Source organism: Panicum virgatum, chromosome 2K, assembly GCF_016808335.1.
Source record: "Panicum virgatum strain AP13 chromosome 2K, P.virgatum_v5, whole genome shotgun sequence".
Classification (NCBI taxonomy): domain Eukaryota; kingdom Viridiplantae; phylum Streptophyta; class Magnoliopsida; order Poales; family Poaceae; genus Panicum; species Panicum virgatum.
Genome location: NC_053137.1, coordinates 29,759,615 through 29,831,703, shown reverse-complemented (window position 1 = coordinate 29,831,703; position 72,089 = coordinate 29,759,615). Strand labels below are relative to the sequence as shown.

The 72,089-nt window shown below is 44.6% G+C and overlaps 2 protein-coding genes across 9 annotated transcripts; both read right to left on the bottom strand.

Moving 5' to 3' along the window:
- Positions 1–37,024: 37,024 nt before the first annotated feature.
- Positions 37,025–61,487, bottom strand: LOC120695220 (Golgi integral membrane protein 4-like). Its single transcript, XM_039978516.1, has 7 exons — positions 61,385–61,487; positions 60,400–60,458; positions 60,208–60,300; positions 60,030–60,131; positions 59,429–59,923; positions 59,175–59,279; positions 37,025–37,201 (listed from the first exon to the last, which is right to left on the bottom strand). The coding sequence occupies exons 1-7, from the start codon at positions 61,485–61,487 to the stop codon at positions 37,025–37,027; spliced, it is 1,134 nt and encodes a 377-aa protein (XP_039834450.1).
- Positions 61,488–64,703: 3,216 nt separating this feature from the next.
- Positions 64,704–67,938, bottom strand: LOC120673099 (DNA gyrase subunit A-like). Of its 8 annotated transcripts, XR_005674510.1 has the most exons (8): positions 67,225–67,938; positions 67,113–67,150; positions 66,915–67,013; positions 66,759–66,845; positions 66,387–66,590; positions 65,778–66,312; positions 65,638–65,674; positions 64,704–65,023 (listed from the first exon to the last, which is right to left on the bottom strand). XR_005674510.1 is itself a non-coding variant. In XM_039953793.1 (6 exons), the coding sequence occupies exons 1-5, from the start codon at positions 67,376–67,378 to the stop codon at positions 66,421–66,423; spliced, it is 504 nt and encodes a 167-aa protein (XP_039809727.1). In that variant the 5' UTR covers positions 67,379–67,937; the 3' UTR covers positions 64,704–66,312; positions 66,387–66,420. The 8 variants fall into 8 exon arrangements, 1 of the variants encoding a protein (XP_039809727.1); XR_005674509.1 differs by having other exon boundaries at positions 65,638–66,312; XR_005674511.1 differs by having other exon boundaries at positions 64,704–65,841; positions 65,938–66,312.
- Positions 67,939–72,089: the final 4,151 nt, after the last annotated feature.

Genomic DNA, 72,089 nt, shown 5'->3' with positions numbered 1-72,089 from the left:
TGTCCTTGGATGAGTCTGAACCCGTAGATAGCGTACTCACATTCCTCAGTGGATATGATACCCTGGAATACTCTTGGGTGAAAGCTGCAGCGGTATCCGTGCGCTTTCGGATTTTATTCGTGATGTTGCAAAATACCAACAATGGGTTCGCTCGAGCTCTGACTCAATCCCCAAACTACTCGAGTTAGCAGAAGAAAAAAATTTAAATCATTGAATGGTCTTACACCCAATAAAGGCCAAGATAGAAATCGAGTGCTGCTAAATTGAAGGAAAGAGAAGATCTCGTCGCCAGAGACATGAGCTCCACCCTCCCAAGGGGTTACTTCTTCAGGAGTCTTCACTCCATTAGTTATCTCGAATACCAACCTTTCTGTGTTCACTCAGAGTCAAAGGCACGGCGAATCGAGTAACTGGGGCTAAGGGACATGTGTCTTGCGGCCCTAGAGACAAGTTCTCTACCTTCAAGAGTAAAACCTATGAGACATGAGCTCCCCCTCCCAAGGGGTGGTAACTCCTTCGACTACCTCGAATACCAACCTTTCTTTGTTCACTCAAAGTCAAAGGCACGGCGAATCGAGTAGTCGGGGCCTTCGGCCCTAGAGACAAGTTCTCTACTTTCTCGTCCATGAGACGACCTAATCGACTACTGCGGTACTCGATTTCCGGATGGGACCAGCTCCCTATTTTTCTAGTCCATGAGAAGACTTATTCGACTATTGCGGTACTCGATTTCCGGATGGGACATGCTCCCTATCTTCGTCATCCATGAGACGACAACTTATTCGACTACTACGGTACTCGATTTCCGGATGGGACCAGCTCCCTATTTCTCTCGTCCATGAGAAGACTTATTCGACTACTGCGGTACTCAATTTTCGGATGGGACCAGCTCCCTATTTCTCTCGTCCATGAGAGGACTTATTCGACTACTGCGGTACTCGATATCCAGATGGGACCAGCTCCCTATTTTTCTCATCCATGAGAAGACTTATTCGACTACTACGGTACTCGATTCACGGATGGGACCAGCTCCCTATTTTTCTTGTCCATGAGAAGACTTATTCGACTACCACGGTACTCGAACCCCGGATGGGACATGCTCCCTATCTTCGTCGTCCATGAGATGACAACTTATTCGACTACTTCGGTAATCGACTTTCGGACAGGACCTGCTCCCTATTTTTTCGTCCATGAGACGATAACTTATTCAACTACTGCGGTACTCGATTTCCGAACGGGACCAGCTCCCTATTTTTCTCGTCCATGAGACGACAACCTAATCGACTACTGCGGTACTCGATTTTCGGACGGGACATGCTCCCTATTCCTACAAAGGAACTACTCGTCCTTGAGACGACAAACAAATCGACTACTACGGTACTCGAAGACATAGTTCAAGACTGCCAATGACAAGCTTCATAAAAAGGCAACCAGCCAACTGGCCATCAAACGGAAGGAAAAAGTACTATACATTACAATGACAAAAGTACTCCAGTAGACTCACATCTAAACAAAAACTAAGAGGATATTACAACAACTGTTTAAGCTTCTAATGCTAGCTCCAAGCAACTGATAACCTTATCAGCGATGGGTTTCGTCTCCGTAACATACTCAGAGAATTTCTCCTCCGAGCAGCCAACGGCAACCCCATCGCCAATAAAGGACAAGTTCACGGAAGGGAGGAAGGACTTAACTAATCCTAAGGCATGAGCCAAGTAATCCCTAGAAGTGTCGGAGAAGAAGTTGTCGAGCCGCTGGGGGCCTCACGAAGGCAATCCAGCAAACTCTTGCCACCAGCTTCCTCGTCCTCGACCATGTCGACGACTACTTTGGCAACCGCCTCAAGATCAGTCAACTGCGGGGAGAGCTCCCTGATCTGCTTCATATCACTGACCGTCTGTTTATCGGCATCAGCCTTGATCTTGGTCAGCTTCTCCATAGCATCTGCATGACGATACATAATATTTGTCAGATTAGTCACATCATTATCCTTTCGCAACAACAAGCTCTTTAGCTCTATCAAAGCAAGGAAAAAAATGAGAACATAAGAAAACTACTCAAAAGACACAAAATAAAGAAGAAAATACCTTTCTTCTGCTTGGCAGCAGTCTTGACTCTCACCACCAGCTTGGAGGCCTTATCCTTCAGAGCAGAATTATCCTGCTCCAAAGCTTCGACGTGGGCCTCCAGAAGCCTGACCTTCTCCGACTGCTCCCGAGAATACTTCTCAAGAGCAGCCATCTTCTCAAGCTGCAACGCTTGGTCAGCCGTCAACTGAAGATCCTCTCCAGTCCACTGAAGGAACTCAGCCTGCTCCGCGATTTGTTTGGCTAGATTCTGCTAACAAAGCATGATCAAGACAAGGTACTCGACAACAACACACAAAGTAGTCGAGTACAAAAAAGCCACTTACAACGAGAGCAGAATGACAGCCCAGAATCCCAGGGCAACACCGGCAGGCTCCCCGACCGGTTTCTCCACCTCCTGCTGCGGCACACCCAGCGTGACTAGTCCAACATTAGCAGCAGCAGAGGGACTCTTCAGCCGATCCTTGCCCTGCTTGTCTGAAAGTAAAAAGACATTACCGAAAGCCCGACGAAGAAACCAGTCGATCGCAACCAAAGACACTCACCAGTGCTAGCAGCAGGAGACTTCTTATCCGCCTCCCCGACAACTAGATTCCCCGCATCACCAGCGGCAGAATCAGCCACCCGATCACCCTCCTTTGGCGAACTAGGAGGCAACTGGGCGATGTTCTTAAGGGAACCAAAAATCCCTTTCTCCGATGTTGACGCTCACTAACGACCATTTCCAGGCATCAACTTGATCAGAAAATCATGAGAGTTTGCATTTCTTACACGCATCCTTATCCAATAAAGTTCCTAAATCACACTTTACCTTTTAGAATATGCAAGTTCTGTTTTCAAGCTAATATGCAGGTTACAAGCACACTTTGGCCCGACAGAAAATCACAAAAAATATCAGAGTAACGATTTAGGCTCAAATGGACCAAGTGAAGCCCAAGAACTGAAGCAAACCCAGCTGGGCAGGCCGTGCCTCAACTTTAGGACAAGGGGAGACCAAGACAAGCCCACACCAGGAAGTTGGGGGTGGTTGGCGGCCCGGATAGGCCGACCGACCTACCTGGTCGGCCGGCCAAGCCCGTGGGCCCCACCGCCTCAACCAAGGCACGTGGCGCTTCCCTGTTGGCTCACAACGTCGGTTTGGAAGGGAGGTAGAGAATAGAACACACACACACAAACACACACCACACACCTCTTCTTCTCTTGCATTCCTTGCATAGTCTTTAGGCTTAGTGGAGTTTAGGAGAAGTCTAGGAGTCATCGAGTCGCCGGAGTTGCTCGAGAGTCTGGTATGGGTTCATCTCTAGCTCTTTCTTGTAATATTCGTTCATTTGTAATAGAATTAGACTATGGTTACCGATATCTGCTTGAAGTATATTCTGAGTTATCGAGTATATGCTTCTTGTCATGGTTGCATTATTATTCAATGCTTGCATTGCATGATCACCTTGTGCTGGAGATGGTTAGTCATTTGTTCTTAGAACTCTATCAACTGCTCCAGTATTCGTATGATTGCTCTAGTGTAATGTCTGTCCATCCGGAGAGTGCGGGCTCCGCGCGGGACACTAGAGTATCCCTTACTAGTGTTGACATGGTGTCTAGATTAGCTAAGAGTTGCTGGATGTCAACTATACCCACGGTTTATAGAGGTAGCCGGTAGGTGGTGATAGCCCTGTCCGTGCCTTTTAGTAATCCTCCACGTTCGGTATGGGGGGTAGGAGGTACATAAAGTCGCCGGGGTGTACGGGCTCCTCCCGTTACTTCGATAGCGATCTCCCTGTTGTGTAGTTTAATCTCTGACGAGCTAACTAATGAGAAAGTGTAGATATAGCTAGCCTAGCACAGCTGACTCGAGCTCTATCTTTTACCTTGCTCCCAGCCTAAAGTAACCTTTATTCTTTTATCCAAGAGAGTAGTTTGTGTGTGTGTCACACTACCTCCTACCATGTTATTATCTTACCCCTGTTTATGCATGAGAATATCCAATCTAGATAGAGCTCACCAACTGATCTATATATTCTCTCACTCATCGCCTTCCTTGCGAAAATATAAATGACACCCCGGTATACTCCCGTGTAAAATGCTACAGCGGTATTCCGTGCGCTTGCGGATCTATTCGTGGTTCATGAAATACTGTCGTCCCAAATTGGCGTCTGCGGGCGTCATCGCTAGGTGATGTTGGTAGGCGCCAACAAGCATTTTTGGTGCCGTTGCCGGGGAAGGCACAGAGTGAAATATATAGACAGAGTTGTGAACAAAATCGAAATTGGTATTCGCTTGCTAAACAGGTTAACTTGGCTTTGTTTTCCTGTCTTAGTTGATATGAAAACAGGGTAGTGTATGACCGGTTTCGACTTGCCGCAAAACTTTCATTCCGATACAGAGTCACTTTTGAGGAGGACGCGAGCTCATCTCGTATCACCTCGGAGATCACTCTCGGCAGTTGGTCCAGTCATCGCATCATCGTCAGCTCCTAGAGCTATGGCCCAAAAGACACTCCGTGATTACTCTGCTCCATCTGCTAGCCAGGTCCCGACCGGACCCGAGGTTAACACCGGAGGTGAAAATTTCAAGATCAAGACGGGTCTCATTACGATGGTGCAGGCCAGCCCATTTTGTGGCAGGGCCAATGAGGATGCCAGCGCTCATCTCTAGCAATTCCTGAAGGTCTACAGTACTTTTATTATCAAGGGTGTATCGCAAGATGCAATCCGGCTCCGTCTGTTTCCGTTTTCTCTCTTGGGGAGAGCGAAGCAATGGTTTTATGCTAACAAGGCTGCTGTGGATACTTGGGACAAATGTGCCAAGGTGTTCCTCTCGAAGTTCTTGCCGACGGGCAAAACCAATGCTCTTCGTGGTCGGATTTCGAACTTCCAGCATGCATCAAATGAGTCAATTCCGGAAGCTTGGGAGAGGCTTCAGGAGTATATTCTGGCGTGTCCGCACCATGGAATGGATAATTGGCTCATTCTACAGAACTTCTACAACGGGTTGACACAGTCATCCCGTGATCATGTGGATGCCGTTGCGGGTGGAGCTTTCTTCTCGCTGCCCATTGAAAGAGCTACATCATTGATTGAGAAGATGGTTTCCAACCAAGGTTGGAGCGATGATCGCCTCCAACCGCGCCAGCGAGGTATGCACTCCGTCAAGGAGGCCGACATGCTCGCTATGAAGGTTGATCTCCTCCTCAAGAAATTTGAGGATTATTCCCAAGATAAGGCTTAGATTCAAACACTTCAAGCCTTGGAAAATCGCATGACGTGCGAGGTCTGCGGGAATGTTGGACATTCGGGCGACAATTGCCCAGAAACTCAAGAAGAAGCTCTATTCCTCAATAGCAATGGGTTTCGTCCACAAGGAGGTCAGGGGTGGAATCAACCACGTCCATATTACCAAGGAGGTAAGGGGAATTCGAATTCTTTCAGTCCTAACCAGCCTACCTTGAGAGATCTTGTCTACGGCCAAGCGAAGATCAGTGAGTCCCTTCAGAAGAAGTTGGCCGCTATGGACAAATCTATGGCGACCATCCATGCCAAGATGGACGGATTCTCCACTGCCATCAAGAATCGGTTTAGTTTCAACAAGATGATTGAGACTCAACTAGCTCAAGTGTCTGCTACCATGCCCCCTGCTTTGGAGAATGTTAAGGCAATAACCACACGAGGAGGTAAAACTACTCAAGACCCGCCTTATCCTAACCATGTTAACAGGAAGAAAGCAAGCCCGGTGGCAGAAGAACCACCTCGGGAGGAGGAATCCGAGAAGGTTCATGAAGGGAAGACGGCTCCGCATGAATTTTATGATACCCAAGTATTGCCATTCCCTATGAGGGCAAGGAAGCCAAGTACAGATGAGCAGTTCAGCCGCTTTGTTGAGATAATACAACAAGTGAACATCAATGTACCCTTGATGGATGCGATGAAGGTTCCGACCTATGCTCGTTATATCAAGGACATAATCAACAACAAGCGACCACTGCCAACTACCGAAGTAATCAAGCTCACTGAGGCATGCAGTGCAGCTATACTTCAACAATTACCCGAGAAGAAGAAGGATCCAGGATTCCCAACTATCAGATGTTCGATAGGGGCACAGAACTTCGACAAAGCCTTATGTGATTTGGGAGCTAGTGTTAGTGTGATGCCGAAGGCGGTCTTCGACCAACTCAACTACACAGAGTTGACACCGACACCTATGCAGTTGCAATTGGCTGACTCCTCAGTACGGCACCTAGAAGGAATCATTGAGGATGTCCCCGTGAGAGTACGGGATTGTTTTGTCCCAGACGATTTTGTGGTACTTCATATGGATAATCAGAAGGAGACTACTCTCATTCTAGGACGGCCGTTCCTCAATACAGCTGATGCACATATTGATGTTGGGGCCGGAGAAATCCGACTCCATATCAATGGTAAAGAGGAGAAATTTGACTTCCGACCCAAGAAAGAGCAATGCTTGATGATCCGGGTCAAATTTGGGCCAAATCCTCAGAAAATCAAAGAAGTCGAAGTCACACCCTTTTAGAAACATAGTCTTATACCTTTTATGAAGACACTTATGAAAGAAGATCCAGCGAACTCAAAAAGGTCTAAGAAGAAGGATAAATCAAAGGATCCTGTTCCTGCGCCGCCTACGCCACCATAGAAGACCAAGAAGGTGTGGCGCAAGAAGAACAAGACGTCATCGACCGCTACTACTTCTCCAGGTACGGACGAAATGACCTCAATCTGATCAGTTATGGAGAAAGGTCCTGCTTTTTGACCCTAAACTAAGAGCTAGCTTGGGGGAGGTTCCCTCCCCTAAGTCAACTGTATCCCTTTATTTGCTTTCAATAAAATTGATAAAACCTTCCAAAAACAAAATAAAAATTTACTGCTTTATTTCCCTTTTCCATGATGCGCGGTAAGAATGTTTTAACTCCCTTTTGATAAGTTGAAAGGATGAGTTTTGCTTTGCTCTATAATGTCTGTTGTGCCTAGTTTGAAAATAAGAGTTCTCTTGAGTTTATATTCGTTGGTTATATAAATATGTTGCCAATAAACCTGATAGTTCCGTGGGGTGCATATGCATGATCCGAGTCTAAGTTGTTGTGAGTTTAGATATGGTAAATAAGGTTATGCAAGCTTGTTCTAGTGATGCTTGAAGTCTGGAGTTGTTTTCAAAAAAAAGAAAATTAAAAAAAATTAAAAGGCAAGTTTCCCAGCGATATTCAGCGTCCTACCAGAGCCATATGTCAGATTCCATGAAAAACCCTTATACATATGTTGTTTGATATTCCGTTGAGTTTTGTCAAATTGGGTGACCCTAGTAAGATGCTCTTCATGCTTTCTCGATCATAAGCACGTACACGTCCCATCCATTTGTTATATTCCTACACTTGGAATTAGCACCACCATCCACTTCACATCTATAAATGCTCCATGTCTTGGAGATCTCTCTCGTAGAACATTTCTTAAATAAAATAAAGTCAGATTATGGTTGCCCTAAAAAGAAGAGAAAAGATGGCATGCCAAAGAAGCATGACCCAAAAAAGGAGAGAAAAAGGGGGTAACCATGTCTCAAAAAAAAGAGAGAGAAAGACAGGGATGATTCGAGAGAGAAAAGTCATTACCTCAAGGAGTAAGCCATATTCATCCATCTATCCATCCATTTATACACTTGCACCTTTTGATCGAAATTGCATGACTTGTTTCTCCATGGATCCTCTCTTTGACTTTACAATAAATAGAATACAAGTGTGCTCTGTTCTTATCCTACCTTGAGCTCCACAAAGGCTTGTAGTAGTAGGGAAGATCAAAGGCAAACACTGCCCTGGTAAGGAAATACAAGATGAGTGCTTCAAGAGAGTTATTCTGGAGCTTTGCCATGTTTTCAAAAAAAATTCAAAAAAAAAGTGTCTCCAGATGGATTGAGGATCTATGAACAAGTAAGTACTGCTTTATGCACCATTCTAACTCTCAACAGCTCAAGACTAGGAGATAGCTAAAAAGCCCCATGAGCGAGTAAGGTAATTGAGCAAAGGTATGCTAACCAACTTATTTAAGCTTATAGATGAATATCTTTGCTTCAGACTATGACATGACAGGTAAGGTACGAGTCAAAGTGATTTTCTGATCAACAACCTGATTTGTCCTACTTTGCTCGGGACGAAAAAAGGACAGCTTGGGGGATCTTGTTGACGCTCACTAACGACCATTTCCATGCGTCAACTTGATCAGAAAATCATGAGAGTTTGCATTTCTTACATGCATCCTTATCCAATAAAGTTCCTAAATCACACTTTACCTTTTAGAATATGCAAGTTCTGTTTTCAAGCTAATATGCAGGTTACAAGCACACTTTGGCCCGACACAAAATCACAGAAAATATCAGAGTAACGATTCAGGCTCAAATGGACCAAGTGAAGCCCAAGAACTGAAGCAAACCCAGCTGGGGCAGGCCGTGCCTCAACTTTAGGACAAGGGGAGACCAAGACAAGCCCACTCCAGGAAGTTGGGGGCGGTTGACGGCCCGGGCAGGCCGACAGACCTACCTGGTCGGCCGGCCAGGCCCGTGGGCCCCACCGCCTCAACCAAGGCACGTGGCGCTTCCCTGTTGGCTCACAACATCGGTTTGGGGTGCTGCGGCTGGTAGCTCCCTGCTATAAATAGAAGGGGGTAGAGAATAGATCACACACACACACACACACACACCTCTTCCTCTCTTGCATTCCTTGCATAGTCTTTAGGCTTAGTGGAGTTTAGGAGAAGTCTAGGAGTCATCGAGTCGCCGGAGTTGCTCAAGAGTCTGGTATGGGTTCATATCTAGCTCTCTCTTGTAATATTCGGTCGTTTGTAATAGAATTAGACTATGGTTACCGATATCTGCTTGAAGTATATTCTGAGTTATCGAGTATATGCTTCTTGTCATGGTTGCATTATTATTCAATGCTTGCATTGCATGATCGCCCTGTGCTGGAGATGGTTAGTCTTTTGTTCTTAGAACTCTATCAACAGCACTAGTATTCGTATGATTGCTCTAGTGTGATGTCTGTCCATCCGGAGGGTGGGAGCTCCGCGCGGGACACTAGAGTATCTCTTACTAGTGTAGACATTGTGTCTATATTAGCTAAGAGTTGCTGGATGTCAACTATACCTACGGTTTCTAGAGGTAGCCGGCAGGTGGTGACAGCCCTGTCCGTGCCTTTTAGTAATCCTCCACGTTCGGTATGGGGGGTAGGAGGTACATAAAGTCGCCGGGGTGTACGGGCTCCTCCTGTTACTTCGATAGCGATCTCCCTGTTGTGTAGTTTAATCTCTGATGAGCTAACTAATGAGAGAGTGTAGATATAGCTAACCTAGCACAGCTAACTCGAGCTCTGACTTTTACCTTGCTCCCGGCCTAAAGTAACCTTTATTCTTTTATCCAAGAGAGTAGTTTGTGTGTGTCACACTACCTCCTACCATGTTATTATCTTACCCCTGTTTATGCATGAGAATATCCAATCTAGATAGAGCTCACCAACTGATCTATATATTCTCTCACTCATCGCCTTCCCTGCGGAAATATAAATGACACCCCGGTATACTCCCGGGTAAAATGCTACAGCGGTATTACGTGCGCTTGCGGATCTATTCGTGGTTCATGAAATACTGCCGTCCCAAATTGGCGTCTGCGGGCATCATCGCTAGGTGACGTTGGTAGGTGCCAACATCCGACTCATCAAACCCAAGAGCATCGGGAATGCTACAAAAGGAAGAAGTACTCGACACCTCAATCGCAGTATGAAAAGATCAAATAAGAACTTTCGATCAACAGACACACTTACTGAGAGGAATGCTTCAGAACGAATCTCTTCGCCTTGACAAACTTCAGGACTACGGTCTGCCCCGAAGCGCTCTGCTCCCTAGCAGAGCCGCTCCCTCCGGACTCAGCTGACGCAGCAGGAGTCGAGTCGGCAGGGCTCACGACAGAACCCACCGTCTGCCTCTTAGAAGAGGAAGGAGGCCTGAGAAGAAGAAAAGCCATCAAAAGAAGGCATCAACTTAGAAGGGTACCAAGCCGTACTCACCTGTCAATACTCCCAGCAGAGGTGGCGCTTCGCTTCCGAGTCCTCACAGACTCGACGGACGGCTCATCCGCCACCCTCTCCTGGATGTCCGACGCCGTCCGACTCGCCGAAGGACCTGCAAATAAGAATCAACTACGATTAAACAAGGACCCAAAGGCAATATCAAATCAGTATATAAGGCAAAAGAAGTCTGATGCACACTTGAGTCATTATGCGCCAAGGGCACATCTTCAGGCAGCGGAGGCCTACTCTGATAATTTTCAGGATTACACGAAAGATACCGAATCAACTCGACTACTCGACAAAAAGTACTCGAACTACAACTTCAGTCGATTACTCGAAACAGTACCTCCCGAGGACGCCTGACAGCGCAGAAAGTACCAGCAATGTTGGCTGTCTCAGGGACATTCTTCAGCAGCCCCAGCACCCGATCCTTCAGATCATCCTCAGTAATCTTGGTTTGGGTATAATGGGATGGATCCACCTCTCCCGCATACTGAAAACCAAAACTGACCTGCCGCTGCAGCGGCTGGATCCGGCACATCGTCCAGCTCAAAATCACAGATGTACCACAAATCTGGTGATCTGCCTTCAACCTCTCAATCTCCCCGAGAAGGAAGCTAACCTGATCCCCTCCACTCCCCTTGGAATTCCAATTCGACTTCTTCACAAGAGGGCCAGGAGTACAAAGAGGAAGGGAAGAAGAAAGATTCCTAATATAAAACCACATCGACTTCCAGTCGATGACCTTGTCACTCAAATCGTAGGGGGTATACTTGGGTTTCCTCCCCTGATGAAACTGCAACCCGGCTCCCCCAACTACATCCACCTTGGACTCATTGGGATGAGGTTTCAGATGAAAAAAGTACTGAAACAAATCAAAATGGGGCTTGATCCCCAAGAAGGCTTCACACAAGTGGACAAAGATAGACGTGTGAAGGATGGAATTAGGGGTCAAGTGATGCACTTGAACCCCCCAGTAGTGAAGGAGGCCACGGAAGAAGTCAGAAACAGGAAAACCGAGGCACCGAAGAACATGAGGAAGGAAAACAATAGATTTGTTTCCCCCCTCATGAGGAAAAGACTCCCCCACGGATCCACGCCAATGGATCACTTTCCGAGGTTGAAGAAGATGACTCTCATCCAGACTCAAAAGATGGGAGTCGGCACACTTACTCGACTTCCACCCGTGGACCTCCGCCTCACCAACAGCAGCATCGTCCACCTTCCCCTTCGAAGCAGATCTCTTCTGCGCCATTGGAATGTCTCTCTCACCTCATGCCCGGGGGCAAGTGGTGGCTAGTTTCTCACGGCACTCGAGGGCAAGAGCAGATGAGTCTTGCGGCGGTGGAGAAAGAGGAGGCTAAGGAAGAGTGCTAAACCTAGATTTACTCAAACAGTTAAATAAGCAGAGCCAGTGGCGGTACGGTAAAATAACAAGAAGCCCAAAGGTCGCGCACCTGCTCCAGAGTTATTTCAACCAACGAATCCCAGACTTCTCCACAGAAAAAGCGGAATAAGAGCAAAAAACAGAGATTTTCATTTAGGAATTACATTCCAATAAAGGAGAATACACAAATCTCAATGGTTTCACCACTCGAAACCACTCGATCCCAACTACAAAGGGGACAGCCCAAGGGCTGATACAAAGATACAAAGCTTGTTACTCCCAAAAGGGAGTAATCTAGATACATTCAGGGAGGAAAAGGCTTGTTGTAAGAAGATATGGATGCATCCAGAACATCGCAAATCCTCTTCTTGCACCTGCTCCTCTCCCTGATATGTTTTGCAATAAAAACAATACCATCTCTCCAGAAGCCATTGGGGGGAGACAACCACAGTTCCCACCCAAAAAAAGCTTCTGACACGGCTTCCACCAGCTCACCACAAAAATAACCAGGATGGCTGCGATGTGAGGAGGAAAGGCGGCGGCCTGAGAGAAAACAAGTGTTTGTGCTGCTCGCAAACACTCTTCTAGTACCTACAAGGACAAATCGAGTACTCTCATCAGGAGATCGAGTACTCTCAAGTAAAGAACTTCACTTGGAAATCATGTCTGCAACTGCAAGGATGAAGACTCAAGCACATCGGACCCTGCTTAAATAGAAGAAGTAGCAGAGCCGCAGCTCAGCCCGTGACATCCAAGGACAGGGAGGCTCACAAGCAAAATAGAAAAGATTCTACAAACAGTACTCGCCACGTGAACCCACTGGCAAACAGTACACCGCACGGCCACCTTTTCAGAAGATTCGCTGCAGCACTGACGAGCTCAGAAAGATTGCAGAGGACATGATATTATCTCTTTGACCCTTAACCTCAAATCAATGATCCGAACTCAAGGCTCGGGGGCTGGGGGATACGTGTCATAAATTGCAACTTTTTTCGAAAAGATTCCAAACTTCAGACGGAAGGTTGAAGAACCCAGAAGACTAAGCTGACCCTCAGTCTGACCCATCGGTTCAACCTAAGGCTCGGGGGCTACTCCATATGGAGTGCGAGTACATCGCGCACCATATCGGAAGGAGAAATTCGGGGCAAGAGCACCTCATAGCCTCGACGCAACCAAGGAAGTACTCGGAAGACTACTCGAAGCGCTCGAGGAACTCCAAGCCTGAGAAATGGATTCCAGGAGTACTCGAAGGCACTCGATGGACACCTTCAGAAGCACTCAATGCCTGCACGACTCGACTACGAAGAGCTCGGGGGCTTGTTGGACCCGGGACAGCGGGACTGCCCACAGGCACAGAATATTCTAGATTAGGGAATAGCACATGGATACGCCCCTACCTCTTTTTGTATCTACCCGAATAGGAGTAGAACTAGTCGACGTACACGGGAACTAGCCGAATCTCTCGGACTAGGCTCCTAAACGCACTCGGCTAGGACTTTCCATGTAGCCCTGCTCCCTCAGATTATATAAGGGCGAGCAGGGACCCCTCCAAAACATCGAACAGTACCAGAGGGAATACAAACCACCATACAGGACGTAGGGTATTACGCTCCGGCGGTCCAAACCTCTCTATACCCTTGTGTTCCTTGCACCATCGTGTTCTGATTCTGGCGAGTCCCTACTCATAACCACTCTCCTCAGGATACCCCTCGGAGAACCCGACGGTAAAACACCGACATCACCAGCTACGCAGAGAATCTTTCACGCCCCAGAAGAGGTGCGTGGGGTGTTGGCGCTCCTTAAGTACCCATTTTATCCCTTGTTTATCCTTGATAATGGCATGAATTTAATATCAAAATCACTAACCGTCCTAACCCCGGCCTAATTATTGGTCATTTTCACACTTGCACATATATTTTGGAGGAACTTCGTTTTTGCAGGTTTTTGGCCTATTTTGGAGCATGAAATGATGAGGCCCGTGATCGAGTGCTAACACGGAGAAAGACGAAGGCCAAAGCCCAAAGGAAGGACCAAAGCCCATGTTGATTCGAAGCCCATTCATGCACATCCATCCTCCAAGAGAGCCCAAAGGACCAAGCCCACGAAGATGAGATCAAGATACTTCGAGATTAAGCAAAGCAAATGAAGATTTAAGGAAGGATTCTCTATCCTATCCTTTCCCCGAAGATATCTCCAAGATAACGATGTCCAAAGGGGTGTAATCGTGAAGGACATAAACTCTAGAAGATGCGAGGAGTCTACACGCGAAAGATGAGACCGAGGCAGGCCTAAAAGAGGGTAGGCCGGCTGGCCTAGGCGCATGAGCCGGCCGGCCTAGCCCATTTCCAAGGCGGTTCGGCCTCCCCTTCAACCGGTGGCTTCCTCGGCTTATAAATAGCTCGCACCTTATTCAACTCGCGGCATCCATCCACCCAGAACTCGAAGAAAACCTAGGGCCAAGATCGGAGGGAGACGACGGCCGCCACGACTTCGAAGTTGTCTAGGAGATGGCTTAGGCCGCCCCTAGCCGCCATGGCCTCCCTGCGTGGTTATGCCATGGTGGAGTTCATGAGCTAGTTGGAGTCATCAATGGTATGTACTCGGTGGTGACGATCCAAACGAATCTATTATGTGAGTAATGATAATCATGTCTTCCGAATCTTTTAGCGACCATGTTCTCTCTTTCGATTTCGATCTTTTCTTTGGGTTTGCTTCATCCTAGATCTATTATCGAGATAGATCGCTTAGCATGATCTTGTAGTCATGGTGGCTAGAGGTTCATGGCAGAACTTCCAAAGGGGGTTCGACTTGCTTCAGGGTGCTTTCGTCCAAAGGGGGGCATCGTGACAGGGTGTTGCTTTAGTAGATGGGGTATCGAAGGATCGGATTGGAGATTTTGGGTTTAAAGATGCCATTGATTGAGATGCATGATTTATTTGCTCGTTAGCTTGAACTACAACTAGATGACAATAGGCCTAGTCATGTCTTTGGTTTTGCTATGGTTACGCCAATATTCATGGATGAGATCAACCTTTACACAACACTCATATCTATTAAAGGTTACTCTATATGTGCAATTCATGCTTCATGTTAGGATAGATCCGTTAGATTAGATGGAAAACCTTAGGTAGTTCTTTGTCGATCCACGGATTGATAAACCTTGGGGGAATACTATAAGGGAAAAGCTACACGATCCCGTGCGCTTGCGGTATATAAATTGGGGCGCTAAGGAGCATCAACATGGGGTGAATTGGCAGCTATAGTACGAGAGGAACCTGGAACCCTAGTGATCAATTGCTCAATCTTCGATTGTGAATTCAATTACGCTCTATGTGACCTTGGAGCCAGCATCAACATCATGCCCAAGGTAACATTCAAGAAGTTAAGCTATCCAGCACTTTCCCCTACTACCATGTGTGTACAGCTGGCGGACTCTACCATGATATATCTTGAAGGAGTCGTGGAAAATCTCATTGTAAAAGTCAGGAACACCTTCATACTCGCAGACTTCATAGTCCTCAACATGAAAGGAGATCTTGGGATCCTGCTCATACTTGGGCGCCCGTTCCTCAAGAACACAAACGCCAAAATTGATGTAGGGACAGGAAAAATTAGCCTCTGCATCATGGGAAAGACCATGAAGTTCAAATTTCAAAACAAGAGGGAATTAGTCCTGATTCACGAGGATAGCGAGAGATAAGGATTATGGGAAGAACCCGGTTAGGACAATCAAGATGTTCATCACTCCCCATTTGAGCCTGCCTGGGAAGATTGGGAGCTTCACACTCCCCCAACTGTGCCAGTAGAAGATGACTAGAAGATCCCTAATTTCATCACCAACACAGTATGGGAATATCTGGAGATCGTCTATCCTACACCCGAGGATCCTAATCCTGTGCCGTCTATGCCACCAAAGAAGACCAAGAAAATATGGCGCAAGAAAAAGAAGACGTCATCGCCCACTACTACTTCTCCAGGTACGGACAAACCGACCTCAACCTGATCAGGTATGGAGAAAGGTCCTGCTTTTCGAATGCTAAACCAAGAGCTAGCTTTGGGGGAGGTCCCCTCCCCTAAGTCAACTGTATCCTTTACTTTCTTTTGAATAAAATCTGATAAAAACTTTCTAAAACAAAACAAATATTTACTGCTGTATTTCCCTTTATCATGCGCGGTAAGAATGTTTTAACTTTCAATGAATGTTGAAAGGATGAGTTTTGATTTGTTCTACCTTATCTGCTATGTCTAGTTTTGCAACAAAAGTTCTCTTAAGTTTAAGTCTGTTGGCTATGTAAACGCTTTTCCAATGAACATAATAATTATGTGGGTTGCATATGCTTGATCCAAGTCTAAGTTGTTGTGAGTATAGATATGGTGAATAAAGTCATACAATCTTGTTCCAAGTGATGCTTGAAATCTGGAATTTTTGTTTTGAAAAAGATTAAAAAGGGCAAGTTCCTCAGCGATAAGCAAGTCCTACCAGAGCCATATGTCATACACTATGAGCAAACCTTACACATATGCTGCATGATGTTCTATTGAGTTTTGTCAAATTTTGTGACCCTAGTGAGGTCCTTTTCATGCTTCCTCGATCATAAGCACATACACATCCCATCCACTTGCTACATTCCTACACCGGGAATCAGCACCACCATCATCCACCAATAAATGCTCCATGCTTTTGTAGACTCTCTCTTAGAACATCCCTGAAATAAAAGGAGATATTAGATTATGGTTGCCCCAAAAAGAGAAAAATGGCATGCCAAAGAAGCATGACCCAAAAAATCAGAAAGAAAAGAGAGAGAAGGGGGTAGCCATGTCTCAAAAAAAGGGGATGATACAAGAGAGAGAGCCAATGCCTTAAGGAGTAATCCATACCACCATCCATCCACACACTTGCACCTTTTGATTGACATTGCATGACTTGTTTCTCCATGGATCCTCTCTTTGACTTTACAATATGTAGAATACAAGTATGCCCTGTTCTTACCCTACCTTGAGCTCCACAAAAGCCTTATCTACAAGTAGGGAAGATCGAAGGAAAATATTGCCCTGGTAAGGATAATAAAAGTTGAGCGCTTCGAGAGAATCACTTGGGGAACTTTGCCTTTTTTTCAAAAGTGCCTCCAGATGAATTGCAGATCTAGGGACAAGTGAGTACTACTCTATGAACCGTTCTAACTCTCAACAGCCCAAGATAAGGAGACGACTAAAAAGCCTCATGAAAGAGTAAGGTACTTGAGCAAAGGTATGATAGCCAAATCATTTTAACTTATAGATGGACATCTTTGTTTCAGACTATGACATGACAGGTAGGTGAGAGTCAAAGTGATTTTCTGATCAACAACCTGATTTGTCCTACTTTGCTCAGGACGAGCAAAGGATAGCTTCGGGGATCTTGTTGACGCTCACTAACGATCATTTCCAGGCGTCAACTTGATCAGAAAATCATGAGAGTTTACATTTCTTACATGCATCTTTATCAAAATAAATCCCTAAACCACACTTTATCCTTTAGAAATTGCGAGATGTGTATTTGAGCTAATATGCAGGTTGCAAGCACACACTTTGGCCTGACATAAAATCACAGAAAATATCAGAGCACCGATTCAGGCTCAAACAGACCAAGTGTAGCCCAAAAACCAACCCAAATCCACTTAAGACAAGCCGCACCCCAGTGTTCAGACAAGAGGAGGCCCAGACAAGCCCAACAAACAAAGGTTGGGGGCGATTGGTGCCACTAGCAGGCCGGCCGACCAGGCTGGTCGGCCGATCGGCCCGTGGGCCCCACCGCCTTAAACTTGCTACATGGCAGCTTGGGATTGGCCCACAACGTCAGTTTGCTAAGGATTGGAAGCTTCTCACCCATGGCTCCCTGCTATAAATACAAGGGGGGTAGAGAATGAGAACACACACACCACACTCACCTCTCTTCTCAAGTTCATCTTGCTTAGTCTATAGGTTTAGTGAATTTTAGGAGAAGTCTAGGAGTCATCGAGTCGCTAGAGTTGATAGGGAGTTCTAGTATGGGTTCATATCCAACTATCACTTATAATATTCGGTCATATGTAATAGAAATAGACTATAGTTACCGATATCTGGTCGAAGTATGTTCTGAGTTATCGGATATATGATTCTACATCTGTTTGCATTATCATACGATGCTTGCATTTCATGATCACCCTGTGCTTGCGATGGTTAACAAATTGGCCTTAGAACTCTATCAATCGCGCCAGTATTCGTATGTTTGCTCCAGTATGATGTCTGTCCATCCGGAGGTTGGGGGCTCCGTGCGGGATACTAGAGTATCGTTTTCTAGTGTAGACATGGTGTCTAGATTAGCTCAGCGTTGCTGGATGTCAACTATACCCACGGTTTGTAGAGGTAACCGGTAGGTGGTGACAGCCCTGTTCGAGCCCTAGTAATCCTCCACGTTCGGTATGGGGGGTAGGAGGTGCTTAAAGCCGTCGGGGTGTACAGGCTTCTCTCGTTGCTTTGATAGCGGTCTCTCGATTGTGTAGTTTAATCTCTAACGATCTAATCATAAGATAGCATAGATATAGCTAGCCTACCATAGTTGACTGGAGCTCTAACTTCTGCCTTGCTCCCGGCCTATAGCATCTTTTTCTATTTTATTTATCCAGAGGGTAGTTGTGTGTGTGTGACACTACCTCCTACCATGTTATATATCTTACCCCTGTTTATGCAAGAGGATATCCAATCTAGATAAAGTTCATTAACTAGCCTATACTCCTTCATTCACCGCCTTACCTATGGAAATATAAATGACACCCCGGTATACTCCCGGGTAAAATGCTACCGCAGTACTTCGTGCGCTTGCAGATTTATTCGTGGTTCATGAAATACCTGCCACCCCATTGGCATCTGCGGGCGTCATTGCTGTCTCTCAGAGGTGATGTTGGTAGGCGCCAACACGTACACCAAGACGATTACTGTTCCGATACGAAGTGTGCAGTGCATGAGGACTATGAATATGCTACTGATGATGTGCACCAGCATGAGGATGCAGACGTCATTGAAGCTAATTTAGCAGACCTTGTAATGGGAGTTTCAGCTGATGATGAGGAAGACGAGGAGGAATATGAGGATGATGGAGGTGACACTATCTTGGATTATTGTACTGACACTGACGCCAGTGGGAATGGTGATGATGACGATGACGAGGACGACAATCTCTAGGAGTATGCATTATTGTTTTCGAACGTGTGTCATGTTGCCTGTTATTGCACATTCAAACTTGTCATAAAATTGTTGTTGTACTGGATTTGCACACAGTTGTGTTCATTCATGAAATCAGCAAAAGATTAGATTTTTCATTCCTTATGTTTCAGATACAATCTAATCTTCACCAAGGAAGACCTTGGTTACAACACTATCGGCGCTGACTTCATTAGCGATTGCGTTAGCGGTTACATCAAATTGCACAATGAGATCGTCGCAGTCTGCTCGCCCTTCCCCTTCAGGGAATACAGGCTCCAAAAGGAGAAGATTGTGCCCGGTACAGGTTTGCGCCACAGCCAGAGCAGTTGTTGCCCCCTGCCGGACACTATGGGTGGCGATCTGCCTGGCGCAGTTGGGGATGTCCTGCAGGCGGTCCACCAGCAGGTCGCCTCTTAGTGGAGGGCCTGAATTTGTGCCTCTAGGACTATAATTTCCATGCAGAAAAAGAGATGTTTATTAATGGGAACAAATAATCTTCATGGAAAATTAATTATGCTCAAAGAGAAGAACCGTACCTGCAACTCTGCCATCAGCAGCGGACAGCATCGCTTGAGCGGTGGAGGCCTCACCCTCGGTGGCAGTCAAGGCAGCCTGGGTGACCTCCAAGCAGAGCTGGAGCCACACAATCTCACGAGTTGCCTAGGAGTAGAGGTCGCGTGTCCCCTTCCACCAACGGAGGTAGCGCCGAACGTCGTCTCCGTTGTAGGAGTTGCCGGAGCCACCAGATGAACATGCTGTGGCTGCGGATTTGGCACCGCGAGCACCCCTGCAGGCCAAGCCAGCCATACAGATGGTCCTGTATGAATAGAACAGAATTAGTGGTATGAATATATACATGAGGCCACGCAGGATTAATATCTTCTAACCCTTGCCGGAGAAGGCGGGCACGGAGCGGCAGATTACCTTCTGGAGCTCCATCTGCTAGGCGCTTGTTGTTCCTACCCATGGGAGATTGAGATTGAGCGGCCATGGAGATTGAGAGACTAGAGCAGATGAGATGGTATAGATTGATTTTCCCAATTTTCTCAGGATTTGTATTTATAACAGTGGTGTGATGGAGAAGAGACACGGTCGCCACCAAGTTCAGGCGAGGCGCACGGGAAAATGAACTATCGCGCGGGAAGTGGCAAATGTCTAGCGCAGTGGTTTTTAGCGATCTCCAAACTCCCTGTGGACCATGTTCGAACCTGCACGGCATCAGATTTTTTTTCCCACCTTTTATGGAACGTTCGCCACACATGTTTTCAATGCGGGCCTGTTTCTCTTCCTGGGTCGGATCGAGCTGGACCCCGGTTACACATGTAAACCACGTCGGCCTACTGCCCTGCACTACTACAGTGGCTGCCAACTACACAAACTGGACCAGTCAGCCAGCAACGTGGGAGTCAGTCTGGTTCAATGACGAATCGCGCTGATCATAGGGACGAGGAGTTAATTGGCGCACCTTTTTTTGTGAAGATATGAAATGTTGTTCTGTAACGCGCGTTGTACTTTCGTCATAGTTCCATCGGGGCTGAAGGTTTCAGCGATGAACTATGATGAAATTCTTGTTTTCATGTGATGCGTTTTTACTTTGGTCACGGTTGAGCACTGTTCGAGGGATGTCGACAAGGACCTATGACGAACCTGGAATTTTCGTCATAGATGCGATCTGTTCAATGATGAAATTCAAAACGTCGTACGGAAAAACTTCATGGATGCTACTATTTCTACTAGTGAGTGGGGATTCCTGATTCAATTTTTTATTCTGTTTCATGATTTCACTACTATTGGGGATTCACGTATTCTATTATTTTTCTAATTTTGTTTCATGATTTCACTACTAGTGGGGATTCATGTATTCTGTTATTTTCCTTATTCTGTTTCATGATTTCACTTCTATTTGGGATTCCTGTGTTCTGTAAAAACTGTAAAATGTAATGCTAGGATGTGAAATGGCTAATGGATCTTCCTGTAACAAATCTAATGAGATTGTGTTATAATATGAATATTCATGTTACTAATCATGTTATAATATTATAATTGATCTAATGCGATTGTGTTATAATCTTGGTTTCCACATCACATGAATCTCTGATACCCTATGAACTCATGTTAAGGTCCATCTGTATTGCTTTATCATGGACACGCCTACTCAGAAACGGCCGGCGCTTAGCGATATCACGAACATCCATAACAGAGGTGCTTTCATAAATAGTACCCTCAATTACCTCCATGAAAATGTAATGCTAAATAATTCTTGTGTGTATGGGCCATATGCAATCAGGTGATTTGGATGATGCAGAGCATAAGAGGCTCGAAAGGAATATCAAGCAATGGAAACGTCGAGCTGAAATGTAGACGAACAAAGACAGGAGATAAATAGGTGACAATGTGAATACCGAGCAAGAAGGAAGGCCAAATCAAACCAGAATATTAATAACACCGAAACAGTCCTCCATCCAACATTGTCGACGCCCACAGTGTCAGGTTTGTAAGACAAGTCGGAAAGTGCTGCCCAACTTCACGTTTTTCATATAAACAAGATTAGTAATAATACAATTTTCGGGCGTTTGTGCAGCTTGTAATACCCAACTATGTGGCCAGTTATCATGTTTAACTGGAGTCTCCACCTCGTCCAAACACAATGCTTACAAGACAAGGAAAATTTTTATTCCGGATGACCCCGTGGAGTGGCTACACAGGAATGATAATTACGTGCCACTACATGTAAGCAGTCATCGTACAGTTGCAACCCCCCATACAGAAGGTATTGGGCTAGGTGTGTCATCGCTGCTTCACTCTACACGTGTGATCAACATTAAGTTCTCCTATTTCATATGTACACAATAATAAATAGCAGCTCTTTTAGGTGGGAGTTCCAGCAGGGACAATCTCTGGAATAATAGGGAAAGATACATCAATATGTGTCAGCAGAACCAGGAAGAATTATTACAGTAGAATAGAGACTACAAGAGGCATTCTAAATTAATTACGGCCAAACCAGCAGAAACCGATATGCCAACTATAACCAGTGTTAGCCAGAACACACAACATTTAGCGTTACGACAAGATTTAAACTTCATTAACTGTACGTCATATTTTTCCCTAGTTATATATATGCAAAAACGTGTATGTCAGGCTATTCCCTGATGAGCAGGATTTCGACCCCCACTTGTTCCAGCCTACCCACCCTCATGAAGATGATGAAGGTGATGAAATTGACATCAAAGAAAGTCATCAATTAGAAACCTAGGACTTTTTTGATCATGGGATCAGTCAACCTAATGAAGGTACCTACATCCTCCCATTTTGAATTTCAGCAACACAACAAAACTTCAGGCAATATTCAATCCTGATATTTGTTGACACAAATTAGCGCCAAACACACTCGAATGCACTAGCACGCGCGAATGATCGTCAAAACGATCAACACCCGCGAAACCCTGGGCAGGCCGGTCTAACCGGTGCTGCCGACCGGTCTGACCGGTGCAGGCAAGGGTTTGCTGGAAACCAAGAACAGTGAGCTCGATTGGGACCCCATCGGAGCTCGTGAACGTAGGGTTGCTCTGAGGTCGGTAAGCCACTCAAAACGTCTTCAAACGTCGTAGAGACGAAGGAAGAAAGCAATCTAGGGTTGGAAAAGGCTAAGGTTTAGGAGACAAAAAGTAATGCGATATTTTGATTGATTCGATTGGGAATAACCTCAATCAGCCTTAGCCTTTATATTTATAGGCCAGGGAAGACGTACCCCTTCACGAGTAGGATTACAAAAGGACTCTTTACAAAAACCCTAACTCTACTCGGACTGTACAGACCAGACTGGTCAGATCGGTCGACCTCGGCAGGTGCCAAATTTGGCTGTCAACATATGCCCCCTTGCTTTTTAGTGAGTAAGCTAAAAAGCAAACAACAGAAATATGCTATACAATACTAGGGCCTAAAAAAACTGCTAAGGACGATTTTCAAAAATCGGCCATCTTTTCTTCATGCACCTTGCCACAATCTGGGGTAGAATTTCTTCAAGTATCTTCCATTGATAGCTCTAGGTAGTCGATCTCCTTGCAGCGTCTCCATCATGTAAGAATTCCCGAAGATAACTTTAACAACTCTATATGGACCCTCTCTACTTCGTGACCATTTACCAAACTTACTGCTTTTCATCCCAAGAGGTAATATTGTCTTCCAAACTAGATCTCCAACTTGAAAAGATTTACCTTTTACCTTCTTATTGTAAGCTCTAGCAACCCGAAGCTTGTCTTTTTTAATCTCTTTTAAAGCCTTCATCTGCTTGTCAGTCACCTCATCAATGTTATCCATCATTGAATTATAATAATCAACAGCGGAAAGATCATTTTGCTTAGCTAATCTATAAGCGTCCAGATTTACCTCAACGGGCAAAACAGCCTCTTGACCATACACAAGCTCAAAAAGAGTAACCTTAGTAGCACCATGACGAGATATACGATGGGCCCACAACACTTCGGATAACACTTCATTCCACTTCTTAGGATTCTCTTCTATTTTCTTCCTGATAAGTTTGATTAAAACCTTATTACTTGACTTGGCCTGTCCATTGGCCTGAGCATAATATGGAGATGAATTGAGCAACTTGATCTTGTAAGATTCGATAAATGCATGCACCTCTTTTGATATGAATGAAGAACCTTGATCCGTAGTCAAAGTTTGAGGAATACCGAATCTATGAATAATATGCTCGGTTATGAACTCAATCACCTCTCTATGTGTCAAATTCTTCAAAGGAACCGCTTTGGTCCAATTAGTAAAATAATCCGTAGCAACCAACACGAAGCGATGCCCCTTTGAAGATGGAGGATTAATTTGTCCAATAAAATCTAAACCCCAATCTCGGAACGGCCATGGTTTAATGATAGGATGCATTAATGCAGCGGGTACCAATTGCAAATCTCCAAACTATTGACATTCTTCACACCCCTTATAATATTTAAAGCAATCTGAAATCATGGAAGGCCAATAGAAACCGGCTCGTCCAGAACCTGCAGCTCGGCTTGAGTCCGCATCGGTCTTCTAATGTTGAATTTTCCTTTTCCAACACTATAACCAGATGCTTGCTGAGCCAGAGCGTTAGCCTGCCCATTTTCTTCTCTTGGCAAATGTCTTATAACAAATTCATAAAAAGAAGAAATAATGTTGAGGCATTTATCAAGATATGCATTTAATGAACCACTATAACATTGGCATACCTTGGATACTTGCTGCCTCTTGCTGTTTTGCACCCCAAGTAAATTTGGCTTCATTCTTTAACCGAAGAATAGGAGTAAAAGCATCGATCTTTCTGGACAAGTTAGAAATAAATCTTCTCAAATAATTCACCTTGCCTAGAAACTTTTGCAAATCCTTCTTGCAAGTAAGAGCTTCAACTCTCTTCATGGCTTCAATCCTCTTAGAATCAATCTCTATGCCCTTCTCATGAATAATAAAACCAAGGCATTTTCCAGCCGATACTCCAAAAGCACATTTGAGTGGATTCATCTTCAAACCATACCGACGCATCCTTTCAAGAGCAAGTCTTAAATCGTCTAAGTGATGATTCAAACCGGCCGATTTAATAACAATGTCATCAATATAAACTTCCAAGATGACACCAAGCAAATCATGGAAGATTAAATTCATAGCTCTTTGATAAGTTGCACCGGCATTTTTCAAACTAAAAGTCATAACCACCCATTCAAACAAACCAACAAATCCGAGACATACAAAGGTCGTTTTAGACGTATCCTCTTCGGCCATAAATATTTGATTGTACCCCACGTTACCATCAAGAAAACTAATAACACGATGTCCTAATGCTTCATTAATCAACATATCGGCTATAGGTATAGGATATTCATCCTTAGGAGTAGCTTTATTGAGATCTCTAAAATCAATGCAAACACGAATCTTGCCCGAATCTTTCTTTTCAATGGGCACAATATTAGAGATCCAATCCGCATAACAACAAGACCGAATAAAACATGCATCTAACAATCGATTAATCTCTTCTTTAATTCGGTCATAAATACTAGGATTGAAACGCCTAGCCAGTTGCTTATAGGGTTTAAAACCGGCTTTGATTGGTAAATGATGCTCAACAAGATCACGACTCAGTCCCGGTATTTCAGAATACTCCCAAGCAAAACAATTGGCATATTCTTTCAATAACTTTATCAAATCGGCTTTAAACTCAACCGATAAATTTTTGTTTACAAAAGTTAGCCTAGGAATAGTACCATCACCTAGATCTACCTTTTCTAACGGATCAGCCGACGTAAAAACCTTGGCCCAGCTTGTCCATGTCTTCTAACTCTTTAATAGTCTCACACATATCGTTCGTACGCGCCCGATAGTGTTCAATGCACTGCTGGAGCCACTCTGCGTTGGACCGGTCTGACCCACCGGTCTGATCGGTCAGCTCTGGTGGCCGATCCGAAGAGGACCGATATGACCGGTCGCGGGACCCGGTCTGACCGGTTGCACTTGAGTCACCTGCTTGACTCATTCTTATCACATTAAATGATTTAGCCGATTCTCCAACGGCTTTAGAGTAGCAGGGACGAAACCTTCCTTGGTGCAACTGATAAGCTCATAATCGTATAGATCCAAGCCCGATAAGCACTTGATGTTGTCATTGGCACCAATGGAGTTGGAATCAGCGGTAGCGATGAAGGAAGAAGTATCACCATGCACTATCTCAACTTCATCGCCGATCCACTAAATAAGAAATTGATGCAAGGTAGATGGAACACATTGATTGGCATGAATCCAATCACGCCCAAGTATTAAACTGAAGTTACCTTGTACCTCCGAGATGAAGAAGGTTGTGGCGAGCGTCTTGCTTCCAACGGTCAACTCCATGGATGCAACCCCTTTGGCACCAATGGGATCACCTCCCCCCACACCGCTAACCGTCATGTTGGTATTGATCAATTCCTCATCCTTGCTGCCAAGCTTCTTGTATAATGAGTAGGGCATAAGATTTACAATGGCCCCACCATCCACGAGCATACGAGAAATCGATATCCCATTAACATGCCCCCTCATGTAGAGAGCTTTCAAATAGTTGTCCAATTCTTTGGGCTTCTGGAACATAGCATCATGAGGCCTAAACTGAAGATGAGCTACCTCCTCCTCGGGAATTATGAGGTAATCCGAAGACATATGCACAACATTAATCTCTAAATTGTTGTGATCCGAAGATGCCTCATAATCCACCAACTCTTCATCTTCCTTTGCTGGAGGAGCTGGTTCCACTTCATCAACACAAGAAACCAAAACAGGTACCGATGTTTCGACTGTGCTCTCTGCATTTGGCTCGACCGGTCTGACCGGTAGCTCAGGGCGGTCTGACCGGTCAGGTGTACCGGTCGTTGGGGTTGGTCCGACCGGTCCTACTGCTGGCTGGTCAACTGTCTTGACCTGCCACACTTTGCCTTGAGGGATCATGGGCCTGTACTTGTTGAAGTATTCATCCCTCGCCTTCTTTGCCCCAAACGCCCACCAAGTGCTCATCCTCTTGGTGGCCGTGCCACGACTCCCATGATACTCGCCATCGATCCTATTCCACATCATGTCGTCGCTAGGATTTTTCCCTCCGCCATGCTGTCACCACAACGGGGTAATCAACCAACTAGCTAAAACACGCTACCTCAACGTATCCGCAAGATATAGACTAATCACCACGAATAGATCTAATCTTACTATGAACATATGGATGCATCACATATGAGAAAGAAAGCATGCATTGAAGTAGACCAAAGTTGAGACAACTAGAATAAAGAGTAGATTGATATCACCATCGTGTGTTTACATACCCCGACGAATGTTGGGGGTGACTCCCAAACTCCACCATGGCACAACCTCGCAGGGAGGCCATGGCGGCTAGGGGTGGCCTAAGCCATCTCCTAGGTACCCTCAAAGACTTGCGGCGGCCGTCGTCTCCCTCCGGCCTTGGCCCTAGGTTTTCGTCGAGTTCTGGGTCGATTGATGCTTCAAGTTGAATAAGGTGCGAGCTATTTATAAGCCGAGGAAGCCACCGGTCGAAGGGGAAGGCAAACCGCCTCAAAAAAAGGCTGGGCCGGCCGGCTCCATGGGCCTAGACCGGCCGGCCTACCCCTTTTCGGGCTCGCCTCGGTCTCATCTTTGGTGTGTAGACTCCTCGCATCTTCTAGAGTTCCTGTCCTTCACGATTGCACCCCTTTGGACGTTGTTATCTTGGAGATATCTTCGAGGAAAGGATAGGATAAAGAATCCTTCCTTAAATCTTCATTTGCTTTGCTTAATCCCGAAGTATCTTGATCTCATCTTCGTGGGCTCGGTCCTTTGGGCTCTCTTGGAGGATGGATGTGCATGAATGTGCTTCGAATCAACATGGGCTTTGGTCCTTCCTTTGGGCTTTGGCCTTCGTCTTCCTCCGTGTTAGCGCTCGATCACGGGCCTCGTCATTTCATGCTCCAAAATAGGCCAAAAACCTACAAAAACGAAGTTCCTCCAAAATATATGTGCATATGTGAAAATGACCAATAATTAGGCCGGGGTTAGGACGGTTAGTGATTTTGATATTGAATTCATGCCATTATCAAGGATAAACAAGGGATAAAATGGGTACTTAAGGAGCGCCAACATTCCCCCCATGCTTAAACCTTGCTCGTCCTCGAGTAAGTCCAGGAGCTTTGCTTATAAAGAAATCAGCGTTGCCCCTCAATGTCCTCTCTGCACTTAGTCATACATAACAAGACATATTGCTCTCTCAAGTATTTAGCATTTCAGTTCATGTTGTGACCGGCTACTTTTTCATTATGGAAGATAGACTAGTAATTAAAGAACAAGCCACAATAATAAATAAATGCAATGCCCTCAAACTTAAGCGAACTTCAAACCTTTACCTTGTTTCATCGTGAAGAGTTTTCAAAAGAATGCATATCAAACATAAGTGAGGTTCTCTTGCAAAAGATCATGGAAATACTCATCTCATCAAGTCTCTCAAGCCTACATTAGATTGTCTTCAACCTATTCTACTCATATATAAAAGTGGAAGGCTTATGTGGAGCTTGGTAGGTAAAAACAATCCTAGCAAAACATTATATCTGAAATATTGTCAAACTAAGAGAGAGATCTAATGGAATTACCGAGACTAGTCAAAAAGGCCATTGGAAAATAATGTTGGAAAGGGAGAAAGGTGAAACACACACATTTAGATAGGTGGACATGTGCAATTGGCAAATGGATGATCCCGAGACACAAAAGAAGTTCTCGCTATCGGATTGCACATGGTTGGAAGATTTGAGTATGGAATAGTTCTTCAAAGTAACTTGGAAAATTAATGAAGCCAAAAAGAACTAAGGAGCATTTTATTCTTCTCTTTTTTTCTTTTCTTTTCTCCCTTTTTTCATTTTTCTTTTTCTTTCTCTTTCTTTTTACTCCTTAGAACTTTTGATAACATAGAATACTTACCCAGCCATCCCCCCATGCTTGAACGAATGCTCGTCCTCGAGTATGAATAGTGGGAGAACCAACTAGCTAGGGTAAGTATCTCAAATTCACCTTCTTCTTCGTAGAACCTCTTGAATCTCCGGGGAGCCTTGTCTCCCAAAACTTTTCTTTATATGGTGCCCTTGATTCTTTTGATTCCGTCGAAATGATAATCCATACTCAAATTGGGTTGTGGTCAAGGAGGTAATCACAAAAAGATATTTTTGGTTTAGGGTGGATATCCAGCGAGGTTTGCAAAATTCCCAAAGTAGAAATTCACAATGCGTGGATAAATAGGCTAGCAAAAAGAAGGTTACACAAAAGAACGAAATGACCAGCTTCTTAGTCTCGTACCAAAGAAATCAATCTTAATCCAACTCATCAAAATATAAGTTTGCAATCGAAAGGTTTCATCATGAAAGAATATGTATGTATAGGCTTTGGTGGGTAGAATTTTGCAAGAGATTCACAAATGTAAATTGCATAGGAATTAAGTTTTCAAATTAAACAACACAAGGTGTAAGGTCATCGGTAGACTTAAATCAAGCTAGCAAAATGAGTGCATGAACAATGGAATGGATGCAAAGTGCAAATGCAAAGTTAGCAAAAACAAGCGTTAGCAGGGTTGAAAGGACCTTTCGATGTTGTTCCGCAACTAGCTTATTCAAAAACAAATGCTAAGAGTGACAAAAAGCCTTCGCGACACTTCATAAGAAGTGAGGCTTTTGTCAATGAAAAGGTTATTTATCGAAAAAGGATCAAGCAACCGAGCTAACAAGGTTTTAGAAGTAGGTTTATGGGTTTCCTATATTTTTGGCTTAAAACAAAAATTTTGAAGAGAGAGTGTTGGGTATAGAAATTCTATCTAAGGTGGTTTTTTTTAAAAAAACTAGAGAGAAACAAAAGTTAGATTTTTTTTTGAATGAAAAACATAACCTATTGTTTTAGGATTGCTCTATGAGTGGTTTTCCTAAGGGTTTTAGGATCTCAAAAGCGAGGCTAGTCAATGTTTTTAGAAAAGGTTTTTTTTAAATGCAACATGCAATGCAATGCAAGGGTGAGACGAACAACATGGTATGCAATGCAACACGGGGTGGGTGAACAAAATGATATGACATGATGAGGTGGTCTAAAACAAAACAAAAAGTTAGCCTAAGTTAACTAGCCACAAGTTTAGAATCAAAGGGTGGTACAATGCTTCATAAATCTCTCCAAAAAGACACAAAGAAAAAGACTCAAAACGCTAATAGGCACACAAAAAGGTCTACAAGTTTCCCAAGATCAAATAACAAAGTGCTCCCTCAATAACATTTAGAATGAACAACATGAAGTTGTGGTTTTTGTTAGAGCAATGGTACAATGTTACTTGATATTCCGATTAAAGAGTGCAATGTAGAAGGTCAATTAATATATATAAATAAAATGAACGGGCTGGCTCCCGCAAAGCGCTTCATTTAAAGTCATAGAGCTTGACTTTCTCACATACCTTCTCATTGATGTGAAGCCATGGTCCCTCATGCGAGAATCCGAAGTTTCCATGCAGCTTGATGTCGCCTCTTGTAATCCCTCGTGGTTTGCTTGCAACATCTTCATTTGTCGAAAGTCGACCGCTTGTGTCTTCATTTGCCAATGTCATTGGGGTTCTTCCTCTGCTCCAAGCCTCTGAATTTTATCACGTACGCTTGATGAAAGCATCGCCCAAGCTCCCCTTCATTGTTGTCATCGTCATCTTCTCTATCTTGTTCTCATCGCGTTGCTCCTGCCTCTTCTTTGTGGAATCTCTCCTATATACTCAACAGAACATATACCAAAATATAGATCTATTGAAATGTTTATGAAATCACCTTTCCAACGAGTGGTCATTCATCTTAAACCGAATCCAAACGAGAGAGTTATGCCCGTTTCACTTTTGGCGCTGCATGCTGTCCAGAAATTTTCAGAGTGCACAACCTTCAATGTTTTGGTCATACCCGCTTGTAGGAATCTCTGATTGACTTGGTTCTTGATTCGTTGGAATGAGAACTTCGTGGAGCTTTTGAATATCCAAAAATATGCTGTTCTTTGCTTCTGAGGTCGGGCTGGACATTGATGAGAACAATATCTTCTTATGAATTCGCCCGAAGATGTCAATGATCTCGATCATGTGGTCTTTGGAGCGTAGTGTCGTGCATCCTTGGCTTCAAGGTCATCACCATTGATTCACCAGCGAGTATCATGGCTCCAATGGTCTGTCTCCATGGTTCTTGCTTTGCCTAAGGTGTCGGGATCGAAGATGCTCCTGTGCTTCGTGTTGATGATCCGAACGGTTTCCTTCCTTGATAGCATCACTCGATTAGAAGTATATCGAGCATCCCACTGGAGAAAATAGGTGGTGTCGTGGTTCTTCTAATCTTGTTGCCTCCAGCTTTGGTCAACTTCAAATCATCATCTTTTGTGTACACAGCCTTCCAATCATCCTTTGACATCATCATCACCTTCTTTGTCGGTTGCTACTGCCTCTGTCCTCGTTGAATTCCCCTTCATCCAGTGCAGAACATGTACCAAACTTCTCCTCCATTACAAGGTGCATAAAATTATCTTTCCAACAAGTGGTTATTCACCCCAATTATACTCCGGATAAAGAAGTTATGCTCGTTTTATTACGGCGCTGCAATCTGTCCAGAGGGATTTCAGAACGCGCAGCGTTGAAAGATTTTACCATAACTCTTCACACCGATCTCCAAAGTTGATGGTTCTTGATCCGTTGGAAAGAAGACTTGATGGAGCTTTAAAATAATCTATTATTTTCTCATGGTATTTCTCTGATCTTGGACGAAAAACTCATCACAACAGTAACACTTCATAGATGATGATGATCGCACGATTTTCTTCGCGGGCATGCTTCATACCTATTGCTTGAACAAACAATTCTTCCCAAAAACATCTGTCTTTAAAATCAATTGACATGGCGGCGTACCTTATTTATCATCTTTTGCTTTGGGGAGTGGGGACTCGATAGCGGATGCTGGGCCACTAACAAAAGTTAGCACCTACCACTAAAGAGCGAATCTTGATGTTGCTGCCGTCATGTCGATGTGGACGTTGTCGATGTTCCATGTCGAGGCTCCTCGATCATCTTGTGGACGATTGTTGAAATTTGTCAAAGTGGATTATGGACTTCTCGAAGTCCAAGTTTGGTGTCTAACATTTTCCACCTGCTTTCAAGGACACAAACAAGAAAACAAGGGTATATGCAATAATAAAAATTAGGGTTAGTCCAAAGAACTAGATAGATCGCCTTAGGGTTCGAGTTGCCGATCCCCGACAACGGCGCCAGAAAAGCTTGTTGATGCTCCTTAGAGCGCCAATTTACGTACCGCAAGCGCACGGATCGTGGTAGCTTTTCCCTTAGAGTACTCCCCCAAGGTTTATCAATCCGTGGATCGGAAGCGAACCGACTAGGGTTTACCATCTAATCTATCTAACCTATCCTAAACATGAATCGAAGATTGCATATAAACTGAACACTTGATAGATATGAATGAAGCATAAGTGTTCATCACACCCACAACCGTAGATGAGATAACACAACCAAGGAGCTAGGGCCTATCGTCTCTAGGTACAGTTCTAGTCAAAAAGGTGATCAAAACATAGATTGCATCTCAACTAAAGGTACACGAAATCATCTCTCAGAAAGACGGCTCGCAAGCGGCCTACTTTCCCATGGTCGCCGGTGTGAGGTGCGTGTTAACGCCTAAGGTTTCCCAAAGCTTTACCCCAAACGCCCACCAAGTGCTCATCCTCTTGGTGGCCGTGCCACGACTCCCATGATACTCGCCATCGATCCTATTCCACATCATGTCGTCACTAGGATTTTTCCCTCCGCCATGCTGTCACCACAACGGGGTAATCAACCAACTAGCTAAAACACGCTACCTCAACGTATCCGCAAGATATAGACTAATCACCACGAATAGATCTAATCTTACTATGAACATATGGAAGCATCACATATGAGAAAGAAAGCATGCATTGAAGTAGACCAAAGTTGAGACAACTAGAATAAAGAGTAGATTGATATCACCATCGTGTGTTTACATACCCCGACGAATGTTGGGGGTGACTCCCAAACTCCACCATGGCACAACCTCGCAGGGAGGCCATGGCGGCTAGGGGTGGCCTAAGCCATCTCCTAGGTACCCTCAAAGACTTGCGGCGGCCGTCGTCTCCCTCCGGCCTTGGCCCTAGGTTTTCGTCGAGTTCTGGGTCGATTGATGCTTCAAGTTGAATAAGGTGCGAGCTATTTATAAGCCGAGGAAGCCACCGGTCGAAGGGGAAGGCAAACCGCCTCAAAAAAGGGCTGGACCGGCCGGCCCCATGGGCCTAGGCTGGCCGGCCTACCCCTTTTCGGGCTCGCCTCGGTCTCATCTTTGGCGTGTAGACTCCTCGCATCTTCTAGAGTTCCTGTCCTTCACGATTGCACCCCTTTGGACGTTGTTATCTTGGAGATATCTTCGAGGAAAGGATAGGATAGGGAATCCTTCCTTAAATCTTCATTTGCTTGGCTTAATCCCGAAGTATCTTGATCTCATCTTCGTGGGCTCGGTCCTTTGGGCTCTCTTGGAGGATGGATGTGCATGAATGTGCTTCGAATCAACATGGGCTTTGGTCCTTCCTTTGGGCTTTGGCCTTCGTCTTCCTCCGTGTTAGCACTCGATCACGGGCCTCGTCATTTCATGCTCCAAAATAGGCCAAAAACCTGCAAAAACGAAGTTCCTCCAAAATATATGTGCATATGTGAAAATGACCAATAATTAGGCCGGGGTTAGGACGGTTAGTGATTTTGATATTGAATTCATGCCATTATCAAGGATAAACAAGGGATAAAATGGGTACTTAAGGAGCGCCAACAGTGTCAAACCCTCGGGACACCAACGGGGTTGATGGTACTTGTCTGCCACCTTGCTGCCACTAGCTTCATGATTATTGGCAGTAAAGGGCTTCTGAACAGGAGGAGCAGAAGAAGTAGCCGCTTTGTCAATCACCATCGGCTCTTTACCCTTGTCTTGCACAACCACCTTGATTTCGCCGATCTGAACAACAGTATCGGCTTTAGCTTTCTCTGGAGTAACACTCGGTTGCACTTCTTTCTTCTTCTCCTTCACGCGATATTCCATCCGTGGAGGAGCAAACTGCATCGGCCTCTGATGAGACCACTCAGACCGGTCATAGGGGACCGGTTTGACCGGTGGCACCTGCTGCGCCAGACCAGATTGGTGTGGCCCCAATCGGTCGTGTACTAGAGTCCTGGACCTTTCGTTCCTCTGATGTGGTGGTGGGTATGGCATTGGAAAGCACTGGAGCCAAATCCCCTCATGTTCCCACACCGGATTAACCGCATTTGATGCCGATGGAGACCAAGGCATGGTAGCATATACCTTCTGTGGAGGGAACTGCGGATAATCACCCCTGCGCCTGATGAACTCCCTCCTGGGAGGTAAAGCATTGCCTCGACGCGGTGGTGAGCGAGGTCTCTTTTTTAATGGCCGATCTTGTTGAATGGCCTTTGTGTACTTGTTCAGCAACTGTCCAAAGGTAGGTCCCTGATTTGCAGATCTTCCCTGCACCTTTGGCTTGTTAGTTTTCCAAGTACCCACTTCCGGGCGTTTTGGCTTGAATGTCCGAGGCTGCACCCTGGGCCGGTCTGACCGGTCGATGACACCGGTTTGACCAGTTGCGCCTGGACAGTAGGCTGACTGGAAGACTTCTCTTGCCCCCTAGGCTTGGGAGCGTTAACAAAGATCCTCAAAGTTGGCTTCCCATCGGGGGTCTTCTCAGCCACGACTTCTCTGGCCAGAATCTTGTCATTTGCACTCGTCGGCCTCGGATCACCGATTACCACATTCTTCCCTTGAGCCCCTTCGGCTTGCTCCGGCGGAAGGAGAACCTTTGGATTGTTCAGTTCCAAAGTATGGACAGGGAAGGGAGTCTTGTTCACTTGCATCCCAGAAAGTACCAATCGTCTTTCATCTACAGCCGATTGGATCTGTCGACGGAAAACATTACAATCATTAGTTGCATGCGAGAAAGAATTATGTCACATACAATATGCATGCCTTTTTAATTCTTTTGGCGATGGTATAGCCCATGATAAATGAATGTTTCCATGTTTAAGCAATTCATCAAAAATTCTATCGCACTTGGAAACATTGAAAGTAAACTTCATCTCATTCTACCGATTCTTTTGAATCGGCTTAAGGGAAGGACATATAGAGGGTTTGTCCTTTGATGGCCAAACAAACTCGGCGGCATATACACCCTTTTCCTCATCGTCCGAACAATCCGAATCATTTTCAACAACATGCGTGTTGGACCGATGAGGCTTAAAAGAATCTTTAGAATTTTTATATTTAAATTCAACACCAATAGCTCGCATTTGCAAATGATTAACTGTAATGAAATCAAAACCTTCAAGTTTTTCTTTCAAATAAGAACGCAAGCCATTAAATGCCAAATCTGCCAAGTCTTTTTCGGAAAAAGATGAATTGAAGCATCAGTTTTTCAAAGCTTTAAACCTTTGAAAGTAATCTAAAACCAATTCATCTCGGTTTTGCTTAACCGATGTCAAATCTAGCAATCTAACTTCAGTTTCCCCGCTAAAGAAGTGATCATGAAATCTGTGCTCTAATTGATACCAATTTAAAATCGAACCCGGCGCAAGCGAGGAAAACCAAGAGAAAGCGGTTCCGGTAAAAGACAAAGAAAATAAGTGAACCCACAGAGCATCATTAAGACCCGCTTCTCCTAATTGCAAGATATATTGGCTAACATGCTCCCAAGTCGTGTGAGAATCATCACCATCAAATTTAACAAACTCGGGAATACGACAACCAGCAAGATATGAAACTGTTGTCGGTCAAAACCCACCGGCGAGTAGCGACAGGCAACACGACGAGACGGGAGGTTGCCGGGGCGCTGGCAGGCACTGCTCCCTCGTCAACAGCCCACAATTCCAGCACACACCGCGGCTTTATAAGACGCAGGGCGTGTCACCTGATCTATAACCGATCAGGAAGGTGCAAACGTGCTTGCGACGATTTGCCTGCATACACAAACACGTGGAAACATAAGTCCGAGCCGTGGTCGGCTCCCCGGGATGACTTTTGCATCGGCTTTAAAGGGCTGATCGAGTCCCGGTGTCAGATTGGATCTGCTTGTATCCGGATATTGATAAATAAAACAAATAACTGTAAAACTACTTCAATTAAATCTAGCTAATCTAATCCACGACGGTTAAAGCTTCACTACTAGATCGGAACATCCTACACGTAATTGGGCCTAATGAGCGTAATAAATAACTAAACCTTAACCAGAATAGAGGCCTAAGAACAAGCTAAAGCCGATTCCCGGATCAATTCCATGTTAAGACTAAGGCAAAGCATCTAATATGTTACCGGATCATCCAACCCGTTTGCAAGGCCTAACCTAGCAGATATTACACCAATTCTTAAGTATAAGAACAAACCGTAACAGATTAGATCTACTAGATGGAAAAGAAGCAGGGTGTTGTCTCTGTGAAACTAATTCTATGCAACAAGAATTAGCATAAGATTAAAATGTGGCTGCACAGAAACAACATGATATTCATAGATGGTAAGCAACAAAAGCATAATGAATCTACTAAAATACATGCTACGAACATCAAGGTAACTAGTACTACTCGCCATAAAAAACACTTCAGTACGAGTAATACTAAGGTAAAAGCAAGAACAACACTACCCTGATCGCAAGAAGCGATCAGGGCAGCATGGCGCTTACTTGGATGAAACCCTAGAATTAGGGGTGGCGATGCGCCGAGAGTTGTTGATTGCAAACGTGATGACGTTCTCCTTTACAAATACCATAGGGTACATATTTATAGTCCGGAGACTTGGGAAACAATCTAAACTAATGTGTCCATATCGGACTCTATCTCTAACTCAATCTGAACTAAATCCAAGGATACATGGCCCACGTGGCCCAAATGCTCACGCAGGAGCCGATTCGTAAGACTTCTTCAATTTCTTCATTAAACCCAACTCACTCGCGGCCCATTAATTAACCTGTTAAATTATGGCGATAACAGAAACAAAATCAAACTCAAGAGGATATGGCTTTTGATATAAACGCGAACCACCCATATCAATCCCAAGTTTAGATTTAAGCACACTGGCCAAATCTTCTTTGAACCTAGTGAAATCGGCCTGATAAGTACCGCTAGCTGATGCATGCAAAGAAGATAAAATGTGTTGTGTGCTAGGACTGGTGTAAGCCTTGTTAGTGTTAGGAATCGGTCCTCGGTGAGGTCAAGATCCCTGCTGTGACGTAGCGTGAGGTCCTGTATGCATCCCCATCTCACCAGTTCGGCTAGGGGCGGCCGAACTAGGGATAGAAGTGTGCGGTGTAGGGGGCGATGAATACTGCCCCGTCAGACCGGTCATATGATCGGTCTAACCGACTGCACCGGTCTGACCAGTCGACTGGACTGGTTGGACCGATGGCGCGTGAATTGTAGATGGAGGTGGTGTTTGCCCTGGGAACGAGTTCAGTGGCATTCCATAGAATTGATCTTGGGTAGCATATACACCAGCCGAATTCATTTCTGGAAAATAAGTGCCACCCTCGACACTTTTACCCTTTTTTAGCGCCACAATCTCATCATTAAGCCCAGCAAAAGTCTCTCCAGCGGCTACTTGTGCAGTAGATATTTTCGAATCTACCATGAGAGAGAATTGCTTGACTAACTGAGAGGGGTCCATAGGAAGTACCTCAACCTTGTCTTCGTTCAACTTGAAGGACGGCACACTCCTTGAATCCATGAAGGAATTGCTCCTTCAAGTGCTCTTCAGTGATGAGGTAGGCCTGGCGCTCGTCGTCTGCGAGCTCCTCCATGGTCGCCTTGATGATGTTGACTTCACTGACTATAGCTTTCTCAGAGGAGACCATCTTGTTGGAGATTTAGATTAGATCGGTTTTAAAACAGATTAATCTGATCCCCAGCAGAGTCGCCAAAAAGTGTGTTGACACAAATTAGCGCCAAACACACTTGAATACGCTAGCACACGCCAATGATCGTCAAAACTATCAACACCAGCAAAACCTTGGGCAGTCCGGTCTGACCGGTGCCGCCGACCAGTCTGACCGGTGCATGCAGGGGTTCACTAGAAACCTAGAACAGCGTGCTCAGAAGGGACCCCGTCGGAGATCATGAACGTAGGGTTGCTCGGAGGTCGGCAGGCCACTCAAAACATCTTCAAATGCTGTAGAGACGAAGGAAGAAAGCAATATAGGGTTGGAAAAGGCTAATGTTTAGGAGACAAAAAGTAATGCGATATTTTGATTGATTCGATTGGGAATAACCTCAATCAGCCTTAGCCTTTATATTTATAGGTCAGGGAAGACGTACCCCTTCAGAAGTAGGATTACAAAAGGACTCTTTACAAAAATCCTAACTCTACTCGGACTGTACAGACCAGACCGGTTTGACCGGTCGGCCTCGGCAGGTGCCAAATTTGCCTGTCAACAATATTATTATTATTTGCACACCTAGGTGATGAGTACATGTCGTATCGCATGTTTGGTGAGGGTGCCAATTCAGACAATGTTCATGAAGATCCATATGACTTAATTTACCAGAACCTGCCAGCCAGACATAAATTGAGGAATGTTCTTGACTGCCGATACTGTGGTGCAAACAGATTTCAATAGCCCCTCGGATTTTGTTGCAGAAAAGGCAAGATACATATACACATACCAGAGGTTCCTACTGAAATAAAAAGATTGTTCAGAAGTCAAGTGCATGATGATGCAAAATATTTCCGAAAACATATACGGTACTTCAACTCTCATTTCTCCTTCACAAGTCTTGGAGTTACACTTGATCGTAGAGTTAGCACTGCAAAAGGGATGGGTATTTATACATTTCGAGTTAAAAGGAGGATTGTACCATCGAATGGATCACTTGGTGCCAGGTTCCCAAGGTCAAAGGCATTTGCAGCTATACTTTTATGATACGGAAGATCATACATTGGCACATAGATCAAAACAGTCCCCTGACCTAGATATCAACATCATCCAAAATATCCTACAGATAGTACAGGATAATCCATATGTTCAGACTTTCAATAGAGTTTGTTCTATTCCCAACTTGGATGACTACTGTATTGAGATAAACACAGATGTCACACCTGACCAACGAAGATATAATGCACCAACCGCATCACAAGTTGTTGCTATTTGGATGGAAGGGAATGATCCACAAAGAAGTTTTGATAGGAGTGTGCTTGTATATGCCAGAGGGGACCAGCCAAGGTATATTAAAGCATATCATGGTTGCTATGACCCATTGTCCTATCCTATGTACCACCCTAGAGGGGAGATCGGGTGGAACCAATTGATGCCATTGTTGATGCTCACTAACGACTCATTTCAAGCATCATCTTGAGCCTAAAATCATGAGAATAAAGTCTATACCTACATATGTTATCCAGAAAGAGCCAATTCCACGTTTTCTCTTAGAAATATTGCTATATTGGAATTCAGGCAGAAATGCAGCTAAAACATGCTTCAAGCGTCAAGATACAAACCCGACCATCAGAGCAAGCCATCAGCTCCTGCATGAGCGTATGAAAGACGAGCGTCAAGACTAGTGGTAGGAGTTATTGCTAACGAATTCCACAAAGTGTTGGTGTACATTTGTGTGCAGGTTACTCATGCTTGGAAATGAGAGGAGAATGCACCCTAAAAGCAAGGTGACACGTCATTGATTCGAGGCAACAAATTATTCTTGATGAATCAGACGCGTTCACGAGGATCTACGGGGCCACCAGAGCTACCAAATCGACTCAAGACAAGCCCAAACCCATATATATGACACGGGGGGCACTTAGTAGCCATCTGACTGAAGACCGGGCCAAACGGGCCCAACCCACGGTCGGCCGACAAACATGAACGGTCAACCATGTGGTGGCGGCCCATGGGCCCCACCGACTCTCAGTGACACGTGGCATCTCATGGTTGGTGCTCCACGGCGGTTTGGCTTATTCCCCAGGCGAGATGAGGGTGATTCCCTCCTATAAATATAAGGGGAGGGGCTCTAAATGAAGACACCACAACATCTTGTTTTGAGTTCTCAATTGAGTGAGAGTTGTCTTAGGGCGTTTTAGGAGTAGAGGTACTCAGGAGGGGCGCCGGTAATGGCGCTCTTCTCCAAATTGTATCTCTACGAGAGTGAGGGAGATAGTCAGGGGAAGTGCCAGGTTTGTCGGCACTCTTCTCCGCTTGTACCTCGACGGATGCTTATTCGGTTGTAAGTATTCGAGACTTTCTTATCAAGAATTAGAGTTTAGATTGCAAGTTATCATCTCTGCCTTGTATAAGTTGATGTGTATGCTTAGAGAGTAGCATTTGACTCTAGAGTTGGGCTCCGGATAGAAAAGGATAACCCTAATCGCCTCTAGAGTTAGTAGGGAATAGTGTAGACGTGGTGTAGCTGGACTATACCACTCAGTTGTCTGATAGTCCCACGGTTTGTAGAGGTAGCCGGTAGGTGGTGACAGCCCAGTTCGAGCCCTAGTAATCCTCCATGTTCGGATATCAGATAGAGCACGTATTATTGGAGCTATCGGCTTGTATAAGCCGGTCGAAACCAGTAGCTCAAACTATAACGGCGACGTGATCTCTTCTTCTGAACATAGATTCTAGATCTTAGAAAGTCCTATCTGTCATATCCTCCTACACCAGTGTGCGTGTCCTTGGATGAGCCTGAACCCGTAGATTGTGTACTCACGTTCCCCAGTTGATACGATACCCTGGAATACTCTTGGGTGAAAGCTACAGCGGTATCCGTACGCTTGCGGATTTTATTCGTGATGTTACAAAGTACCAACAAGCTTTCTGGCATCGTTACCGGGGAATGGCAGCTACATTATCTTCGGACTCAGTCATCCTCGTATCTTTTTCATTTTCTTCAATTCTACCTTTACCCCTGCTACCCATGCAGCAGCCATCCTTTTCACGGCTCTCTAACCCCAAGGGCAAGTTCTGGAAGCCATCATCCTCATCGAATCGATTTCTTTCGGCAAGCGCTGAACCCCGCCCTGCCTTCAAAGCCATGGTTCGAAATCGACCCTTCTCTGGAGCGATTAGTGAAGATCCTTGCGATCATTTGAAAGTGTTCGAGGAACTGTGTTCGAGATTGGTAATCCCAGGCATGACACAGGAGGCCTTGCGGTGGAAGTTGTTTCCTTTCTCTCTCACAGAGAGGGTGTAGCAATAGAACACCCGCACAATAGGAAGTATGTGCGGTAATTGGAAAGAGCTTCGAGCTGACTTTTTGTCACTCGTTCTCTCGCGATAAACGCATAAACTCCCTACCGATAGATATCCTTGACTTCAAACAATTAGAGAAGGAGTCCATAGGTGCAGCTTGGGCTAGATTCTTGTGCCTTTTGGCATCCAGCCCAGACTTGTCTCTACCCAAGGATGTATCATTGAACATCTTCTGCTCGTGTTTAGGCATGAAATCTACCCTGAACCTCGACATCGCTGCTAGAGGTTCGTTTGCTCAGATAACTCCAATGGAAGGAAGAGAGATCTTAGATATTCTCACGCCCGACCCAGGAACACCAGGGGAAGAAGAAATTCGACCTTCGAAGTCCTGTTTTCGATTCGAGGATGCACCTTTACGAAACGTCCAAAACATCTTGAATCATCTTAGGCATGAGGAGCCTATGAAATCGATGTGTGTTTATGAGACCCTCGATATAATTTCCCATCGTACACCCATAATGGATTGGCCAAAGGAGGCAAAGCGTGTTTCCGAAGCAATTTGGATTAGCCCAACCTCTGTAATGTAACACCCTAATTTAAATTTCAGCATTAAATAATAAATTGAGTTTATTTAATTTTCTAAGGTTTATTATGATTAGCCTTGCATTTAATTAATTTTTATTTCACAAGTAATTAAAATTTATTTTAGGTTAACTTGTTTGTGCATTCATGCTGGTGCATGGTTTTCATTTTGCTTGAGTGGATAGGCTTGAATTCAAATTTATTTGAATTCAAATAGGTTTAGTTTGGTATGAAATAGGAAATAGAAAAGGAAAAGAAATCAAAACCAGCATCCCACCTCCTCCTCCTTACCAGCCCAGCCCGTTCTGCCCCCGCGGCCCGTTTCCCCGCGCTCAGCCCGGTTCGCCTCGCCTTAGCCACGCGCGCGCTCCCTCAAACTGACACATGGGCCCCACCCGTCAGCTAGCCCAGCGCCCCGCGTCCGCACGCGCCGCGCCCCGCTCGGTGCCTGTCACGCCGGCCCTGCATGTCAGCGCACCCGACCACCACCCTGCGCGCATCACCCCCTTCCTCTCTCTGACAGAGCAGCCCCGCATGTCAGCTTCTCCTTCCCTTTTCATCCCTGTCGCGCAAACGGCTGCCATGATCCTCGCCGAGGATTCCGCCGCGATTTTCCCAAGCCCACACGCCGAGATCCCCGGAACCCTCCTTAAGTGGCCGTGACCCTCTGCGCCCTCCTCCCATCCCGCAGCCGTCGTACCAAACCCTAGCCACCCCACTGCCTTGCCCCGCCGCGCAGCACCCTCTGCTCCGCCGTGCTCTCACCACCCACAGCACCCCAGTCTCCAAGAGCCACCGCAGAAGCTCCACCCGAGCACCAGGAGCGACCCTGCGGCCACAATCCTTGACCACATCACCTGCAGCGGCCGGAATTGTGCCGGACGCCGCCGCAGGTAAGTCGGCCCACCGCCCCGATTTCCTCGCCGCCGGTAACCCTTACCTCGTCCTGACCCCTGGTACACCTTCGCAGCACATCGCCGCACCTGCCTGTGGAGATCCAGGCATCCGGAGGACCACTGCAGCACCCCGTCCGCGAGCTCTGCCTCCGCTCCGCCACTGGTCAACGTCGCCATCGACCCTGCCCGGCCGTCCAGCCCGCTCTGCACCTCGGTGAGCATCAGCGTCCCCTCCTGACCGTTTTGCACACTCAATCCAGCTCCGGAATGGCCTGCACGCCGCACGCTGGCGAGCACCGCCGCGCAGACCCGCCACCACCACTGCGCACGCCGCTCCGAGCCTTCCCTAGCCCTGCTAAGGCCATAGGTGGATTATGCATGGCGTGTAGTCCATCCTAGACCCAAAGCCCGGTCGATTTGAGCCCGGGAACACCCAAAACACCGAAGTCCGGCGAGTTCCCAAGTCGCGCCACCGCGGGAATTGGTTCCCCGGCGAGCTCCACCGCCGCCCCTGCGCCCAGTTAGGTCCGAGCCGTTCGATCTGAGACCGACGCTCGAGATTAGATCCAATCCAGATCGGGTCCGGATCGTCAGATCCAAAACCGATGGCCCAGATTAGAAGATACCCCTTCGGCCTAGCCTTTTTGCTAAAGAGCCCTCAGACTTCTGCGAAATAAACCCGCAGTCCATTCTAGTTGAAAAATAATTCCATATAGGCCCTGTTTTTAGCATTTAGGCCCCTGCATTTTCCAGAAATAGAAGCCGCCGTCCACCCCTGGCAGTTTTACGTGCTAACCCCTGCAGCTACGGTTTAATCATGTTTAGGTCCCTAGTTTTTGCACAGAAGCCCCTGGAATCCCTGTTTTCTTGCAGTTTAGCCCCTGGACCTTGTTTTAGCCCTAGTTTTCGCGTTCTAGCTCCGTTTTAGGTGTTCTTTATGTCCACACGATCGTTGTATGTATTGTTTTTATGTATTTTTGTACTATTTCTTAGTGTTTGCCTTTGTTTGCATGTATGTGTATGTGCTGGACTTGTTTTAGCGTTGCGATCGTGAGTAGACGTTGATTAGTGGAAGGAGTACCAGGAGCCAGCTTCCGCTGGACACTTTGAGCAGCAGGAGCACTTTGAGGAAGGCAAGTATAACATGAACACCACCTATCACTTTTAAATACATTTTCATACTGCATTTTAATATTGTATGCCTATAAGGATTTCCTAGCCACATTTATCCTTTATATATCCCTTGGGTTGCATTTTGGTTAGTTGTGCTAGGTGCCGCGCTATAACACACTTGGTCCTTTTTAATTAATTTGATTAATGGTATATACAACTTAATTCTGAGAGTGGCCCTCTATGTTCTATGCTTGAGTGGCTCACGTCTCGTTAAAAATTGGTTTTTCTAGAAACTTGGTTTAGGGGGCCAGCACGGTGCTTAGTGCTTGGTTGGCCACTCTCCATAAGGACCGGTTCATAGAGCGACAACCTGGGACAACAGCGCTACCACAAGACTGGAATGGGATGGTCTTGGTTTACTAATTAGGTCTTTTTGGTTTGGAGTAACTTACCTGCGAGGCAAGGGTGGTAAGCTTCTATGGCCCTCGTACTGAGTGGCCTCGTCTGTGCTACGTGTCTTGACGCCCACTAGACCTGCTCCATCATCGCCGATCCAACCCTCGCGGTTACTCCTTACCAACGAGATTCTTTGTAACGGCCTCGTAGTGTGCTTGCTAGCCATCTCACCTAAGGAAGTGTGACAAACAACTAGCGTAGCTCACGACTTGTGGGTAAAGATGTGCAACCTCTGCAGAGTGTAAAACTGGTATACTAGCCGTGCTCACGGTTATGAGCGGCCCAGATCCTCCTTTTGATTAGTGGGGTTATCTTCCTTTGATTAGGGGGGGGTTCCCCGGGTGGCTTGGTTTGGTTTGGTTTGGTTTGGTTCTCAGTAGTTCATAATTTAATTTTGATTAATTACTATGTAACTGGGTTATGGTAATTTCATCAACTTGTAGTAATTAGCTTTAATAAAATTTTGCCAAGATTAAAAGCTAATGCAGTTGAGTCAGCCAACCTTAGAGCCTCATAGTTTTTGTTATACTTTTGAGTACAAGTTGTGTACTCACTCTTGCCTACTCTACCCTTTTCCTCTTGTTCTCTTTGGGGACACCCTACTGCTGCTCAGTTCCCGGCGACGCGGAGGAGTTCACCCGGAGCTACTAGGAGTATGAGGACTTCTAGGCGTTCGTCTCCTAGTCGACGTCCCTGTGGCGCCCAGCTTCCGAGGGTTCCGTACCTGTTTTACGCTTTCGCATACTTTGTATCAGACATTTTGTCATTTATGTAATAAATAACATTCGTACTCGCTTTATTATATCTTTTTACGTGATATGTGCTGTGATATACTGTTCATTCTATTGTATATACGTGTGACTTGATCCTGGCACGTATATGATTGCTCGGTTTATGTCCTTTTATAAACTGGGTGTTACATGCAACTATCACTTGTTCTATGAAGGGAAATATCGTAGAAGCTCTTCATGACCCTGTTGCTGAGGTTTGCATCATACCTGAGTGCCTCTTGGATACTCTTGTGGGTAACAAACCTCTAACCCCAACCGACAAGTACTTTAAAAGTCCATCCGGATTGTACTTTGAATGTCAGGGGATTGCAATGGACGTGCCTATCACCATAGACAAAATCAAGGAGCATTTAGAATTTCACATCTACGATATCCTTGATTTTTATCTTCTCCTAGGCCTCCCACTAGAAAAACTTCTGGCACCTCATGGGAGCCTAGATGAAAAGCTTAGGGAAAGCGACTCGGCCACTACTACTCCTCGTTTAGAAAATCTTTTGGCAAAGCCTCTTCCCAAGCAAAATCTACTCAAGACGATGGTGCATACAACTCCGTTCCAATCATCCGAGCCCGTATTCTTGGAAGATGCAGAATCCTCTAAAGAATACGACTCGGAGGGTAACCTTCACTCTTGTGAAGATGAACGTTCATCATCACCCTTGACCGAGTTTGAGCCTCTTTCCGCTGGCCTAGAATATGTTGTTCTCGACCATGATCGAGAATCAACATCAACCATTCACTATGAATCTCTTGAGATGGAGAATCAATGGGCCATGGAATTTTGTGAGGCGTCAACTCTAGAGTCCGAAGAAAAGGGTTCCACAAATGAGCACGGGAGTTTCACTCTTGAGATGCCACAAAAATAGTGCTCATTCAATACTACTCCAGAGTCAGGCATGCTTAGTGCACCGTGCACACACGAGGACTACAACCAACTCAAGGTCCTCTTTTGCAAAATTTTCAGAAGGTTGGTTGTAGATGTATATGTTTATTGTAAATATTGTAGATTTCGTGGGTGCTGTTGATGGTCCTTAAGTCAAAAATAAAGCCGTCAACTCCTGCATCTTTTCTTAACATTCAAACCATCAAAAGTAGTTATAGGGATTATTGCTAACCATTTCCTCAAGTTTTGGTGATTCTTGGATTGCAGGCACCCATACACGGAATAAGACAAAAGCATATAAAATATGCAACATAAATGCACATAATATCTAATCCTGCATCACACTTAGAAAGAAGGGCCCACAAGTCAGAGAAAACCAATGAACAAAGCCTGGCACCGGCGTAATACTCAAGAGGGCCCACCTAACAGTCACTCATCCAAAGGCGGCCAGGTGGGGCCGGCTGAACCCCTGGTTCGGCCAAACCTGGACGGGTTCCCAGCCCCCTCAGCCTTGGAAGGAAGGTCGCCACCGCCATCCCAACGTCGGTTATCAATGTTCTCGTGCTTATCTCAACCAGAAACGACCTCTTCACACTATATAAGGGCCTCCACACACCCTCTCAATGGATCCATTCTCTCTCATTCTCATACGCAAGGAGGAAAAGTAGTAGTAGTGCTCCACTTGTATCATTAGAGTAGGGAGTGTGCGAGGTTGAGGATCGTAGAAGAGCCGGACGTGTCGGCCTCTCTTCATCTTGTACTTCGACGGATACGAGTATTTGAGTAAGTATCCGGAGTTCATCTTCTGTTAAGTTCTTGGTTTAGTATTCTTAAGTTATTCTTTCATTTACGGGTTCATCGTCCGTTCTCGTAACGGATACTCTAGTAGAGGGCCCCTGATAAAGACGAGTAAACCCTGCGCAACGCTAGAGTAAGTAATCGAAGGCGTAAGAGTGGTGTTTAGGCTCTAGATTATCTTTTGTTTTCCTCGTGCTCCACAGTATTGCGGGGTAGACCGTGGGTGGTGATAGCCCCGTCAGTCCGCTATGAAGTTGCTTCGTGGTTAGTGCACTCCCCTGTCCGGGTACGGCGTAGAGCAACAAGCCGGAGGACCCTAACATACCTGGGTCAGACCGGTGCCCGAAGTAAACGAGTGACAAACCTAAGTCTACCTTACCTTAATTCTTATCCTTAGATAAACCACACAACCCGAAGCTCTCCTACTTCTCATTCTCCCGGGTTATTCTAGCTAGAAGATCAGTGCACCTCTGTTCCCAGTGAAATTAGAATACCCTGAATACTCTCCGGGTGAAGTGCTACAATGGTATCTTTCGTGCACTTGCGGATCTTATCTGTGAACATCAAGAAATACCAACAAGTATTTCTGGCGCCATTGCCGAGGAACGGTTGCTGTAGTTATCTTCGAACCTAGTTGCTCGTGCGTCTTTTCTTTTATCTTTTATTTTCTTTTTGTCCTTATTCCATGGACACCCTTTCTATCCACCAACTCTCTGCTCCCTCGGGCGAGTTCTTAGAGCCACCACAGTCATCCAAGCCAATCACAGCTTCTGGCTTTGAACTTCACCCTGGCTTCATAGCCATGGTTTGGGAACAACCCTTCTCAGGATATGAGCTTGAAAATCCTTACCACCACCTACGAGAGTTCGAGCAGATGTGCTCTTGCTTGTCAATTGCAAGCATGGCACAAGAAACAATTTGGTGGAAGTTGTTTCCTTTCTCCCTTGCTGAGAAAGCAAAACTATGGTACACCCATAACATAGGAAAGGTAAACGGAGAATGGGAAGAATTGCGAAATAGGTTTTGTCTTGCATTCTTTCCCATTTCTCGCATCGCTTCCCTACAAAAAGAAATCCTCGACTTTTGTCAGGATGAGAAGGAAACCCTTGGTACAACCTGGGCTAGATTCACACAGCTTACACATGCCAGCCTAGACTTGTCCATTCCCGACCATGTGCTGCTTCAACATTTCTAGTTGGGGCTGAATAATGAAACAGCCCAACAGCTTGATATCACTGCTGGGGGATCTTTTGCCTACAAAACCACGTCCGAAGGGATGGCACTCTTGGATCGTATCCTAGAGAACACTTCCTTCACAGAACCTCTCCCAGTAGTTGCACCTTCAATCCAGGAAGAAGCTCTGGTAGCTGAGTCCATGCATTCCCTAACTACCCATGATGACTCACCAGCCAAACCTTCTCCCAAACCAGAAGACCCAGAGGAGGAAGAAATCCTTCCTCCAGAATTCCCATTCAATATTGAGGAGCATATACTCTAAGACTTTGGCAACACCACATTATATCCCCTCCAGAAAAGGCCACCAGTCCCTCTAAACCCTCCAAGTAGTCTCGATAAGGTTTTCCTTAAAGAGACCATAAAGAGGGTAGCCGCTGTCATGAATAGCGAATGGATACAAGAAGGGGAGACTTCATCTGAAATAATTCAATTTCACGCCCCCTCCTTGACCATGCCATGTTTCATAGAAGGGACTGCAGTCACAGCATTTTACAATCTCACGGTTGGGGTGAACATCATTTCTGCCTCTTTCGCTTCCGATCACTCGGGTGAAAGACGTGTTACTCCAACCACGAAATTCCTTAGAACCGGACCACGCTGCATTATAAAAGGGATTGGGATTATGCACGATGTTCCAATTTGACACATGAAAACGGAGATCGCTCTAGACTTTCATGTCTTCGAAGTCCAAGACTTCGACATCCTCATAGGGCATCCCGTAGAAAAGCTTTTCCAAGATATTTCTACTCTAGGGAAACTAGAAGTATCTCTTGGGGGAAGATCTTACACCTTGCCCATCGGCCAAAGCACGAACTCCTTGGCCAAACCAGCTCCCCAAGAAGAACCATTCAAGGAAGTGTTGGCGGTCATGCCCGTTGATACCTCTAAACCCTCCTTAGAGCAAGACGCTGAGCTGTTCATCCAGGAGGAGGATGACTTCGAGGAAACCCTTGAACTACCCATTCATGAACAGCCAACACGTCCTTTTATAGAGCTAAAGCCTCATCCCACTAGCCCGCACTTTGATTATCCTGATCATAATCAGGATACAACCATGATCTTCCACGATGAACCTCTTGAGACAGAGAACCCTTGGGCCAGGGAATCTGCAAAGGCACTATCTCTGGAGTGTGAAGAAAACGGTTCTATAGACGAGCATGGCAGCTTCATCCTGGAATCACCAAAACCATGCTCTTTTAGCACCTCTCCAGAGTCAGCCACTTGTTGCGCCACGAATGCCTTCACGAGCTGCAACCTCCTTATAGCACTCTCTAGAAAAACTTTTAGAAGGATGGTTGTAGATGCCTTTGTTTATCGTAAACATTGTAAATTTCGTGGTTGCGCCATCGCACTAACCTTGCAGCTTAAGCACGATCGACGGATGGTGGTGAAGGCGGGGGTTACATCACCAATTGATAGCTGCTGGAAGAAGCCCCCATGGTCAAGCTCGTGACCTTAAACGAAGCGCTGCCGGGAGACAGCCCAGATTATCAAAAAGAAAAAAAGGAGGAGTATATATAGTATATAAAAAAACTCCTTCTTTATAATAAGCATGAACATGTTTTCAATCTAGTATGCACCTTTGGGTATTCTTGGCCCTAACCAATGCAGGTTAAGATTGAGAAGAACAGGGGACATACGATGACCGGAAACATGGGAGCTGCATCAACACTTTGGTACATCTGTGATGGAGCACATTCTGAAGAAGGCACCAACACCGCACACTTGATTTAGTGTCGTACGACGCAAAAGTCCAAGTGTGGGGGAGATTGGTAAATCACCCTGCAATAAGATCCATTCGTACCAAGGTTGGTATTAGCCTGCTCTTCTAAAGAAAAATAAAAAAATGAAATGAAGAAAAAGAAGGGAAACAAAAAAAGAAGAAGAAGAGAGTGAGTAAAAAAAAAAGAAGAAAAAAGAAGAAAAAAAGGAGAGAGAAAAAAGGGGTATATATATAAAAGGGGTGTGAGAAAGGAAGGAAGTGAGAGTGAGCCAGCTAGCTCAAAGGTTGTCTTGTGTGCACACCTTCAATCTGTGGCATTACACTTCAGCATAAAAACATTTCACCGCCTGCTCCACCCAACCTTACTCTCGTGCGCTGGCAAAGCCTTGCCATAACTCTCATCCGCTGCCAGCTTTGCATAGCATCACTAGCAGCCCCAATGCACGCAAAGAAGAGGAATGTTCCTCTTATGATCCGGGGCTTTGCTACTCCACATCGTTCGGCACATGCTCATATGTAAAGAAAGGAGACGTACCTTGCACCTCCAATCCCAAAGCATTGTGCCAACGGATCATGCCACCAAGGTCAATGATTTCTACACGCTGGCTATGTGTACAACCTAGCCTTGTTATTCGCCTGAGTAGGGATGGTCTGAGTGCTCTCCTCCGCTTCAAGCTCACATCAAAGGGAGGAATCGTCAACAACCATATGCTACCATGCCACCAATGCAGCAACTCCATGACTTCCATCCATATATGCTACTGGTAAGTATGCTCAGGTATGTGCTAAGGTAAGTCAATGTTCATCAATCCTTCACTCTTATTTATCTCCTTTTGAGCATAGCTTGATTTTACAAGATGCATACAACTTTTGCCTATTTTTTGGTATGCTCTGGTTTAAGCCTCATGATTAGGATCTTTAATCAAATGAGACTTTGTGTCAAATTTGATTAATGACCCATCAGAGTTCATACTTTCATAGGCATTGGATGTATATATTTTGCGGACTAACCCCTGCAGGCCAGATTTCAAACAGATGGGAAGTCCTGAAGCTAAATTCATACTGGAGGTAAACCAAGGCTCGAGATGTACTTCAAAAGAAAAAAATGCACAACGTACAAAGGAGGCACAAATCACCTTTCAAGGTGCACTGTGAGTATTTTGCCAAAATGCCCCGTTACGCTCATGCAGTTTTATCCCAGCCTTGTTTAAGTTTTTCTAAAAAAAATAAAAATAAAAATAGGTGAACAACAATAAATACCCTTTGAAAAAAAAAGTATATCTCTCTCTTGAAAAAAATGATGAAATAAAATAGTGGCAAAACAATATGGGATCCATGGCTTTTGAACCTCCAAATCTGATTTTTCCTTAAAGCATAGATGTGAACAAGTAATCTCAAGGCAAAGATGAAATCCATTCAAAAACTTCTTTAAACATGCCTCGAGTATTTGTTGTCTACTAACCTTTTGCAGGGAATAAAAAAGAAAACAACCAAGGAGTAGCATGCAGCAACCAAATACTCATACAACACTCCCTAGTTCCATGGAGGACCGGTGCACGAGGTACTAAGCAGAACAAAGTGCAAAGCTTTGCTTCACGAAGCTTAGCTATTGCATTATCGTTCATGCTAGGTAAGTTCTTTCAGGTATGTAATCCCATAACTCATGCATCCTCAAGTCATGCTTCCACCTTGCTAAGTTACCCATCACGCCTAGCTTGCCATGAAAAAAACATAGAGGCAATAAAATAAAAAAAATAGAATATAACTAAAAAACAAAATAAAAGAAATTTAGACTTCTTCAAAATTTAATAAAAGTTTAGACTCCCCGGTGTTTTCAATCGGTAGAGTCCTTGCTTGTTTCCACTTTTGTTTTGTTGAATAAAAGCATGTACAAGAATAAGTGTAGGGGGAGATCTCTCAAAAGCACAAGGAGCAAACTCACTTGAGATCTCTCCCCAACATCACACGACACCGATAGACTAGCTCCAAGCAACATGCCTAAGACAGGACCTAGCAGGCCAACTAAAGGGTCGGCTGGCCCCCCGAGGCCCGCCAAACTCCTAAGGAGGCCTGTACAGCCCTTCTTCATCCATCACACTGGTTTTCTCTACTAAACTCACACATCCCTATTCAAATAAATTCTGATCTAACACGGAAGAGTTCTCATTCATTACCGATCACTATAGAACCGGTATCCATACAATTCCCGCCGTATGTACAATGTTAAGCATACGCTATGAAAACAGCGTATTGACTGAATACCGTCGTAGACAGGAAATTAAATTCCAATTCTAAGACCTTTACTCCCAATATAATCAACCGATGGTTGGTATATTGGTAGCAGCTCAAGTAGGCCACTGCTTGAGCTCAGCGTTCGGCTCACATCACTGACGGGAAGGTCAGACTCCCTCAGCTGACTGGGGATACTTACCGTGCTTGCCTTCACGTAGGTGCGTCATTATAAAATTTAAGTACTGAATTGAAATGCTGAAAGTAATGTGCTGGAAATCAATCATATCATATAAGCCACCTTGACCATACCCTTAATTCTTTAGGGCTTTACGTTCTAGACTCTTCCTTAATCATCCAACGCAATTTTTTTGTAAACTTCATATTTTGAAGTCAAGTTTTAAGGGTTTGTTGTTAGAAAATCTTGTTGTAGTTCTGGTATGCTGCTTATTTAGCTCTGATACCAGATGTGGTGGAACCACCCCAAAATAAACCGTCTTGAGTGCGCTAACCATCATCGCTAGGCAACTCTAATCCATGTTAAACCTGGATCGAACAAGCAACAACTCACATGAAGGCGAGCCCAGAGATTACAATAACACGCATTTCATACATCACAGTCTTGCAGCGAAACTTTAAAATTATTACAACCCAGTGCTGAAATTAAGACATGTACTACAGAAGTCTTATCTACAACAGTTCATCAGAGTTCATTATTGCAGTGGAAGGATGAAAATACGATAGCTAACGATAATATGATGTCACGATGATGCCTGTACGAGACATCAATCTGTAGACGTAGAGTCAGCGTTAGCTGCAGAAGCAACCCACTCCACAAACCAACCTAGAGGTAAAGCAGTTAAACCAGCAAACATATCTTCAAAAGCAATACCTAAAAATAAAGTCACAAGGCTGAGTATACTAATACTCAGCAAGGCTTACCCGTCAATGAATATAACTTGGTCCACTTAACCAGACATGCAAGGCTTTTTCACTGGAGGAGTTTGTTTTGCCGAAAAAGCATCTAACAGTACATCCTTACTTTTAGATTTTAACTTTCATAATTCTAGTTCAATTAGCCATTCTAGGTATGCATCTATCTCTAATCATCCATGTTGGAAAGCAATTAATCATCCATCCATATTCATCATCATCATTGTTCCACTTCTTACTCTATGTGTCAGAAATGTTAAGCAGTTCCAAACTGTGAGAAGCGGATGATTCAAATCGAGTTTCTTAACCTTACAGGGCAAACCTAACACACACACATGGGGAGCGAAGTCACCCACGCAACTCATCCCCTTTCTTCTCGTGTTGTGGGATAGGCCCACTGCCCTTGACTACAGAGTACGCAGACTCTGTACCCGCATATTAGCTAGATGGAACCGAAGTAAAGATGGTGGGGAGGTATGTCCCACGCCACGGTCCAATTAGGTATTGAGCTTACTGATTACCATATTCTCAGCATGTGGCTAGTACGTTCAAATGCTTAACAAATTTGACCACACACTGCGGCCTTAGCATCATTTCACTACACAGACGGGGCAACTACATCATACCATGGCCCCGCCCGTAAATCTTATAGTTGCAGTATATAACAAGTCAGAACCTATAATCTCGCGAGAGGCAGGAAACCACTCGACTTTTACCGGTCCTAATTAGCAGCGCAACTAATCGAGCTTAACCCTAGGTAGTCAGTACATGAGAACCTAGGATCATGCATCTATGGTTACAATCAACTCCTGGGAACATAAATGCACAGATAAATAAATTACAACATAGATTACATAAACTTGAAAATAATAGGTATTTAAATGCACCGAGGCTTGCCTTCTTGGGCACTGTTAGCCTTAGACTCTTCTGAACGTTGGTTCGGGTCTTTGGCAACTTCAGTTAGACTCAAATTAGCTTCACACTGCTCATTCTCGGACTCGGGAATTAACTCATATGTTCCATCGATGAGAGTGGTCGATTCTATATGAATGCACATGTATGAGTTATTGTAATCATAAAGCTTCAATATTCATTTCACTATAAAGTTGTAGTCCAACAAAACACCAGTTTTGTTACGAAACAAGTTTATTATATTTTCTTGGGCAATTATTTATGGAGTAGTTATTTAACTAACTTAGCTCATAAGGTAATTATGGGTCGTTCCTTATATTTATTATATGTAGAAATGTCATTTTTCTGAACTAATACTAGAATAAATTTGTGACACTTACAACTGAAGTTAGATACAGTTTCTGGTGTTGAGAATTTTACACATGATACTTCTTTGATTAAAGTGCTTGCTGTATAAATTTTAGCTCATTTAATGCAGCAGATAAAACATGAAAATACAACAAACAGCTACTGCAAGAACAAAGATCTATTTTTACAGAACAAATTATGCAGGTACTGATGCTCAAATTTTTACTGAGTGTTTACAATAAGATAAAAAGAATACTATATATTTATCAGAATTTTTCTAAGTGTAAAACAGGAGCAAAAATTTTGACAAACACAACTTACATATAATAAGACTAAAATATATAGAGAGTTCTAGAGCGTTTCTGGGTCTCAAATTTTTACTAGAGCCTACTCTAAGCATGAACATGCTTCAGTAAAATATCATCATTTTTCTACAGAATAATATTTAATATTGCATTTACTTAACTTAGCATATGCATAATTATAAGTGAAACATCCCAAAATTTTTGTGCAGCATTTACGCATTTACAACATGAACAAAATACACATTGTAGATCTAGGATCACAAAAGCATTTATTTATCTTTTGTTCTACAAAGGATTTGGTCCTCAAACTTTACCAGCCGGTTTATCTACTCAAATGTAGCAACTAATAAAAGTTTCATAATTTTCCAAGCTTTATAACTATTTATCATGAATAGCACTATTAAACATCGATTAAATCAAAACCCATAGCTAGTGAGTTGTGATAGCTTTCAAACTTTTACCATATTGTTCTTTTTGTATCAAATGAATACTGGAAAATTTTCATCCAAAAATATTTATTGGAACATCAAGAACAAAATTTAACATTTATTCCTAGCCTAGAACAAGATCCAAGTAAAACTTATAGCTACAATTATTTTCTGAGCCTACAAATTTTACACAGAGTTTAACTTTCGGGTACATAGTTACTGTCCAAAGATCATATGCAGCTCATGTATATAACTCCTAGAACAATTAAGTCTTATTTTATCTAGTTTTAAATCTAGAGCCAAAAATATTGAGAATCAGTTCATGGCCATATTGAGAAAGTTGTAGAGTTTGTTTCACAGATTTTAGAACAATTGAGTTTGCATTTTTTACGATTTTCCTATGAATTGTTATTGAATTTCAAAGTTCACAGCTTTTAATCTAGTCTCTTTTTACAGCCAAACCCGTGAAACGTTTTATTTCCTTATGAATGGGTCCCTGGCCGGAGTTGTGCAGAGGAGGCGGCACTCCTTGCCGGATTCCAGCAAGGGGGAGCCATGGCTGTGAGGGGAAAGAGGCGAGGGAGCATAGGGAGGCCAAGCCGCACCTGCGGAGGCCCTTATTAGGGGCGGAGGCGGTCGGAGGAGGGCTGGCCGCGGGCGCCGGTGGCCGGCGGCACCACTGCTCGCCGGCAGCGGCACTCCAGTGGGGCGGAGAGGGGGTGGCAGGGCTAGGGAGGATCTTGGGGAGGTGGATAAACCGGTTTGGGGGGTCAATTTGGGCGTCGCGCGGGCAGTGGATGGAGGTTCACGGCGAGGCGAGCTCGCCGGCCATGGCGAGGGGGCAGTGGAGCTCTGGGCGAGCAGGGTCGCGGTACAGGGGGCTTGGGCATTTATAGGCATGAAGGGAGGGGAAGGTGAACTCGGACGCGGCACAGCAGAGGGAGGTGTGGCCGGCGACGGACAGGTGCGGCGATGGCCGTCGACAACAGCGCGGGCGGCGTGGCGCGTCGCCAGGCATCAAGGGCGCGTGTCGCGCGAAAGGAGGAGCCAGAGGGGGCGATACCGGGGGCACGAGGTGGGTTTGGTCGGGGGCGCGGCGCGTGGCCGGCCTGGTGGCGACGCCAGCGTACGGCAGTGTCACGGCACCTCCGCGCATGAGGGAAAAACAGAGGGAGGAGAGAGATGAGTTCAGGGGCACTTTCATAAATAATGGGAAAACAGGGTTCCGCTGTAATCTAAGTTTTTCTCCTTGTTCCTGAGGTCAAACGAAAAACTTTTGAATACAAATTTTGTTCAGTTTTTTGAGATCTACAACTTTTATTTCAGCCTTGAGTTCATTTGAGCAAAGGTTTCAAAGTTATTTAATTATTTTCAAAACTATCGATTAAAGGACTTGTCATTTCATGTGACTTTTGTCACTTTTACACCCAGTGTTTAATTAGACATTTGTTAATCTTTTCATGTTGAATATGCCTATAAAATTGCATGTACATGTTCGACTTGATTTCAAAGTTACAAGAACTTCATATATTCATATCGATACTTTCTCTTTTAATTACTAAAGTCATCTTGAGAATTATTTTTTTACTTTTCATTCCCTCTTTTAGACATGATATTTTACTATGAAACTTCTTTTCAAAATTTGAACACCTAGGGTGCCACAAACACAAATGCGTATCACAAGGTATAGCCGATGCAGAAAACAGCGAATCGGCCAAGACAGCCGATTGCACACATGCAGCAATATAAAAGTTACGAATGTGTAACTTAAATAAAGTTGTTTCACGATGCTTGAAACATATCTAAATCGGCTTTATAATATCTTTGATGAACATTGCAAGATTCCACAGCCTATTAGACATATTCCAAGACAGATAAATTCAATAAGAGCTAAAATAATAGGAAAAACCTATAAATCTAGCAAATATCGATAAATTGTGAATCAATCTAGATGAGACAACAGCGATGAGCCCCGAAATCAAAACCTAGATCGAATTCGATAACTTTTGAATAAATCTAAACGAAGCAACAATGATGCGTCGGTTGACTAAAGCTTAGATTTACTCGGTAAACGAAAACTTACCAGCAAATCAAGTCGCTTGAATGTGAGACGTCCTTGATCGGCTCGAAAGAACTCGCAAAAAAGAAAATAGTGAAGTCGCCGACAAAGAAAGTAAATTGCAAGAAAATTATAAAGCTTTGTTTGATTGGATGTGTATCAACCTTCTCAGGTCCCGTACAACTGCTATTATACCCTAAACTAACAAGTCCTAGCCAATAACGGCAAACACATATCTTGACAAAAAAGAAATATATTTCCTAAACAAAACAAACCGAATCGAAACTAGATCGCTGAAATCTGACTGAATCTGGAATATTCTTTTGGCCCATCGGCAACGGTATTATCGGCCGATTCCCATACCGTACGCGTTGGCACCTTCCAAATCGGCAATCTTTCTCCATTTTATTGTTTATATTGACACATGTCAAAAAACGGCGTCAATACATGCCCCCCAGTTTCAAAGTATTATATCTTTTTGCTCCGAAATTTGTTCCAGTCATGATTGCCTTTCCGAACCAACGCCTCAAACAGTGTTCAAACCAGCCCTTGCGTACCTCGTGCTGGCGGCGCATCAAATCTCCGGTCCATTATGCCCCTGGGGGCAAACACTATAAATATCCGATTCCACTATTCCATCTTCTTCTCCATCGGCACCTCTTTCTCTCTCCAAGAACAAATCTACTCTTTCGTCGCCTCCAAGATCTCAAGCTGAGCATTCTCTTTGGAATCAAGTACTTTTGTTCCTTGTTGACGCTCACTAACGATCATTTCCAGGTGTCAACTTGATCAGAAAATCATAAGAGTTTGCATTTCTTACAAGCATCTTTATCCAAATAAATCCCTAAACCACATTTTACCTTCTAGAAAGTGCAAGATGTGTTTTTGAGCTAATATGCAGGATGCAATCACACTTTGGCCCGATATAAAATCACAGAAATTATCAAAGCACCGATTTAGACTCAAATGGACCAAGTGTAGCCCAAGAACCCAGCTCAGACCACTCAAGACAGGCCAAGACCAACGGGGATCAGACAAGGAAGCCCAGGACAACCCACTAGCCAAAGCTGGGGGCCGTTGGTAGCCATGGCCGTCGGCCGACCAGCCCATGGGCCCCACCGCCTTCAGCCAGCTACATGGCGGCCTCCCATTGGCTCCTAACGTCGGTTCTTGGAGGAAGAGACCGTGGCTCCCCCCTATAAATACAAGGGGAGGCGGCGAGAATAGAACACACACACCCCACACTCACCTCTCATCTCAAGCATCTTGTGTACACTACTAGAAAATCAAGGTTATGTAACGGACAAAATCCGTTGCAATATGCCTAAAACTGTTGCAATATGTGTATTTGGAAAGGACTTTTTTTATTAGAAGTGGTGGTGCAAAACTCCGTAGCAATAGGGTTTTTACCACGAGACCACTTTTGCTATTTGGAAAAAAACTTCTGTTGCAACGGAATGAACCGTGGCAATTAACTGAAAAGGCAACGGTTGGTTGGTGGTGATAGAACGTATTGCAACAGCAGATGTCGTTGGCCTAGGTGCAATTTGCAACGCACCAAAGCGTGGTAATAAGGAGTTTTGCAATGGAAAAGGGACGTTGCAAAATGTGTATTGCAACAGACATAAAACGTGGTAATATGTGGTCTTCTGTTGCCATGGTCATAGTTTGGTTGCTACAGGTAGATCCCGCTTTTGCCACGCTACACGGTTCTATTTGCTATAGTCGTTCCTCTATTGCCACTCTGAAAGTTTGGTTGCTATAAGTGTGTAGCGCTATTGCTACTAGAATTGTATGGTTGCTATACGTGGGGACCTCTATTGCCTCTAGTATTGTTCGGTTGCTATAGGAGGCTGCCGATATTGCCACCATATTTGTTTGGTTGCTATAGGTGGGGTGTTGTATTGCCACTACAATTGTTCGGTTGCTATAGGAGGGTACCGATATTGCCACCATATTTGTTTGGTTGCTATAAGTGGGATGTTGTATTGCCACTACAATTGTTCAGTTGCTATAGGAGGGTACCGATATTGCCACCATATTTGTTTGGTTGCTATAGGTGGGCTGTTGTATTGCCACTACAGTTGTTTGGTTGCTATAAGTGGGCAACACTATTGCCACGATTATTGTGCGGTGACTATAGGTGGGCTCTTGTATTGCCACTCAAACGTTGGGTTGCGATAATATGAAGCCCCTATTGCCACGTGGAATGTTTTATGGTGAATTCTATATTGCCACGCTTAACAAGCGGTTGGATATGAATTTTCCACGCACACTTTGTTGGCCAAACAGATAATTGAAAACAATATATGATAATATAATATTTCATTTCACACCCATAACACAATATCCATGGATGAAATACTATCAAATTTAAGAAAACACTGCATTCCCGAAGACATAAAATGTTTAACACAATTGTGCAAGGACATTGTTTGATCTGGTTTGGAGTTGAGCAAAGCCATCACGCAGCCTTCGCGTAGACATTCGATTCCCATCAGTTATCGGTGCACTCAGGTAGTCCTGAAACGAAAGAAAGACATTGTTATTTGCATAATATGAAACTAAACTTGTCAAGTAATTGGTACAGCACTAGTCAGACTGAGAGCATATAACAAAACCTGACACTTTGACAGGTGAAACAGAATAATTAAGCAGAGGAAGGGGGAAGTTTCCTCAACTAGAACCTGTGATTTGCTAACTTGGTCCTTCTTTTTGTTTGCAGATGATCTTTTTCTAGCAGCTAATTGTTCCTTCAGATGTTGCGGACCAATATAAGACGCCCATGTATTCGCTTCTTTGTTTACAGCAGTACTTCTAGTAGTGCGAGTACCAACTGAAGGCTGGTTAGATATGGGTTGAGTTTGCTGCTGCTAAAAAATAAGTTGGAGTGAAAAAATTAGGCTCCATAATTTGTAGTATGAAATGACGCTAAACATTTGATTTGTAATCAGGAATACCTGAGGTAAAGGAGGTGCATCAGTGTTAGTTTGTTCTTCATCTTGTTGAGTAATGTGGGTTGCACCAGACCCTTGTGTAGTTCCATTATTTCCATCATTGTTTGGCTGCAATTATATTTTGGTTAGAATAGAATCCTCGAGGAAGTTTGGAAGTTTAAATTATTGTGCTGTCTACATGTACATATTTCATAAGAGATGCTAATCTGTACTCTCAATTTCTAGTGTTATGAATTTGCAATAAATTTCTAGTATACCTGGTGTAAAGCTTCATTTCCTTGTGCTTCTTTCATCATTGAGAGGAGCTCTTTCTTAAGGGCTTCTTTATCGGCCTCCCTTGCCTTCCTCAGTTCTTCCAACTCCTTCCTATGTTCTTCCTGCAGCGCTTCCATCGCAAGCCTATGCTCTTCCTTTTGGGCTTCAAATTCTTGCATGAAAGTTGCCATTTCCTCCAACTGTTCAGCATCTCGTCGTGCCATGTGGTTGTGTAACTTCCCAAGTGATTCCTCAATGGCTAAGTTTTCCTCATGAATTTGCTGCTCAGTCATGGATCTGTTGTTGAAGTCCTTAAGCAGTAGCTGCCTTCTAGTTGGGTACACATCCATGTATCCATTACCATGCAACCTTTTCTTTTTGGAAGTTGTGACTTCCTGGTATGCTTTCTGGAAAATCAGGTTTCTCTCCACGTTTCTAACGATGTTGCCGTATGAAGCATTCGATTCCCTCTCTGAAATTTTGGCGCTTGCTGTATCCTGCCATTGAAAAGGCACAGATGGATTAAATTGGAGTTGTAATTGCAGTTACCATCTTTGCATCATCAAGTACTAAATGAAATCAAAAAACTTAGTTGGAGCTCACATATATATCCTTTGATGTTTGGTTTGTCCATGACCCATCCTTAGTGTGCGTCATCAACCAAAGGTCCAAATCATTCAGCTCTTCCCCAGTTTCTGGGTCCCTCTGATTTGGCAAGAAATAAAATATCAAACAGTATGCTGCTGTAACATGCATAAACATGTGATTGTCAAGTTATTACCTTCTCGTAACTCAACTGAGAAAAAGGCTTGGAGCCAGCCAGATGTTGTGTCTTTCTAAGAAGCCGATTCTGAGTATTCCTGGCACTTCTAGCCTGCACATTGCGGTGATACGTAAAAATATCAGTGCCCGAAAGCTTTGCTTCCAGTTGAAGTGGTTTTAATTCATAAGAAGAGAGTACATGTCATCAAACCTGGAATTCAGGAGTACCAAAAAACTTCACCAGATAGTGCCACTCTACAGTGTCCAAATCTGTAGGACAATAGTGCATTCTTTCGTCATAGCTGTCATATGCCCGGTACGTGTATTGACACAAAATCGCACAAACACACTCGAATGCGCTAGCACGCGCGAACGATCGTCAAAACGATCAACACCCACGAAACTCTGGGCAGGCCGGTCAGACCGGTGCCGCCGACCGGTCAGACCAGTGCCGCCGACCGGTCAGACCAATTCTTGCAGGGATTCGCTGAAAGCCTAGAACGGCGAGCTCGGGAGGGACCCCGTCGGAGCTCGTCACGCTAGGGTTGCTCTGAAGTCGGCAGGCCACTCAGAATATCTTCAAACGCTATAGAGATGAAGGAAGAAAACAATCTAGGGTTGGAAAAGGCTAGGGTTTGAGAGACAAAAAAAAAAGTAATGCGATTTTTTAGTTGATTCGATTGGGAATAACCTCAATCGGCCTTAGCCTTTATATTTATAGGCTGGAGAAGACGTACCCTTCACGAGTAGGATTACAAAAGGACTCTTTACAAAAACCCTAATTATACTCGGTCTGTACAGACCAGCCCGGTCGGCCTCGGCAGGTGCCAATTTTGGTTGTCAACATATGCCCCCTGCTTTTTAGTGTGTTTACAAGCTAAAAAGCAAATAACAGAAATATGCTATACAATACTAGGGCCTAAAAAATACTGCTAAGGGCGATTTTCACAAATCGGCCATCTTTTCTTCATCGTCTTGCCATACGCTAGGGTGGAATTTCTTCAAGTATCTTCCATTAATAGCTCTAGGTAGTCGATCTCCTTGCAGCGTCTCCATCATGTAAAAATTCCTGAAGATAACTTTAACAACCCTATACGGACCCTCCCAACTTGGCGACCATTTACCATTCTTATTGTTTTTTATCCCAAGAGGTAATATTGTCTTCCAAACTAGATCTCCAACTTGAAAAGATTTACCTTTTATCTTCTTGTTGTAAGCTCTAGCAACCCGAAGCTTGTCTTTTTCAATCTCTTTCAAAGCCTTCATCCGCTTGTCGGTCACCTCATCAATATTATCCATCATTGAATTATAATAATCAACGGCGGAAAGATCGTTTTGATTAGCCAATCTATAAGCGTCCAGATTTATCTCAATTGGTAAAACGGCCTCTTGACCATACACAAGCTCAAAAGGAGTAACATTGGTAGCACCATGACGAGATATGCGATGAGCCCACAATGCTTCAGATAGTACTTCATGCCACCTCTTAGGATTTTCTTCTATTTTCTTGTTGATAAGTTTGATCAAAATCACGGCCGAATTGGTGTTTTCCGCTAACTGGGCGGTCAAACCGGTTTGGACGGTCAGACCGGTCGCTGCAACCGGTCGGACCGGTTCGTCCAGAACCTACAACTCGGCTTTGATTTGCATTGGTTTTCTAATATTGAATTTTCCTTTTCTAACATTATAACCAGATGCTTGCTGAGCCAGAGCATTAGCCTGTCCATTTTTTTCTCTTGACAAATGTCTTATAACAAATTAATCAAAAAAAGAAATAATGTCGAGGCACTTATCAAGATATGCGTTTAACGAACCTTATAACATTGGCATACCTTGGACACTTTCTGCACAACGTGAAGCGAATCACCAAAAGCTTCAACATGCTTCACGCCCATGGATTGTAAAATCTCCAAGCCAAATAATAATGTTTCATACTCAACTTGGTTATTTGTGCAATACTCTTCTAATTAGTTTGAGAACTCAAAAACAGCACCACTTGGAGATATAAGGACAGCACCAATTCCTCTCCCATATTCACAAAACGATCCATCAAAATAAAGCTTCCATGGTGTGCAAAAAATATGGCCAATTTCTAAATCATGCTCATTATTAATCTGATGCTCAACAATGAAATCCGCTATAATTTGATCTTTCATAGATTTCAAAGGTTCACAAGCCGAATCATATTCTATTAAAGTATATGCCCACTTGCCGATTCTACCACTCAAAATCGGCTTTTGTAACATATGTTTTATCACATCGGTTTGACAAACTACTATGCAAGTACTAGATAGTGAATAATATCGCAATTTAGTACAAGCATGATATAAAGGCAAGCACAACTTCTCAATAAAAGTATACCTTGTTTCCAAATCATTAAGTCGTCGGCCTATGTAGGTAACAACATACTCTTTGCCATCAGTTTCTTGAGTTAAAACAGCCCCAATAACTTTATCTTCGGCCGCTATATAAAGTTTAAAAGGAACACCTCTCCTAGGTGTTTTAAGAACCGGCGGCAAAGACAAGTAATACTTAATTTTCTCAAATGCCTCTTGCTGTTTTGCCCCCCCAAGTAAATTCGGTTTCATTCTTTAACCGAAGAATAGGAGTAAAAGCATCAATCTTTCCGGACAAGTTAGAAATAAATCTTCTTAAGTAATTTACCTTGCCCAGAAACTTTTGCAAATCCTTTTTGCAAGTAGGAGCCTCAACTTTCTTCATGGCTTCAATTCTCTTAGGATCAATCTCACTAAAAAGTTTAAAAAACAATGCGGAAAAACAATGTCATACTCTGGATTTTAGTTACAACAAGGTCAAACTTTGTATCTATTTCTCTGGATCAGCCTACTCTATGCGAGATAAGAGGCCAAAAGGTCATAAATAAATGTCATACTCCTGGACCTCTTGACCAATATTGTAAAAAAGAAGTAGCTCACCAGAGGCAAGCTGAAACAGAACAGGATTCCATATAGGCACCCCAAATTGCTCGTCAGCCACTGCCGGAGGATGCCAGTGACCACCCTAAAAATGTAAAATGTTTTAGTAAAAACAAATCTGAGTATTGAACCCACACTATATCACTACAACCAAATTTTGACATCCAGAGCACCTTCCATGGATCCACCAAAAAATAGCCTTCATCAATCTGATGAGGAAAAATTCATGTGTGAGAGATTCTCATATCTTCTTTAAAATGCTAATACAACCAGAGGCCATGTACCTGTGCAATAGTGGCAGCATGATAACTATTGAAAGGGGCACTCCTAGCTGGAAATGTTTCCTTCAAAATGCTCCATCCAGACGTCACATTTGCAGTAATGTTGGTAATGTCTTGGGTAATCTCTGCAAACCTATTTCCATTATCCACCTTTCTGTAATCTCAAATTTAGCATCTACATCTTGTCAGGAGACATCAAACTTCAGAAGTTGAAACTATTGAGCTACTTGGCCATCAACAAAGGAATCAGATATTTGAAATTGATAGGAGTCTGCATGTGGCACGTGTTTAAAAAGCAAAATTACGTAAAACTAATTGGATTGCATCAAATGAACTACTAAAATTATCATAAATAAATTTGGTATGTGCTGCTTCTTAGGGAATTCATTAATTCAAATATCTCCACCCTAGTTACAATCATAAATATTTTCATAACTTGTTTATATGAGTTTTGAATGTATATACCAAATATCTCCACCCTAGTTACAATCATAAATATTTTCATAAGTATGGGGAGCAAAAATAGTTTCTATTTTTGTTAGATCTCCACACGGACACGGGCATGAATCACTGTGACAGCTGCAAGGAAGGAAGATATTGTTGCTGCAAAATAAAATGCGTAAAAGATTGTAAAAAAAAGTTGCTTATGAAGGGGGTAAGGGCCCTCATCGGGCTCAACACGTGAGGAACCTAGAAATGGACTCGATCTGCAAGGACGATTTCTCAAGTGTGCGTGTTTCAAAATAATAGCGACAACCCACGCTTATAAGCTGACCGCGCATGCCTTGTGTTGGCGATGTGGGACAAAACCCCCACCTTCTGCATCCAACTCGCTGGCACACATCTAAACAATGCATCCCGCTGCATATATGGCGTGGAATTCGACCTGCACGGCGTGGAATTCTCGAATCCCCTGGACCACTTCGAAAACACCTTATGCAAATATGGCCAGAATACTCAACCTACAAACCTAAAAACTGCAGCACTGTAAAGAAAGGCCTTATAATTCTAATGCTAACTAACGAACTTAGCTTTAAGAGAACAACCAATAGATGAAAAAATAACTTTATTTAGGAGCAGAAGAATACATGAAAATGAAGCAAAAAATTTGAAAATAGAACAAAAGATATTATCCAGCTTGAGCCTCATGCCCTCATCTTGGAACCTTTGACCACCAACTAACATTCCAAACGAGAGGCTCAGTCAAAGCCTGCCAATGTTTGAATCCAAATGTATGTGTAAAGTAGTGACCTGCAACTAACGTAGTAAAGCAACATTATCTGTGAGCAACCTGCTGGTGAAGAAGACCCTTCCAAATGAAGTATTACAACAGCCCAAAGAGACGATTCAATGCGATTACGAGGAGACAACAATATTGATTCTTTCGTTTAACTTTGGACAAGCCATCCCATCAAACACAATTACAGGATTGTCTAGGCTACCCTTTACACCTTTACAACTCTGTTTGTTCGGACGCCTAGCCTGCGGTCATGAACTAACGGGGATTGCTTGACCATGCACCTCCATCTGGTTGCTCCTCCCCTCCAGCCCTCGTGTCCTTGCTGCCGCCGATCCTGTTTCTCGAGCGTCTTGTTCTGGGATCTTGCAGTGCCTTCAGCTGTTAGAGATGTCAAAATTTTGTAACCAAATTTTGTATCAATAAAGGCAGAAAACAGGAATGTCAAAAATCACAAAGGAGAATGAAACACTGTTAGTGATGTATATCGCATCTGCAATACTTTGATCTTGCTTTAAGTGGATTGTAAAGTCCATGCTTTAGGCATTTAGATAAACTCTCCACAAATGGCCACAGAAGGAAAAAAAAATCACATGTTGCATAAGAGCATACTTGACAGAATCAGATTGCATAAGGACTGCATTGTAGCCATATTGCCTGAACTTGTCAGCTCTACCAAGCAAGCATTCTGTGTCCTTGACTGTACCAAAAATAGCTTAATATATATAGTAGTATCATGTAAATCTCTTAGAATAGACATATTGGAGCTCATGTATGACATTCAGCTTGGTACATACAGCAATAAAAAAGCTGAACTTAATGAATGAAAAAACACCCAAAGGAAAAAACCTCCATTTATATAGAGATAGCTAAGGTCTTAGTATTTAACCCCATCACTAATACTCTTCCTGGATCAATCACAACCCATCTTTAATTAGCGGAAAATATCAAAGCATTCATTAAATCGAGAAGAGAATAGAATAATCAAATCAAACCTGAAATTAGTCAATCCTGTTGTATCAGTGTGGAAACCTGAAATTAGTCCAAAAAAGAACTATGAGCTCCCAATAATTTATGCTAACTTTATTCTGTGATTTACATGGCCCCAAAGTAGAAATATTTTCTTCTCGAGCACCTCAGCCTTCCTCTCTAGATCTTCTTGGAATGGCAGGAAGAACAAACAGCCTTCCTCTCCAAATCTTCATGGAATAGCAGGAAGAGTAAACAGGAGATGAACTCAATGCTGACAATGGCATGCTTGTTAACCCATTATTTATTAGCACAATTCACAGAACCTGCAATGCTCCATATGGTTGTTGCTCTTATCAGCTTGCACTCGTGATGACCACGGCTGAACCTGGAAGCCTCTGAAGGCCTGATCAATTAGTTTGTAAATATATTGAAACCTAGAATAGTAGTAGATAATCCTATATCAGCACAATCTTTTGTAAATAATGAGAAGACCTAAATGCATTGGTTCCCACGAGAACCGGTATATCCAAGCAACTTGCCGATGAACATGGTTTCCTTTCAACAGATCAATTAAGAATGACCATTGCAATGTGTGAATAAAGAAAAGAATCCATTTGTTCATACCTTCTTCTCATAGTAAGCAAAAATATGTATTAAAACATCCCCTGTTTGATGTTAGGCATCGTTATGCCACATATCTGAAAAATACAAATTTCTGTAAGAAAATTTAGGGAAATTGTGAATTTACCAACATTAAGACAGTTCTATTTACCTCAAACCATTTCTCTACTTTAGTCTGCTATTTTTCAATCTTCCCACGGTACTGTGATGGAGGGATTGTTGTCGGCTGGTGTGGCGGCCGCTGCGCGATCCTCCTCGGTGTCGGTGGTGGCCGGTGGCGGCAGAGCAGCAACCTCAGCCTCTGGGTGGTTCTGCCAATGTTACTTTAACAATCACCAAAATAATTCCAATGATTCTGCAACAGGACATGAAAAGTGATAATAATATCATGCCCATGCTAAGCAAATATTTGCTCTTGTTCCTTGTTCCTTACGATAATATGTTAATAATTATCACAGGAAAAAATAGCAGCAGAGTGCCTTTTCAAACAGGCTTATCATGATATATGGTACAAATTACTTACTGTGGCTTCAGGCTTTTGAACTATAACAGAAAGTGCATCAACAAGCTCCCCCAGATTGTGAGGAGGAATGTTTGTTGCCATTCCGACCTGAAACAGTTTAAACAGCCTAAATATCTGACTTAGTAGCAATTGTATAAAGTGAATACAAACTCATACCGCAATCCCAGAAGAACCATTCAACAATAGAGATGGAACACGAGCCAGCAGCAGAGATGGCTCCCTCTGTGAGTTATCAAAGTTTGGTATGAAGTCATCCTGTAAAATAACAAAAAGCAGAATGACACAGATAAGAAAAAAGGAATGTCATGCAACAACAACTCACAAAGAAAGACAATAAGATTTCGGAGTAGTTACCTTTAATACACAGCACAAGAGATTCGTGGCTGAGGGGGCTGCACGGCATGGTAAAGTTGGTCATCACACGGGCGTAGACGAAGCAAGAGCAAAGTAGATGCTAGGAACTCACATTCGTGCTTCCCAATCCCATGGATCCTTGGTGGAGCAGGGAGCTGCTCAGCTGGTCGACAAAATTGATGGGGACGGGAGATTCTGGGCAGTGAGCGCATACACCACCTCCGTATCGGCCATCCACGGTCGCTGTCGGCCCCCTCGTCGTCCATGAGCAAGGCAAATCTTGAAGCGCCCACCCATGGCTTCGGCCCTCTCGTCGGCCCCGCTGCGCCGTAGAGTTGAGCGAGGTGAGCCCCCCCCCCCCCCCCCCCTCGCCAAGAGTCGTCGCGGGGCCTGTGTTCATCATCGTGCCTCCAGCGGGCCCACCCCGAGGCAGATCCGAGTGCCGGCGGCTACATCCTAGCAACGCTGCCGGCCGCCGGCCGCCAGGACTGGCAAGCGAAGGCCGCGCTCTCGCCTCGCCGGCCGCCGGATTTGGAGGGGAGAGGGAGGGAGAAACGGGAGAGGAGAGATGGTGAGCGGGCGGGTGAGGAGTCGAGGGTAGTAGCACAACGCCGCAGTTGAGGAGGTAGGAGAAGCCGCGTAACCCCTGCGGCCTGCGCGGTGGCGAGGGCGAGGTGGACGGGGAGGAGGAGCAGGAAGAAGAGGGCGACGCGGTGGCGTGGGGTTGCTGGGGAGGCGGAGGCGATGGCCCATGGGGGCGGGACTGGGTGGATGGATGGAAGGAAGGCATCGAGGCGGCACCGTGATTTTTGCGAGATTTGGGAAAGTGATAAACGCGGGTGCTCGCGGGCGGGTAAGCTAGCGCGGCGGTGAGAAAAAACAGAGCGAATGGGCAGAAACATCGCCGATTGCCTGGTTTTGCCGGTCGAGCCTGCTTCAACCAAAAAAAATTCTAATTTGTGGGTCCTGCGTGAGAGGATGGGGTAAGTTTTCTGGTGGGAAGGATTTTCAATTTTTTTGAATCTTATAGTATAGACTACATAATGATATTTTACAAAACTAACTTCATAACCCCGCGCTAGACGAATTTAATGAGATCTTTGACCGCATAATTTAAGGATGGTACTTTAGCATCACTGTAGTCAATTATCGATTAATTACCGTCATTAGATTTGTCGCGAAAAGTTACACTCATCCGTGAAAAAAAAATTCAAATAAACTTCGTTTAGTACTTCATACATAAAAGATTCTTTTTTTGAAATGAGTGTGCTAGGAATGATAGGAGAAAAAAAAAAGGCTGGGATTCTGGAGCACTAGGGTTTCTGACTACGGGATTTTATAGAATGGGGCAAGTAATCAATGCCGTCGGAAAAGGAATAGACGGATAGAAAAGTTCGGGCCGTGTTGGCGGCCCAAAAAATGGCCCAGTTCTAGATTTTTTTGGATCATTTAGTTTTTTTGTTTTTGTTCCACCTAATTAAGATATCTTTGTGATGCCACATATAAAAAAAATATTTTATATAGGCCAATAATTTTTTTATATATACTAGACTACAATAAGTTGCTCTGTCGGAGTTTTAAGAAATTTTTAAAAGATTTGATATTTATTATCATTTAAATGAATTTCTACATTCTTATTGAAATTAATTCCAAGTTGAACTATGTGTACCTCCAGAAGATTCCAAAAATTGCACAAAAATTGTATTAGGCTCATATGTTCCATTATAGTTTATGTCTTCGAAATAGATGACAAATTCAAATGTCTTGTAGGGTCAATTCAAATTTCTTTCTCTGAATTACCACATAATAATTACAATAATATCTAAATCTGGTCAAAAAAATTATATAAATTGAGATGACAACATATGTTTAGTTTATAAACTTTCCATAAAAATCTGAAATGGTTTAAGTAAAGTATGATCATACATTGTACACAAAAGAATATATCTTTCTCATAGTTCCCTATAACTTAAGTCAAACTTTGAGATTTGAACATCTCATAATATTTTTGATCTCATATGCACCTCAAATTTGGACATGACCTTACATTTGTCATAATATTATAAAATATAAAGTTATATTACTAATTGTAATGCAAAAGCATGTTTCTTCGTGCTCTACTTAGGTGTAAGAAAATAAGCCACATAAAAAATATTAAATAAATAGCAATTAACATATAAACAAGTGCCATTGAATGATAGATATTGATTTTGTAAAAATTAAGAAAAAAATCATCAAATTTGGAGTTACTATAACAAAGAAATACCAACTACAAGTTTTAATTCCGGATTAAAAAGAGAAAGATGAACCATACCTGTGTTCTTGGTCTCGCTCTCCACGTGGTGCAAATTCAAATAATAAGTGTCAATACCCAGAGTTCAGAGCTGGTGGCGCGTTGGTAATCTTTGTTGTGCTGACCTATGAGGTCATAGGTTCGAGTACCAAGCTCGACATTTTTTTCCACTTTGCTCTGTTATGATTTTAAAACGTGTACTGTCCAAGTCAACAAATAAATTCGTGTACTATCTAAGTGCAACAAAAGAATTCAGCGTCTAATGGTAAGACACCTGTAGTTGGAACTTTGAAGTCATAGTTCGACTCCCGGATCCGCCGGTGGACGAGCGTCGCCGCCTCAATCCCGCGCTCGCGGTCGCCGGTGGAGAAGGCTGCTGCGCCTGGGCCCTTGCGCCCTTGCTGCGGGAGGCCGCACGGCGCCATCGGGCCGTCGCGTTGCCTGATCGCTGGGCTGCTGCTACTGCTGCGGGAGGCCACCAGGATACCGCTTTTCGTCGCCTGGCCGCCGGGCTGCCGCTGCGGGAGGCCGCCGGACGCCGCCGCGGGAGGGCAGCGGGCACTGCAGGATCATAAATCACTTTTGCATCATGGATAGATAACAATTCAAAGCAAAAGATAACAAGACTTGTTGGAGCTTTTTGGACTGATAATCACAAGAGATGTTTTGATTATTAAAGTTTTTTTTCAAAAATTCTTGTACTGTGCAATTCATTGTTGTGGAAGACAATGGCTGAAGTTGATAGGAAGATACCTAAAGTTGGCATGAGGTTCAAAACTCCAAATGAGGCTTGGCTATTTTTGGTGGCATATGGCGGTTGTCGGTACCCTGTAGCAGGGATACCCACTCTTACTGCAGCAAGTCAGAACTCGCATAGTGATCCGTAACTACGCCATAAGGGGCGGAGCAGCCGGGCCCCACGGGTCAGGCTCTGACCTCACCGGGCCAACGGCCCCGGACCCGCTCCCCGCTCTGGGACGGGCCCGGTGACGCCACGTGTCCCTGAGGAAGGGAAGCTCCGAACCAACAGCCGAGGGCGCGGACCCCCTTAGGGGTCCGGGACCTCCCGCGTCCATCCGGACCTCCCACGCGCGAAGAACCAACATACCGTCGGGTGGGGTCCGGAGCCGCCACGTGTCCCGCAGGCACGGGCGCGGGCGCGGGACTTCCGCTGGAAGACTCGCCCACCCACCGCATTCAATGCGGGTGGTTGAGGCGTGCTCTGCCGACGCGGCTCGCGGGGCAGCCATTGTCAGTCCTCACTGTAGACCGCGAATTACCGAGGTACACAGTGCAGCCGCCTGCGCCGCATCCGCGCAGAGCCCGTCTGCCGCATTAAATAGATACGACGGCACGGCACTTTTCCATCATGTCACCTACGCCCCAAGCTACACGGCCGTTCAGCTACGCTGCAGGTAACGCCGCACGCTACACCCTGGCGCCGTTTCGACAAGACAGGGCAAAGCACGCCGGTCGGAAGATTCCCACTGACAAACCAGGGAAATCCGAGGATGAGATCTCCTTCGCCTGCAACGCCGTAATGTATGAACAGTACGTTATTTTATACTGCATCATTGGGCCCATCTGTCGGGGACCCAATGGCCATGTACGCACCTCCCTTGAGATATAAAAGGGAGGCGCTCGCTGCACACAATAGGGTTTTTTCAATCTCACCCAGACTTAGGCAATACGGCACACAGTGAACGTAGGGTATTACGCTCCGGCGGCACGAACCACTCTAAATTGGCTGTGTTCATCGTGTTCTTCCAAGAGATCGAACTAGTTCTAGCTAACCCCCGAGTACTCACCCTCTAGGCTTAGGCAGGTGCATTCCGCCACCCGGCTGTGGTTTACTACACCACGACATTTGGCGCGCCAGGTAGGGGCAGCTGGTTTCAGTTCATCTCTTGCTCATCTCCATGGTTCGGGTGGACAACGTGGAGATGACAGAGGGTGTGGCGTTCTCCGCGCCACACGCCTCTCACCTTCCTGCTCCAGGGGCAACTGTGCCTGTGGAGTAGCCACTGTCAGCGGCGGCGTGCGCTGCACGTCGGCAAGAGTCAGGGCGCCCGTCAAGGGCCCCCTCACAAGCTGCGAGCGGCGGAGCGCTGGCGGCGGCTAGGGAGTTGCTTCGCAACCCTCCGGCTGCTGCAGCCTCGCCAGATGCACTGAGGCAGTGGAGGGACGACGTTGACCGTCTCCTCCATCTGGCTCAGGCATCCCCCAGTTCTGCAAGGGCTGGGCAACGACCTCCGCTTGGCAATGCGGTGGTACCCTACCACCAGCGCCAGGGCCGTGCGTCGGCATCCGTGTGCTCCCCCACAGTGAGGGGTGCACGAACAGAAGACCTGCAGGCGGAGCTCAACTGTAGACGCGCGGGTGAGGACGCCCGCATCTCCGTGGAGAGGGCGCGAGAGCGCCGTCTCAACATTGAGGGCCGCAACCTCAACGCCGACTTGGACATGGCGGCGCCCAAGCCTCCGGTGAACGCCCGGATACAGGCGGGCACCCCGGTGGCTGGGGTGGGCTGCGCTGTGCTGGCAGAGCACCTCCGCGCGGTGGCATGGCCATCCAAGTTCCGCCCGCACTTGCCGGAGAAGTATGACGGTACCACTAACTCGTCGGAATTCCTACAGGTGTACGTTACCGCCATCACAGCAGCTGGTGGTAACGACGCCGTCATG

Excerpts from the sequence above, each read along its gene's own strand:
- LOC120695220 (XM_039978516.1), bottom strand. The coding sequence starts at position 61,487 with ATGGATAATATTGATGAGGTGACCGACAAGCGGATGAAGGCTTTGAAA. Across the intron at positions 60,132-60,207 it reads CTCAGTTGAGTTACGAGAAG|AGGGACCCAGAAACTGGGGA; the intron begins GTAATAACTTGA and ends TTGCCAAATCAG. Across the intron at positions 59,924-60,029 it reads AAACATCAAAGGATATATAT|GATACAGCAAGCGCCAAAAT; the intron begins GTGAGCTCCAAC and ends TTTCAATGGCAG.
- LOC120673099 (XM_039953793.1), bottom strand. The coding sequence starts at position 67,378 with ATGGACGACGAGGGGGCCGACAGCGACCGTGGATGGCCGATACGGAGG. Across the intron at positions 67,151-67,224 it reads TGGGATTGGGAAGCACGAAT|CCCCCTCAGCCACGAATCTC; the intron begins GTGAGTTCCTAG and ends CATGCCGTGCAG. Across the intron at positions 66,846-66,914 it reads ATGGTTCTTCTGGGATTGCG|GTCGGAATGGCAACAAACAT; the intron begins GTATGAGTTTGT and ends AAACTGTTTCAG.